The sequence below is a fragment of the Mauremys mutica genome, chromosome 3 (genome assembly GCF_020497125.1).
Source record: "Mauremys mutica isolate MM-2020 ecotype Southern chromosome 3, ASM2049712v1, whole genome shotgun sequence".
Lineage (NCBI taxonomy): Eukaryota > Metazoa > Chordata > Testudines > Geoemydidae > Mauremys > Mauremys mutica.
This window is the reverse complement of record NC_059074.1, coordinates 46,341,875-46,412,022: the sequence shown is the minus strand read 5'-3', so window position 1 is coordinate 46,412,022 and position 70,148 is coordinate 46,341,875. Positions and strand designations below refer to the sequence as shown.

Genomic DNA, 70,148 nt, shown 5'->3' with positions numbered 1-70,148 from the left:
GAACGCAGGGATAGCTGCCCATAATGCACCACTCCCAATGCCGCTGCAGATGCTGCAAATGTGGCCACGACAGTGCGCTGGCAGCTGTCAGTGTGGACAGACTGCAGCGCTTTCCCTACTCAGCTGTATGAAGACAGATTTAACTCCCAGCGCTATACAGCTGCAAGTGTAGCAATACCCTGACTGGTAAAAGCTGCTCTTTTCTCCCCCCTTATGATTTTTTCCCCACCTTCCTGCAACCTTGGATGTGTGTTTGGCTTTTATCTTGTACATTGTAGGAAGTAAGAACGGGATTGAATTTGTCCCCTCTTGTTTAGTGTTCTGATCCCACCCGTCACTCATCTATTTGTTATACCGAGGACTAACACAGAGGTATTCTTTGGTATTAAAAGAGGGCTGATACAGTAGGTATTATTTAAGACTCGGAATATAAATGAATGCTCATAAAGCAAAGTCTCAGTAACTTCCCATGATGCAAGAATGATTCTTGTCTTAATGCACTGAGCTCAACTGCTATACTCCCTGAAAGCAGGCATATATTTACCTTGTAATAAGAGTTTACATTTAAGCATATCCTGTTTTCTTGGTATAGCTGTTCAGTGTTGAGTGATATGGCAGTTGACTTCAGGCTATTGTTTCAGTGGCTTGGGTGTGTAGGGATTTATCCAGGTAGGAAGGTATGTTTAAATAAGTTTGTCAGTTACAGATTAGGCACCTGGGGGTACTCCTACACAGCAAAAATACTCTGCAGAGCAAGTCTCAGAGCCTGCACTGCCAGGCTAAACATAGCAGTGTAGATACTTGTTCTTAGGCTCAAGCCCAAGCTCTGAAACGTAGTGATGGGGGAGAGTCTTGGGGTCTGGGCACCAGCCCAAACCCGAACATCTACACTGATATATTTTAGCCCTGCAACACAAGCCCTGTGAACTCAAATCAGTTGACTGGGCTCTAAGACTTGCTGCCCTAGGTTTTCTTTTACTGTGTAGACGTACCCTGTGTCAATTATTTTTTAAATTAATTTTATTGAACCTTAAAGTGGTTTGGGTTTGGTATGTTCACAGCAAACACACAGAGAAGTCTGATAAAAATATACTTTTCCTGCCAAGTTGCAATGTAACTTTATTTCTTAGAATTCAGAATAACAACACATAAGAATCCCAAACCAGAAAGAGACAAAGCAGGCTGCTCCCTAAACAAAGAAGCATAACTCACCCCACCTTACTCTAGGGCTAAGCTAACTGTCTGCAGAACTGACTCTAATCTCAGGCTTCCCTATAGATCCCTGTAGCCTGCAGGTCAGACCAGGAAAACCCTTGCTCTTAAAGTGATAGTGTTTTTAATGCACCACATTTGGTTCATATTTTGGGCAAACATTTAGACTGGTTCTTGGGCAAACATTAGACTGGTTCTTAACCAAACCTGTTTGCCTATATATAGCTTCTAGTTATTTAAAGGACAGTGATTGCTTTTCCCAGTAAAAGCTGGGAGGGCCATCAATTGTCTGTCTATTACAAATCTCACTTGAGCTAATAGCTTGTTATTAAGGATAAATTAGGCCATGTCAACATAAGCGATCTTACAGCAGCACAGCTATACTGATGCAGCTGTAAGATTGCTTGTGTAGCCGCTCTATGCCAACGGGAAAGAGTTCTCCCGTTGACATAATAAAACCACCTCTACGAGTGGCAGTAGCTATGTCAGCAGGAGAGGCTCTCCTTCAGACATAATGCACTGCGCACTACCACTTATGCTAGCAAAACTTAAGTTGCAGAGGGTGTGTGTGTGGTTTTTTTTTACACCCCCTGAGCGACATAAATTTTGCCGACATATGTGGTAGTGCAGACATGGCCTTACTACTTTTGCTATTAAGGCCTGGTCGACCGTTAGGTTAACCCAGCTTCATTGCTCAGGAGTGTGCAAAATCTACGCCCTTGATCAAAGCAGTTAAACTGACCTAATTCCTGGGGTGGACAGCATTAGGTCGATGGAAAAATTGTGCTGTTGATTTAGCTACTTCTCAGGGAGGTGGATTACCTACAGCAACAGGATTACCTACAGAATCCCTTCCATAGGCGTACGTAGCGCTACAACAGTGCAGCAGCAGCAGCAGCATTTCAAGTGTAGACAAGTCCTTAGAAACTAATTGCTCTTTCAGTTTACTAATGCTCAGTGCACTGGCCTGCCAGGAAATTCTTTGCAAGGAGTGGCTAGAAAATCCAGCCATTAATAAGCTTTTATTGTAGTACATGTTTCTGATGGTAACCACCCCCCACCACCCCCGGCCCTTGCATACTTGTTAATGGTTTTTGGTTTTTATCAATGAAAAGGCTTCTGCTAGAAAAGGACATTTTTGCTAATGCGTATTTATCCCTTAATCTGGTCACATTTGCTCTTGGAAAGTCATGAGGACACACAATCTTTATATAAATGTTTACCAAAAAATGATGATGTGGACAACCAGTTCTACACAATTTTATTGCACTATGAAATTAAACACTTTGCAACAATGGAAGGACCGTTTTTTTATTTTAGGCTACTGACATAGTTTGATGGTTTTGTGCAAAACAGAGCAGACAAACTCCTGTCAAAATAATCTTTTCTACCTAGAAGAAGAATGAAGTTAATGGATTAAAATCAGGCAACTAAAGCAAACAAAAGGGATTTAGAGCAAATGCTGTCTGTTAGTAGGTACAGTAGCACACATGCCTATTTGGGGATTAATCCTGTATCTTTCAATTCAATGGGAGCTTTGCCATTGACTTCAGTGGGGGCAGAACTAAGCCCTTGGAGCACAGTCTACATATATAGTTTAATTTAAATTTAAATTGGAAGCCCTTTGGGGAGGGAACATCAGACTATAGGTTTGTAAAGCAATGTGTCAATTGATTATGCTAGGTCTTAGCTACAGAGTAAATATTTAGATGAGTATATGTTTATTCTTTCCCACATCATTATTTTAGTGCAGGAAGTTTTAATATAATGGCAGACGTTGAAGATCTCCTAATATACAATCCAGGGCCGCCCAGAGGATTCAGGGGGCCTCGGGTCTTTGCCACCGAATTGCCGCTGAAGACCCGGCACTTCGGCGGCGGGTTCCGGGGCGGAAGGACCCCCTGCTGTGGGTCTTCGGGGCACTTCAGCGGCAGGTCCCAGAGTGGAAGGACCTCCCGCCACCGAATTGTTGCCAAAGACCCGGAGCGGAAGAAGCTCCGGGGGCCCGGGCCCTGCAAGAGTTTTCCAGGGCCCCCGGAGCGAATGAAGGACCTCGCTCCAGGGGCCCCGAAAAACTCTCGTGGGGGCCCCTTTGGGGCCTGGGGCAAATTGCCCCACCTGCTCCCCCCCGGGCGGCTCTGATACAATCAGAAGTGTACTAACGATTTAGATATTTTTCTCAGCTCCACTATAACGATAACACAGTTGGGGGAGGGGACAGGGATCAAGGCCACTACAGATGCTACAGTGGCACAGCTACGGTGCTGTAATTATGCTGCTGTAGCGCCATAGTATAGGTGCCTCCTACGCTGATGGAAGGGATTTTTTCTGTCACCGTAGGAACTTCATCCCAGTAGCTAGGATGATGGAAACATCAGGAGATGGGCTAAATCAGAACATCCCATGCTGCCTATTACCTATTACCTTACCTTGCCTACATTTGGGCCTACCCTGACCCCGTGTGCCCAGGAGTTAGATTGGCATAGTCATGGCGCTCAGGGGTGTGATGTTTTCACACCTCTGAGTGCTATAGCCATGCTGACCTAACTTTTAAGTATAGATCCAGCCTAAGTAACATTATACTTCTTGTATTTCCTTTCCAAAGATGGAGCCCTGCTGTTTGACCAAGTACCATTGGTGGAAATTGATGGGATGAAGATGGTGCAGACCAGAGCCATTCTCAGCTACATAGCTGCCAAGTACAACCTCTATGGGAAGGATCTGAAAGAGAGAGCATTGTACTATAACACCCTCTTTTTCTTAATAAACTACAATTAATAGCTATATTATTACCAGTTAACACTTATGTAATACTGTAAATTGAGTATGAAAGGGTGAGAAAAAGCTGTTATGCACTAAGGGGGAAATTCTTTGGCCCTTGGTGGGTTTTAACCATTGTTTCTGAAATTATGCTGAAGAGGATCAGGCCCGTAGTGTTGTAGTTTTTTGTTTTTGTTTTGTATTGTGTTTTGCTGAGTAAACTGGGATTCCAAGTATTTGCAGTTTTGCTGTGGGTGAAACTTCTTTAATACAGGCAGAGCGGTCACAACTTGTTCTGTGATACAGTACTATAATGGTTTTGCTGCCATTACCTGACAACACTGGTTCTGTGGATGAAAAGGACTTGAGCTTCCAGGGCTGTTAACCCAGAATCTTTGATAAGCAATAGGTTTACTTTAACAGCAAAAATAAATGAATAAGAAGAACCACTCACCAGAAAAACATTGCTTGCATGTCTGCATTGTCATTAAAAAGGGAGCAAGGCATGAATGCAACAGTGAAATTTTAACAGCGCTATCATATAACACAAAAGCTGATTATACAAATATTAACGGATTATAAAAAATTGCTTTTACTAATTTGCAAGAAAAACCTGAAATAATTTGAACATGCTTTCTTCTCTCCCCTCCCTCCAGAATTGACATGTATGTGGAAGGAACAGGTGATCTCATGGGAATGATCATTACCTTTGCTTTCACTCCACCTAAGGAGAGGAATCTTGCCTTAATCATTGAGAGGGCCACAACCAGATACTTCCCAGTCTATGAAAAGGTAAGTGATAGTGAGGCAACAATTTACAGTCATTTCATTACATATCATTGAATGAAGACATATATGCTTCTGATTGCAATGAACAATATTCTGTTGCCAAACTGAACAAAAGGAATCGAATGATCACACCCCCTATTTTAGATGTCTGAAAAAGGAGTAGATCTGTCATTATAAGTGCTCAGTGTTCAGAAATGTAATTACCGGTACTTTATGGTCACTATTACCTAGTGGTTCAGCTATATTCACCTCTTTAACCAGATTCTGTGTGCCACTTAGGACTAAATCAGTAATTGCCTTTCCCCTTGTGGGTAGCAGGAGTGGCTGCTCCAAGAAGCAGTCATTAATGGTGTCTAGAAATTTTATCTCTGCATCCCGTCTTGAGGTGACATGTATCCAATCAATATGGGGATAGTTGAAATCCCCCCTTATTGTTGAGTTTTCTGTTTTTGTAGCCTCTTTTGTAGTAGTATATTCCTACTGCTATAGTCCTATTATTCACTCATGGCATTTCTACCCATAGAGATTCTATGGTACAGTGAGAGTCATTTAAGATTTTTACTTTTATACTTTCTTTCACATATGGTGCCACCCCCCATCAGCATGACCTATTCTGTCATTCCCTGGTATTACCAAATGGCATTGATTATCATCATTCCACGAAGTTTCTGTGGTGCCTATTATATCAATATCCTCATTTAATACCAGGCACTCAAGTTCACCCATCTTAATATTTAGATTTCAGCATTTGCACATGAGCACTTATAAAATTTGTCAATATTTAGTTGCCTGTCTTCATGCAATGTAGTTGAATGGGACTCTTTTTCATTTGACTGTTTCTCTTCAGTTCCTACCTGCACTTTATCAGTTTCTGTCCTCTCCTCTTTACTAGGCTATAGAATAACTCCTTTAATAAATCCTTCCTTAAGGTATGTCTCTGTCTGAACTATGTGTTCCTCAACACCTGTTGGCTTTCCCTCAGCCCTTAGTTTAAAAACTCCTCAATAACCTTTTTAATGTTATATGCCAGCAAGCTGTTTCCATTTTGGTTTAGGTGGAGCCCATCCTTCCTGTATAGGCCCCTCCTTTCCTAAAAGGTCCCCCAGGTCCTAATAAACCCAAGTCCTTCATCTGAACACCATTGTCTCATTCATGCATTGAGGCATTGCAGTTCTGCCTGTTTAACTGACCCTGTGTGTAGAACTGGAGCATTTCAGATAATGCTACCATGGACGTCCTAGACTTTAATCTCTTATCTAGCAGCCTAAATTTGGCCTCCAGGACCTCTCTTCTACCTTTCTCTATGTCACTGGTACCTACATGTACCACAACCACCATCTCCTCCCCAGCACTGCACATAAATCTATCTAGATGTCTTGAGATGTCTGCAACCTTTGCAATTCACCATGCAGTTCTCCCAGTCACCATAACCCCAAATATCTATATTTATGATAATCAAGTCCCACATTACTAATACCTGTTTCTTCCTAATAACTGGGGTCCCTTCCCCCAGAGGGGTATCCTCAGTGTGAGAGAACACCATGACATCATCTGGAAGAAAGATCTCAACTATGGGATCATTTCCCTTGCTGCAGCTTGATGTTCTCCTCCCCCGAGACTTTCATCCTCCTCAAAAGCACAGAGGCTGTTGGACTAGGGGTGGGACCGTTCTACTGTGACCTGGAAAGACTGATCTATGTACCTCTTGTACTTAGGTACAAGAATTCAGACTTTTTCTATTGCAGCTATTAATACTAGTGTTGTATTCTAAAGAGGGATTTGCCAAAGCACTTGAGTGATTGAGGAGCACAGGTGCTAATGAATCACGTAAGTGCTTTTGAAAATCCCACCCAGATGCTTCATACAAGATTGTTACACAGACCATGACCTTGCTATAATTTGAAAGTATCACACTGAGCTCAGTTGCCAGTATTTATCCAGTGTTTATGTCTCTTTCATACCCATAACATTTGTGTTCCCTGGTATTCTGTAGGTTCTGAAACAACATGGGCAAGAGTTTCTTGTTGGCAACCGATTCAGCTGGGCAGATGTACAGCTGCTTGAAGCCATTTTAATGGTAGAGGAGAAAGAGCCCACTGTGCTTTCCAAGTTCCCTGTGTTACAGGTAATTCTGTTACTAAAGCTCAACCAGCAACTATAGAATTGTGCAGAACAAAGACTTCAAGTTGCTCATTTAACATGAGTTCCTGGGCTGATTCTGATCTCATTAAAACTGTGTAAATCAACACTAAGCTCTTTGGAGCATGAGCAGTAATTTTCTGTATGTTTGTACAGCACCAAGCACAATGGGTGTTGATCTGGTTGGCCTCTAAGTGCTACCATTATATAAATGTTAAGTAATAATAACAATAGAAGTCTGTGGAATTAAGGTGATTTAAGCTCTGCTAATGAGCTCTGTTTCTTCAAAACTAACGTGTGAAGTTTTTATTTATGAAGTAGTTGGATGTTGTTTCCTTACTCTTAGGGCTTCTGTTGTTTCTCATTTCAGGCTTTTAAAGCAAGAATAAGCAACATACCTACAATTAAGAAATTCCTACAGCCTGGCAGCCAGAGGAAGCCCCCACCTGATGACCAATATGTGGCAACAGTGATGGAAGTTTTCAAAAAAGATTAAATGCCAGGTTCCATTCAGAGAGGTCATCAAAATCTAAAAAAGAACAGGCCAGTTTAGATGATCATTCTTCCTCTTATTCACTCCCAGTGGAGCATAAGGCGTTAACCATTCTCCTCCATTCATTTCGTTCTTGAGCGAGGCAGCAAATTTCATCCCACTTCATTCCCATGCCTTTCATTTCCTCTTCAATGGTCCTTCGCCACTTCCCCAATGGTCTACCTCTCCTCCTCCTTCCTTGTGGTGTCCATCGTAGGTCAATATGAGGGTGTCTATCAGCACCCATTCTCAACACATGCCCCAACCATCTCCATCTTCGTTGTTTGGCTTCATCCACTATGTTGTTAATGCCCGTTAATCGGCTCACTTCAACATTGGTGATACGCTGCGGCCAGTGTATGTTAAGAATTCGCCTAAGACACCTTCCTTCAAAACCCCGAAGCCGACTTTCTATCTTCTTGTTGGTCCTCCATGTTTCTGCCGCATAAAGCAACACAGAGCGGACGTTCGACCTGTAGATCTCTACCTTGGTTTTCATTTGCAAGATGGCCGACCTCCAAATGTTCTGAAGTCTATAGAATGCAGTTAGCGTTAGATGATCAGCATTACCATAATTAAAAGCAATAACATTCCAGTGACAGAAAATAGTATCTGATTACTCTTGCTGTTTGAGTGGTTTGTTTTAATGAGTGTCAAGTCCTTGATAAAATATGAAAACAAAAGATTATTTGGGATAGTGTCTGCATCTTCCTCTGCATTTGGAAGGAAACTGTCACACTGTTGCCACTATCAGTATATAAATAATAATAATAATAAGAAGAAGAAGAAGCTTATCTCTAGATGTAAATAGGTATTAAAACCTCAACTCTGGAGCAGGAGTTATGACCCCTTAAAGACATTGACTTGTAACTTTCTAGTATGGTATATACTACACACCTGTTCTGAACCTATTAACCAATAATGGGCCAGAAACCTCTTTGCTTTACAGTGGTTGCAGGGTACAGTCTCAGAGTATGACACCCCTGGCATTGTGTGGCACTGCAGTCACCCTGCCTCAGTTTCTTCTAATTCTCGAAGATTCTTATGGCCTTCAGCATAGTCCCATTGCTGAAGGAAGGGGTTGTCTATGCTTAAAATGCTACAGCAGAACAGCTGCGCCACCGTAGTGTTTTGGTGTAGACACTACATACATCAACAGGAGGGGTTCTGCACCCTGTACCCCACCATCCCCTAGCTAAGTCCAGGGAAGGATTCTTCCATCAGCGCTGTCTAGCCTGGGGGTAAAGTTGTCTTAACTACGCTGCTCAGAGGTGTGGATTTTTCACACCCCTGAGCAACATAGTTAAGTTGACTTAATTTTCTAGTGTAGACCAGGCCTATTCACAAAAGTACAGCCCTCCTGGAGTATCAAAGTCCAAACACACACAAAACAAAAGTGTCCCACCTTAGTTTTAGGCTTGGTCTCCACTAGAAAATTATGTTGCTTTAACTACTTCAGTCAGGGATATGAAAAACGCACACCCCTGAGAAGCATAGCTAAGCCAACTTAAGTCCCCGTGTAGCAGCACTAGGTCAATAGAAGAATTCTTCCACTGCCCTAGCTATCGTCTCTCGGGGAGGTAGATTACCTACGCACTGATAGGAAAATCCCTCCCGTCAGCATAGGTGGTATCTACACTGAAGTGCTTTCCCTCTGGTATTTCCTAGCCTGGCTCAAACGTCTTCTCTCTTGAAACAAGGTACCCACAGCCTCCCCCCACTTCCTGGGGCTGTGCTTCAGTGCTGGCAGGCCTCCCCTGCCCACCATGGCTCTGTTCTACCCTACGGGATGCTTCTTCCTGCAGGGCTCTCCTGACTCCAGGCTCCCCATTTCTGAACTAACAACTAAGAGGCTGGTCTAATTTTCCAAGCAGGTCTGCTCTTGGTCACCTGGCCATTAGTGACACAACCTCATTCATCTCCTCCCTCTGGGGAAGGGAGCGAAGTCAGGCACAGGTGCAGCTGAGCCCCCATCCCCTTGAAGGACCAGCTCATGCTGTGACAAGCAGCTTCTGAAAGCATTGACCAGGCGGTAGTGCCTTCCTGGGGACACACAATCCAAGGAGGGGGGAAGAGGTAGTGGCCGTTCAAAGCAGCGGCCTTCACCCAGGGCACACGGGGTCAGGGTAGCCCCAAATGTAGGCAGCATAGGATGTTCTGATTTAGCCCATCTCCTGACACTTCTGTGGAGCCCTCGGTGGAATTAAAGCTTTTCCTAACCAGCAGAACTTCTGAGGGAGGGCAGCAGAGGGAGAGCCCCACTCCGGGTGAATACTTCTACAGCACAGCAGGCCATCCTGGCATGGGTTCATCTTCTCAAGCTTTTTTCTACACCCACGAGGAAACTTACCATTGTTTTGTTGGTTCAGCTGGCGGGGGGTCGGTGGGGGCTTGTTTTATTTTCCGTTTTCTTGGATTTTGTAAATGAGAGCTGAGACTCTCACATAATTACCTGACTTCAGAGCTGGGGCTTTAAGACAAATACCGAATATTACGAGACTCATTATAAAATCACCTGAGCTGGCAATACGGTGAGTGAGCTGCACTGGGGCTGATGCACCTCAGAGTGCCGTGTCTCCTACTACCGCTGGAGGATTCCCAATGGGACTGAAACTGTTCCAGCCCCCGCAGGCTTGCAGAATACCCAGCTGCCACTGGGGTTTCCTGGTTCTGCAGTGCACAGACTGCTGACAAGGGAAAAGCACAAAACAGGGAATACTACATACTACCGACCAATGTAAAGCTCTATGTCATGCTCTCAGCTTTCTGCCCCTGCTTCTCCAGGCCCACTAACAAGCAACAAGGAGTCATCATGAAGGAGGTTTCTGAGCCTGGAATGTTGTGTGTGGGCAGGTGGGACAAGGGGTTGGGCAGAGGGTTCTGAGCCTTGTAATGAGATTATGTGCATTGAAGTGTTTGCACTGAGCCCCTGCTTTGTAGAGCACATCTTATACAAGCTGTATCCTAAAATGCTTTAGGAGTGAAATAGCACAGTTGGAAATTCAGAATAATTGCAAAGGGAGAGAGAGAAATTAAGTTGAATATAGAAGGGAGAAAAGAGATTTTCAGAGAAAATATCAAAAGTGATGGATTTTTTAATATGCAAGTGGAATTACTTTGACAATCTTTGGATTCACAGACTTTCTGACATGTTCAGAAATAGATCGAAATGTAATTGCTAATATTATCTCTCTTTAAATTATGGCCCATGAGTGAATTTGATTTTCAAAGTTTTCTGTGCAAAATCTCATTTTTATTTTGTGAGCCTGTTTTTCCAATTCTTGCACAAGATCTTAGCAGTATTTCATTTGTACATTTAAAAAATATAGCTTTATCGCTGTAGAATCGTGTGATGTGCAGATTCAAACAGCCTCATTTTAAAATACAATTCAAAACGCTTTGTCGTCACAAAGAAGTCTGGCACAATATACCACAAAAGGGTTTTCTTTTTTACATAATGTTACAAGAGTTAGTGCTTAATGTTAATATTACAAAAGAATTTAGAGAACAAGGGAAGGAGAGAGAAAATGAGGAAGAAATTAAAAGGGGAATTAAAAAAAGTGGAAAGTAGAACAAAGGGGTATCTTCTTAGATCAGGGGTGGGCAAACTATGGCCCGTGGGCCACATCCAGCCCGCAGGACTCTCCTACCTGGCCCCTGAGCTCCTGGCCAGGGAGGCTAGCCCCCGGTTCCTCCCCTGCTGTTCTCCCTCCCCCGCAGCCTCAGCTCGCTGCGACACCGGCACAATGCTCTGGGCGGCAGGGCTGTGAGCTCTTGCTGGGCAGTGCAGCTGCAGAGCCGCAGCCTGACCCAGTGCTCTGTGCTGCGCAGTGGCATGGCTGGCTCCAGTTGGGCAGCACAGCTGCCTATCCTGGTGCTCTGCGAGGTGCGGCTGTAGCGCCGCCAGCCACTGGTGCTCCAGGCAGTGTGGTAAGGGGACAGGGAGCAGGGGGCGTTGGGGGAGGTGGTCGGGGGCGGAGGTGTGGATAGGGATCAGTCAAGTCAGAGGGTGGGGAATGAGGGGATTGAATGGGGGCAGGAGTCCCAGGGGGGCAGTCAGGAATGAGAGGAGGGGTTGGATGGGGTGGCGGGGGGCAGTCAGGGGAATGGGTTTCGGGGGCAGTCAGGGAGAAGGGGTGATTGGATGGGGCAGGGGTACCAGGGGGGCAGTCAGGAATGAGAGGAGGGGGGCAGTCAGAGGACAGGGAGGGGTGGATGGGGCAGGGGCCGTCAGGGGACAGGGAACGGGGGGTTGGATGGGGCAGGAGTCCCGGCGGGGGCTGTCAGGGGGCAAGAAGCGGGAGGGGTTGATAGGGGGAGGGGGCCGGGCCATGCCTGGCTGTTTGGGGAGGCACAGCCTCCCCTAATCGGCCCTCCATACAATTTCAGAAGCCTGATGTGGCCTTCAGGCGAAAAAGTTTGCCTGCCCTGTCTTACATGATTTCTTGTGTTTTGCAAAAATAATCCAACCCACCACCACCATCACCACCACACACAATCAAACTATGAATTTTATAGCTGTGTAGATTTGTAAAGTGTTGCAAAGTTCTAGCCCTATTGTACCCCTTCAACATTACATGAATAGGAAAGGCAGTGTTTTTCCAGCGCCTGCAAACAGTTCATCAAGCAGCCAGAAGCAACAATTGAATGAAACATGCAATTGGCTGTTACATTCCTCAGTATTTGAATATCTCAGGATTCTAGAGGATTTGGTACTGAGAAACCAGTATTTTTATTCCTCCAGTGTGATACAGGACAAGAGACCAATACTGAAATAATTTCAGGCAGCACCTAAGACTGAAAAGCAGCATTCCGTGCTGAGTGAAGGCTTTTTAACTTCTGTCAGGACAACAACTTATCATCTTGTTCATTTTCACTGGTATCTGGTATGATTGTGTAACTCATCCTGCAAACACTTAAACTCATCTTTGTTATATGTCTGTGCAGGACATAGCACAACAGAGCTGTGGGCAATGGTAAATACTAACAACACATGTTGTCCCAGGATGTTAGTGTCACAGGTTGGGTGAGGTAATATCTTTTACTGGACCTGAAGGAGAGCTCTGTGTAGCTCAAAATTTGTCTCTTCCACCAGCAGAAGCTGGTCCAATAAAAGATATTACTACTTCATCCACTTTGTCTCTGTAACAACACATGTAAGTTTACTCAAGTGCACAGTCCTACTGAAGTCATGGATGAGACTGAAGTCAATGGTATTACTCATGTGAGTAAAGTTACCTCTATGTTCAAGTATTTCCAGGACTGGGTACTTATGAGGCAGCCCTAATAATTTCTTGAAACACGATTTCAAAAATAAACAGCTCTCTAGTGCTCCCAACACTAACTGCAGGCTGAATAAGGAAGTTCTTTATCTGAAAATAAATTCTGGCAAATTCCATTTTCACCTTGAGATATGAAATAGTCTTTATTAAAAAACTGGAACAGTTGAACTCCATTCCATTTTCCAATTACCTGAGCGATCAGGGACAAAGAGAGTATTAGACTACATGTGCACTGAGGACAGGGGGCATTACTTTTAACATTGCTACATTTGACACAGTCCCGCCTCTATAAGACAAGTGCTACTTGCAAGATACAGCTGTGTGATATTCAGTCGATAAGGATTGTAGAAGACTTCCTATATGCACCTCAGAGGCTCCATTAATTTTCTACTAGTCTGTCCAAGAAGGAGAAGTGCCATCTCCTTACAAGCCCCTGGAGGATTGTACGATAGAGGCAGGTGACCCCTTTGCTCTATGCAGTTTGGGAAGGTCCACATAGAGGATCTCTGCATTAGTCTAATACGGGTGAGTGATCAGGCCCTAGGCCAGGATTCACATATCAAAATATTGCAAAAGATTATCCTTTTAAAATGCAGTGCTGCTCAGTATAGTTCTCTGTGTCTTATATGGCAGCATTGAATGGAGAGACAGAGCTGGGGTATGCAGAGTTAGCGTGGGTGTCTAATCACCCAGATTAGCCTAGCCCAGGTGTGAGCAGCCACACTGCAAAGCCACAGTCAAATTCCAGTGTCCTCACTGCTGCTGCACTCCCCTTCGGGCATCACTAGGACTTCTGGAAGGCATATATGAGTCACTCTATGACTTTTTCCCACTGAATGGGAGACAACTTGTCTGTCCTTCTGGCTCTAAACTACACTCCCATCTAGCTTGGGATGAAAGGACCTCTAACCTCAGGTCAGAGGTTTGTTTCATTGTGTGGACCGGAGGAGGGTTAGGGTCAGAGAGGCAACCCCATGCTCTGGGTGTCCCTAAACCTCTGATTACCAGAAGCAGGGAGTGGCTGACAGGGGATGGACAAGGCTGGCTCCAGGTTTTTTGCCGCCCCAAGGAAAAAAAAAAAAGCCAGAGTGCTGCCTTCTTGAAAAGGGCCACCCCAAGCACATGCTTGGAACGCTGGTGCCTAGAGCCAGCCTTGGGGATGGATCACTCCATGATTGCCCTGTTCTGGCCATTCCCTCTGAAGCACCTGCATTGGCTGCTGTCCGAGGACAGGCTAGTGGGGGCCAGATGGACTTGTGGTCTGACCCACTTTGGCCATTCTCAGGGCTGGTGCAACCATTTAGGCAATCTAGGCAATCGCCTAGGGTGCTAGGATTTGGGGGGCGCCATTTTCTTCGGCAGCGACTGCGGCAGCCGGATCTTCGGCCGCCCTGGTCGCCGCCTGCATTTAGGTGGAGGGAGCTGGGGCAGGGGAGTGCAGGGAGGGCCACCTGCAGCAAGTAAGGGTGTGTGTGGCTAGCACGCAGGGGAACTCCCCGCCCCAGCTCACCCCTGCCCCGCCTCCTCCCCGAGCACGCTGTGGCTGCTTCACTTCGCCCGCCTCCCAGGCTTGCGGCACCAATCAGCTTAGGCACCGCAAGCCTGGGAGGCGGGAGAAGTGAAGCAGCGACAGCATGCTTGGGGTGGAGGCGGAGCAGGGGTGAGCTGGGGCAGGGGGGTGCCTCAGGGCAGAGGGTGGGGAGCTGCCGCAGGGGGGTCACCTCAGGGCGGGAGCTTGGGGACGGCGCAATGTCCATTCTTATGTTCTTTACTTGTGAGAGTCAGATAAGGGTTAGCTAGGTTTCTTTGTTAAAAGACATGGGCATTTCCTTTCCTTACTGGCCCAGGGTAACTCTCAATGGGAGACTTCTCATAGACTTCAAGGGAAGGTGCCGTGGATCAAGCTCCTGTGTGACTGAGGAGTCAGGAGGTGTAGCTACAATCTCATAACTTGAAAGCATATTTCATTTAAGAAGGAAAACAGCTGACAGAGCCACAAATTGGAACAGGTTTGTACTAAGGTGTACATGCAGGCAATTTCCTTAAATTCTAACCTGTTGGGCATGAATGGAGCAGCAATTTATTTACTTGCAGCAAAGGCAGTCTGATTGCTCACTGCCTCCCTGGGAAGGGAAGAAAGTCCAGGGGTCGGAGGTGGGGAGGGGAAAGCAGGAAGGAATCTCAGAGGAGGGAGGCAGCGTTCAGTTTGCTGAGCGAGGACAGAGCACGCGCAAAGGGGAGACAAGAGGTGAGCAAGTGAGAGTGAACTGGAAGGGGAGCCAGGAACGGAGGGTCTGCTTTCTCTGCGTGCACCAGGCAGCATGTGTGGGACACACAGCAGGGCCGCCCAATTGCAGCCAAAGACGCTCCGGGGCCCCGGGCCCCGCGAGAGTTTTCTGGGGGCCCCGGAGCCAGTGAAGGACCCCGCTCCAGGGGCCCCGAAAAACTCCCGTGGGGGCCTGGGGCAAATTGCCCCGCTCCCCCCCCCCTCCCCGGGGCGGCCCTGAGACAGCAGTAAAAGCTACAGCGATCAGATCTACAAAAATACAAATCCCCTCCCCCTCTGCTCCCTGACTCCTGGGTGTTCGTCAGAGGAAACGCACTTGCCATTTTCACCGAATGCTGCAGACCTGCTTTATTAAGACCTCATTTTTGTCACTGAAATCTTGTCAAAGAAAACAACCGCTGGCAAAGATACAGGGAGGCGACCATATTAGAGCGCAGCTCTATTTAAAACTAGTCTGGCCCTTTTCTACATAACCCACTTTCAGCATTTGGAAAACTTTAAAGAGACAGGAACTAATAACCCTTCAATGCCTAAACTAAATGAACAGCTAGAGAGTATCTTAAAAGGAAAGGGGGGAGGGGTTGTTTGCTTTTGCTACCCCTCCTCTTCCATACCCCCAGCTACAATTGATAAATTCGTGCCTTGGTTTATAGTCAGTGATATGATTTTTATATTGCATAGTTACTGGAAGAATAGTCTGCTACTCGTATCTACATGGTTTGTTACAATGTGTGTCAGAAATGATGTGAAGCACAGGAATGTTCGGGCAATAATATGCTAGCTGATAGTTCAGAGTTTCTGAGCACTGGCAGCTCTTGTTGAAAAAAACAGGGTGTTTATTTGGGTATCTACGGTTAGGCATGTAAGTTTGAAAACATTGGCATTAGGCTTTACTTCTGCAAGCAGGTAGGACTAATTTGGCATCTTCCAAGCAATGCACATTAAGCCAGAATCAGGCTCCCTTCTGCACATCATTTTTTCTGCCCTTGCCATAATATTCATTAAGTCACAGAGGTGATTTTTGGGTATGCTTTATAAGGCAGTATTGGTATATTTTAAATATAAGCTCACAACCTCTAACATTCTCCCAAAGCAAATTCACATAAAAAAGTTCTGTTTAGATCTATGGACAACTGAAAAAATTTTTTAGAACTGTGCAAAATGGTTTTCCTTGCTTTCTTTATCAGGAAATCCAAATCATGGCTACAAAACCCAAGCTTTACTACTTTAATGGAAGAGGCCGAATGGAAACAATACGATGGCTATTGGCAACAGCTGGGGTTGAGGTTTGTTCATAATGTATTAATTAAGATAGCTCATAAAGATTGTTTGATTGAAAAGATTTTTCCAAGTTTTAACTCACTGAAGCTCGATCCACAGTTCCGAACCCAGCAGGATATGAGTGATCATGTGCCCCTAGGTACACAGAATACGAATAAGACTTCTATAGCAGAGGTTCCCAAACTGTGGGCTGCAGCCCAAAGGTGGGCTGTGACACAGTCTCAGGTGGTCTGCCATGGCTGGGTATGGGGGGGGCGTTGTCCCCCAAACTGTATACATGAGTGGAGTGGCAGCTGGCGATGACCCCCTCCTAGGGCTGGAGAATCCCAGCGCCCCTGGCGGGTGGCAAAGGGCGAAGCAGAGCTGGTGGGTGGAGAGTGAGGAAAAGGGGCTGGCCTCAAGAGGCGGCAGCTTCCAGGGTGACTAAAGGAGACTGGAGGGTTTGTGTCCATTCCCGCAATCTGGGGCTCAGCAGTGCCGCTCTGTTTCTGCCTGGACAACGCTGTGATTGAGACCATGAAGGTGATGGCTGGGCCCGACCCAAGTGCCTGCCTCTGCCCAGCACTGGCAGCCTGCGAGCCCTTCCCTTGTTCCTGGGCAGTGGGTGCCAGGTGACCAGCTCAAGGCACTCAGAAGGCAGCTGAAGAAGGCACACATCTCTCATGGGGCCTCTCTCCCTGACAGTCGCGTGTTAATAATAGGCCACAGTACATATTGCAGCTGTACAAGTGAGCCTCAGGGAAAAAGTTTGGGAATCCCTGTTCTAGAGCACCCTCCACCCAAGGATCTCAAAGTGCTTCACAAACATCAACAAATCCAGACTCCCAGAACAGTCAGGTTGGTAGGCAAGCATCATTGGGTATGTATACACAGCAAAAACGAAACCCATGGCAGGAAGTCTCAGAGCCCAGGTAAATGACTCAAGCTTGAAGGGATCGTACTAGGGGGCTAAAAATAGCAGCGTAGACATTCAGGCACAGGGTGTAGTCTGGGCTCCAAGACCCTCCCCCGTCACCAAGTTTCAGAGCCCAAGGTTACAGCCGAAGCAGGAATGTCTACACTGCTATATTAAGCCCTGCAGCATGAGCCCCACGAGCCTGAGGCAGTTGACCTGAGCTCTGAGACTCACTGACAGAGGGATTTTTTGCAGTGTAGATATACCCTGTATCACCGTTTCCTAATCACTTGCCTGAGATCATACAGGATGTTTCTGCCAGAGCCAGTAGAATACAAATCTCCCAACTCTTATTCCTGGGCCCTAGCTACAAGGTCATATTTGTCCCATAAGGAGGAAAAACCTGGGGCTTAGTACTCCTGGGGGAATTTTGTGTCACTGCACGTGCCCAGAATTCATGTCTCCCACAGATTTCTTTGCTTCCCTGCAGAAAAATGACTTCTGACGGGGAAGCAAAGGGAAGCCGCAAGAGTGGTCACGTGCCCCGCCCTAGCAGCGCACGCAGGTTGGTTTGGGTGCCCAGAACAGCCGGTTTAGATGTAAATCACCACCAGCCAGCCATTTGTGTGTGAGAGAGAGAGAGACTCTGGCCCTCTCGCACGCTATTGCAGCACACTCGGTGTGGAGGGGCAGAGCTTTGGGGTGTTTCTAAGGAGGTAGACATGGGGCAGGCTCTGTCCCCTCAGGCAGAGCAGAATGTAGCAGCCTGCCTGCTTAGTGAATTGTTCCCACTGTCTTTGTGAATTCCCCCACAAGTATAAAACAGGTTTAAAAGTTTGAAGGCTCCTTTACATTGCCAAAGCAGTGTAAAGGACAGTGTGGCCTTATAAATGCTTATGGTGCTTTAGTGATTAAAACTGGTCTAAATTTTTGGATTGAAAAAATTTCCTATCAAATCTTTCTGGAAATGGTCAGTAGCCAATATAAATTGTGAGTTTGATTCCCCAGTCCTCACTTGCTCTTCAGTGCCTATGATGTAACACTGAGCATATGGCTGCATATATTAGCTGACTAATAACTAGAAATAAAGGGTCAAACCTAGCTACATTACTATTAGGAAAGGGGGGGTTGGGGATTTCCTCCAATGCTCCCTACTCCCATTCTTCATCCATTGTATTGTAGTTTAAATAAATTACCAAAATAATTGAAACCAGAGTGATTATATTGCATTATTTTGGCAAAATATGCTGAATTTTAAAATATTGTGCACAGAATTTTTATTTTTTTGGTGCAAAATTCCCCTAGGAGTAGTTTAGTGTACATTCTGCTTTCCACACTTTCCCCTTAGTCACTGTGCTAACAGCGCCCAGCAAGGCTTACATAACTGGATGTTAGCGGATATTAGTTTCCAAGTAAGCTTGTGAAAAATTCTTACACAGAAATATGTTCGTCTATCTGTTAAACATGATAACAGAAAAGAAACTTGGATGGCTGCTGCTGAAACACTGATACCACTTGCCATCAGTTTTTATGCTAACAGACCCCTGAAGTGTTTAGCTGCACAGTATAACTGCAGGGATTGTACTGACAGTGTCAAACATTCTTATGATCCCTGACTCCCATGAATTGTTCTGTGCTTCCAAGGGGATCTTAGCCATCTTTGAGTTTGAGGTAATGAACCTGATGAGATCAGGTGGGGTACAGAGTAATAGCAGCACAAACTTTTATTTAGGTCATTCACTGCCTCATTAGATCCTTCTCTTCTCATGTTGGATATTTTGGGATGTCCCTCCTATATTAACTCCTTTATGAGAAGCTATTAAGCAAATATCCCCTAACTAAAATCTTATGATTTCTGAGATATAGCTTTCCAGTTCCTCTTGTCCCTTTGTTTTCCAGTTTGAAGAAGCTGAATATTTGGAAACAAGAGAACAATATGAAAAGTTACTTCAGGGTAAGCCTGCAGAATAACAGCTAAATTATCCTCTTAGGTTCTGCTCTCTGGAGTCATATAGTTGGAGTTGGAAGGGCTGACAAGCAGATTCTGTGTCACACATTTGATCCACTACTATTTTGCTGTCCTGCAAAAGTGTGGATCTACATATCCAAAACCAGAGCTGGTTTTAAGGGCTCAAATAAGCAGCATAGATATACTATAGACCAGTGGTGGGTAATCTGCGGCCCGCAGACCGCATGCGGCCTGTCAGGGTAATCCATTGGCAGGCCATCAGATAGTTTGTTTACATTTGCACGGCCGCCCGCATTTCCCAGTGGCTGCGGTTCGCCGTTCCTGGCCAATGGGAGCTGCGGGACGCTGCGGCTAGCACGTCCCTGCAGCCTGGGCCACTTCCCGCAGCTCCCATTGGCTGGGAACGGCGAACCGCAGCCACTGGGAGCTGCAGGCGTCCATGCAAACTGTCTGGCGGTCTGCCAGCGGATTACCCTGACAGGCTGCGTGCAGCCTGCGGGCCACAGGTTGCCCACCACTGCTATAGACACAATAATATAGCACTGTCACATTGCAAAGTGTCGTTATTTAGTGGCACTCTCACAACATAATGTTCTATGTTTTGTAGGACACATCTGTCTTATATTAAATGTATATATAAATATATAGGTCTCCTTATAACTTGATGGGGGCCCCACAGTTAACCGAATCACATCTGCATCTCTTATGGTGAATCTTTAAAAGAGAGTTAGGGGATAATTATAGGTTAAACTCTGCAAGGGAGTGATTAGGTGAAAAATGTGCATTTTACAACATGACATTCCTATTCTTCTGTCACAAAAAAGAAGCTTTGATTTGGAAGCAGTTTAGTCAGAGTATGTGGAAAGTGACTTCAGAAAAAATAAGTTAAGTATCTCAATTTCCAGACATGCTGCTGGTTGGTAGCTGTGTGGCTACACAGGTGTTTATATCCCTTACTGATGCTTTTCTGATAGAGTCAAATGCAAAAGCTAGCACTGGCATGCATTTTATGTGTCTGTGAAAAATTCTGTAGAATTTTAGGTTCAGGGATCAATACACTCCAAGACAATGGTCTAAGTGGCAGCTGAAGAAATGTCATTTATCTCAATCCGACGGCAATGATCAGACAATTTACAGGAACTAAATGACTCCATTTCTTTTCCTTTCCAAAGATGGATCCCTGCTGTTTCAACAAGTGCCCATGGTAGAAATCGATGAGATGAAGTTGGTGCAGACCAGAGCCATTCTCAACTACATAGCAGGGAAACACAACCTCTATGGGAAGGACATGAAGGAGAGAGCACTGTACTGTACCGTAACAGACTGTACCATAGTATTTTTTAAAAGCTGCTTTAGATAAAATGAAAAATACTTATTTGAAAATGAAATGAAAACTTTGTATTCAAATTAACAAAAATGAGGACTCTCTCATTTCTATGGAAATGAAATCATCCTTCCAATTATCTTTTTTATATATTTGATTTAGTCTTTAGATGCAGGATGATTTCTGATAGGATCTTTTCTGAACTGGACCATCTAACTTGCCATTCCTCTGGAAATTCTATCAATATACAAATAACTTTTACTCCCTCCTCTAAAGTGAACCATTTCTGTTATTATGTGCCTGTTCAGTGGAGGCCTGTCACATCCCCTTCCAGCCATTTCCAAAATGACGATAGAAAAGTTAGAGCAGCTAAACTGAAGTGATTTTCTGATTGCAGGATCAGGACCTGTGGGCAGACTTCTGAGCCCAGGCAGGGCTCCATTTACTTCATGAGCTCGAAGAAGATGGACCAGTGCACTCACGCACAATGAGTGGCAGACCTAGGGCTGTAGCCTCTATCCACCAGTTTTTGTTTGTTTTTTTTTGAGCTCATTACTACTGTATTGGGGCAGGTTTTGTAATTATTCTTTTAAACAAGGATATTCAACCTTCAGAGTCTCTCTCTCCCTTTCCACACCATTTTTAAAAAACTATTTAGTTTGGGAAAGCTTATTAAAAAATCTGAGCTTTGCCATTCCTCTCCCACGTCCTCACTCCCTTGCAGGCAGAGATTCATTCCCCAGATGACAGACGCTCTGCTGCTTGGGTATGGCCTTCATATAAAGGCATTGTAGCATCATGCAGTAGAATAACTTAGTAAATTAATCACTGAAATTTCTTCAATTACCATTTTTATGGCAGGATTGATATGTATGTTGAAGGAACAATGGACCTGAATGAAATGATCATGCTTTACCCTTTCTCATCTCCTGAGGAAAAGGAGAAGAATTTTGCCTTAATGATTCAGAGAGCAACCAACAGATACTTCCCAGTGTATGAGAAGGTATATGGCAGCTACAGAACATTGCAATAGTTGGACGGAGGGTGGGAAATGGGGGGTGGGGGAATGTGAGTTTATGTTTTTTACATTAGATCCTATTTTTTAAAAAACATCAAGTGTTCTCTTAGGCATCTCTCTCTGCTGCTGTTTCCCCATCTGTAAAATGGGGCCATAAACTATTGAACAAAGAGGAGGAAAGAAGGACAAAAAGCAGTTGCAATGGCCTTGATGTTTTCCACCTGTCATCAGCCATGTATATTCATATGACTGTTCTCTGTCTCATGAGGGAGTGAGGTGCCTTTTCTTCTGCATGATGACTTGGGCCCCAGTCCTGAAACTGAGTCTGTATGGATGGACCCCTATTCCTGCACATAGTCCCATTGGCTTCAGTCCGATGTTGGTTTCAGTGGGGCTCTGCACGAATGCAGTAGCTCATTCATATGGATCTTTTTGTGGAAAAGGGACCCATATAAAGACTGATGGATTTTCTCAATGCCACTAGTATGGTAGTTTTGCTGTCCTGGTTTATATATATAATTTTTCCAAATGAAACAGATGTTAAATGAATTTGCTTTGAAAAATGTCAGACTGTTTAGTGCTTTGTATTTATCCAATATGTGGTCTATTTGTGCCCCAAAATATATTTTTTCTCATATATAGGTTTTAAAAGATCATGGACAAGATTTTCTTGTTGGCAACCAGCTCAGCAGGGCAGACGTACAAGTACTTGAATCCATTTTAATGATTGAAGAATATGAGCACACTGCTCTCTCAGAATTTCCTCTATTACAGGTAATTTTAGGTGGGCAGATCAACAAGTAATATGACACACACACAGACTTCCAAGATGCCCGTTGAGCAGTGATATGCCATGCTTTCAGTTTTAATATGGCTATTTATTTAGCACAATAATTTACACACATTTCACAAATTGTAATGCAATATTAAACTCAGCAGTGCTGCTTGTAAGAGGCAATGAGGTCTGATCCCTGGCCTGGCAATTCTGAATTGCACCCTGGTAACTTATCTCCACCATAACTAAGAATGCAGTTACCTGCACTTTGAGCAGTATGCCTGCCCTCACCCCAGATATCAGTCCCCTCACAGATTACAGTGTGCACCCAAGTACACAGGATACTATCCTAAGCCCCTTCTATCTCCCTACAAAGATGCATGGGCATCAGATTCAGAAGACCTTGTGTCTATTCCCAAATCTACCACACTGTGTCCTTGGGTAAGTCATGTGTTCATCTCTTTGAGCATCAGCATCACAACCTGCCTGAGACCCACTCTTTGGATGGACACCAGTCTGTTGTGATTGGATCTGACTGATGAATCCCATGTGCTTCCAAGACTTCTAGGTCTGTGTAGTGATTGAGCGCTGATCCTAGCTTTCAGTCTCTCAGGGGCACACCCCATGTCTGACACCCTTCTTGGGCAGTGGGACCCCCACAGTTTGGCCACCTAGATCCTAGAATCAGTGCCACGGCTCTTCCAAGCCCCCCAGTTGCTTAGACACATTCCCTCCAGAATCCATGTGTCTGTGGGAGCAGATTTGATACAGTAACTCCTCACTTAATGTTGTAGTTATGTTCCTGAAAAATGATACTTTAAGCGAAACGATGTTTAGCGAATCTAATTTCCCCATAAAAATTAATGTAAATGCGGGGGTTAAGTTCCAGGGAAATTTTTTTTGTCAGACAAAAGACTATATTATATATATATATATATATATATATTCACACACATTTAATACTGTACACAGCAGTGATGATTGTGAAGCTTGGCTGAGGTGGTGAAGTCAGTGGGTGGAAGAGGGTAGGTTATTTCCCAGGGAACGCCTTACTGCTAAATGATGAACTAGTACTCGGCTGAGCCCTCGAGGGTTAACATGTTGTTAATGTCAGGGGCGGCTCTAATAATTTCGCCGCCCCAAGCAGGGCGGCACGCTTCGGGGGGCGCTCTGGCGGTCGCCGGTCCCGCAGCTCCAGTGGACCTCCTGCAGGCATGACTGCGGAAGGTCCGCCGGAACCGCCTGCCGCCCTGCTGGCAAAATGCTGCCCCAAGCGTGCGCTTGGCGCACTGGGGTCTGGAGCCGGCCCTGGTTAATGTAGCCTCACACTCTACAAAGCAGCACGAATGGAGGGAGGGGAGACAGCATGGCAGAGAGAGACAGACAGAGACACACACATTGCCCCTTTAAGTACCTTAACCCTACTCTAAGTACACTGCCTTTTTAAGTAGATGAGCAAGTTGAGACAGCAGCTGCTGCTAGCAAGCTCCCTCTGTCCTGAGCCCTGTCATATCGTCCCACTTCCCCCCCCCCCCATGGAGATGGGGGGCAGGAGCGGGGAGCAGGAGCTGAGGAAGGGGGACACCTTAACATTAGCACCCCTCTTTCTCCCCCACCCATTGCACAGCAAGCAGGAGGCTCCCAGGAGCCGCTCCAAGACAGGGGGCAGGAGCAGCAGATGGCAGTGGGGGGAGGGACTGCTGAACTGCCTGGCAATTGATAGCCTGCTCAGTGGCTGCCACACAGAGAACTCAGGGGAGCGGGGAGCTGATGGGGGGGCTGTCGGCCCACCCTGGTTCCAAGCCCCCACCAGCTAGCTCCAACAGGCTGCTCTTCCTTCAAGCTGTGAACAAAACAGGCAGCTGCCAAACAACGTTATAAGGGAGCATTGTGCAACTTTAAATGAGCATGTTCTCTAATTGATCAGCAACATAATGAAACAATGTTAACCGTGACGACTTTAAGTGGTGTGGCCTCTTTCCAGTGCAAAGAGGGTTAGCTGACCCTGTTGGGTTCAGCTAACCCCACCACATCCCCCTCGCAGGAAGTATAAAAGCAGGGCCCTGCAGCTCAGTTGGGGCCAGACCAGGGAAGGAGCCAGACATCCTTCTGAGGGAGCCGAATAGCCTGCAGTGCCCACGACTGGCTGTGGTGGGCAATGACCCTCTGGAGCCAGTTGGAGAGAAGGCAAACCACTGCCCCAGGAGATGGAGAAACCCAATGAGGGAGAGGAGAGCGAAGCATCCGGCAAGGAGACTGGGAACTAGGGCCCAGCAGCCATGAAGCAGCCCCACCAGGCATGGTAGGAAGTGGCCCAGGAATAAGAGACATTGGTCCTGTTGTGTTGCTGGGAGTCAAGACAGCAACCTCATTTCCCCCGTCAATCCTGTGTCACGTCACCCATCGCTTCTAGGGCCCTGGGCTGGGACTTGGTCAAGCAGGGTATGCCCAGGTCCAGCTGCCCCTGGCCCCACACTTGGGGCTGGATGAGCGCTAGCCCTTAGGCCAGGAGGCCTGAGCAACAGACTTGATTTGCTCAGCCCTCAGACAGGAAGTCCGAGCTACTACTTGCTCAGTTGCTCAGTCATAAGACAGGATGCCTGATAGACTAACCAGGTGTGAGTACTGGTTCCTCGATGCAGCTGAAGGGGGCATCCCTGGCCCTGAGATTCAGAAATGTTAGTTGATCCCTTGATGGACCATGTGGCAGTAAAGCAATGAACATAAGCTTAGCAAAGGACATGCTGATGCACAAGACAGTTACAGATCTATGGAAAATAGCAAACACAATACTCCTGATCTCACCACCCTGTGAGACCTGACTTTGGTCCTTAGGCCAGGCAGATCTTCACATCTTATTGGCCTGGCTGTCTTGCTTCTGGGGTTGGAATGCTCCTTGCCCACCTTCCCCCTTTCAGTCTTTGTCCTCCAGACCTGTTTCCAGGTGTGGAATTGTGGGGGGAATGAGGCCAGGTGATTATGTCACTCCCTTTCTTTTATAGTTTCTTCCAGCTTGCTAGAAAGAGCCTTTGCTTGTGACATAGGGGTCCGTCCACCTCCATTGGTCAAGCATTCTCCGTTGTCTATGTGCTATCTTTGAGAAGTCTCCTTTGTATACAGTTCCTGGGATGACCCTTCGGAGTGTGGATTCCCTTTAATGGGCCATCAGCATGTCTGGCTCCTCCACTGTTGTACATGAAAGGCTGGTTGTGGGTGTTCCCAACTTCTCAACATACCCTCTACCCTGATATAACGCGACCTGATATAACACGAATTCGGATATAACACGGTAGGGCAGTGCTCCGGGGGGGCGGGGCTGCGCACTCCAGCAGATCAAAGCAAGTTCGATATAATGCAGTTTCACCTATAATGCGGTAAGATTTTTTGGCTCCCGAGGACAGCGTTATATCGGGGAAGAGGGGTATTTCAGTAACACACACATAGCAAAACTTCATCACTTCACATACAATGATAACACATATAATCCAACAAGATATTAATGTTCAACAGATGAAGACTTTTAAAATTATATCTCACAAGGCATATTTTGTTTAAAACATATCAGAATTATATGACAGTGGTGAATATGGGAGTTCCAGGTTGCTGTTTTGAGGCACAGAGTGCTGCAATACCCTTGGCCCATGTGCCTGGCAGACACTAGCCCAGGCACGTGGATTTTGCTGAGTCACAGAGATCAAGCAATCCCCAAGTCACAGTGATTGAGCAGTTCCCATTGTGCGGTGCTTGCATAGTTGAGTAATACAGTTGATTAGTGGGAGGTCAATATCTACCTGCACAGGGATTCTTTGTATGTCACTAGCAAATTTACAGCAGATTTCAGTAACAACCATACAGCACAGTGTCATAACTTTATACACACTAATGATAAACATATTTGGACAGAACAACGTGTTTGAGTAGATCATGACCTTTCATATGATATCTTACAGGCATGCTTTTTATGAAATATCAGAACAATATACAAATGATAAATACGGGGGGTTACAGGATGCTATTTTGAGATACAGCGTGTCACGCTATCTCTAAATTGTCACATTCAGTTTCTCCATCTGTAAAATACTTACTCATCTTTGTAAAATGCTTGGAGATCAATGGTTTGAAAAGCTGTGTAGTGCTAAGCAAAACTGGTATTTTATTATATCTAATTGCATATTTTAGAAAATGGCATATTGAAAACCAGAGTGACTCCACCAGGCAGTGTAATTTCACAATCCATTAACATTTATGATAAATGATGTCAATAAGGTTGCCCCAATAAAATGCAAATCTACAGTTCAGAGGAAATGGATTTAAGCAGAATTAACCTGAAAATAAATATAAATCTATATTCAGGGCCTACTATGTTTCAAAACTTTTTTACTTTTGCATAGATGGCTTGATGGTCAAAGTTTTTCTGCTGGGCTGACAATACTTTATATAAAATGATTGGCTTCAAAGCTGAAATATATGAGCATAAGCCCAGTAGAGCAACAGAATCCACTTGGATGGACCTTTGCATGTCATGGAACCCCACTGTAGTAAATGTAGCTACACAGGACTATAGGGATCCCTCTGTATGGATGCAGTTGCAGGAGTGATGCCTACATCGGTACATGATCTTTGGGGTCCCAAAGGGGACTCCTGTAGTCCTGATGTATTCCTATCTTTGTTTACTCAAAAAAGAGAAGAGGCATCAGGCCAGATTAAAGGGACAGGAGGACTCCTCACTCTTTATTTCTCTATTCTCTTTATTATAGGCTTTTAAAGCAAGAATAAGTAACCTCCCTACAATTAAGAAATTTCTGCAGCCTGGAAGCCAAAGGAGGACCGAACCCGATGACAGAATTGTAGAGACTGTGAATAAAGTTTTGCAATTATAAAAAGAGTTAAAATCACAGCAATAAAGATTTTCACTCAGCATTAGCAGACACAGATGTAATGCTCAGAGAAATCAAGTGTTTTGGTTATGATATGAGTACAAAAAATAGGAATTAGGAAGCAGTTCAGGAAATAAGTGCATGTGCACTGAGGTATGGCATTCAGTCAAAAGGTAGTAATCTGTGAAGAGAATGTATTCAGGTGAAATAAATGTCTCCCTGTGAAGTAAACTTCTTACTCTTGCTGTTTATTTTTCACTGTCTAGTCTTGATGCAAGTCTTGTGTGAAATGGGGACCAGGTTCTACAGGGTTCTGAACACATTCTTCACACTACTTGCCACCCTCCACTCAAATGCAAATTGGTTGATGCTGGTCTCTAACGCTGGCCCAAGAAGATAAATATGGAAAGTGCCAAATACTCCACATGCCTGTAGGCTAGGAAGCCAAAACCCCAAAGTCATACCTTTCCAATCAACCACGGCCAGCCATATGGCACCTGAGCTGCTGAAGGTGTATGCATGGGTAGGAAAACCCAAGGAGGTCCTAATGGACCAGGGGACTAATAAGACATCCCAGTTAATGAAAGAACTGTGTGTCCCTATAAAGATCAAGTTTTGAAGAAGTCCATCTACCACCCCCAAATGGATGGACTGGTAGAAGGCCTCAACGAAACCTGAAGGAGTTACTGCTGAAATTCATAGCCAGAGACCCACAACATTGGAACCAGTTGCTTCTGCCCCTTCTATTCGCCATCCATGAGGTACTGCAAGCCTCAACAGAATTTTCCCTGCTTGAACACTTGAATGGATATCAACTCCTCCTGGACCTCCTCCAAGAGACCTGGGAGGAGTTCTTGCATTGTCTAGTACATGATTCGCTTGTGGGAAGACTTGGAGAGACTAGGGGCATTCACCCAGGAGAACTTGCTGAGAGCCGAGCAAGAACACACCTACAACAAAGGGGCCCAGTTGAAAGAGTTCGCAGCTGGGGATAGGGTCCTGCTACTCCTCCCAGTGTTGGAGTCAAAGCTGATGGCACAGTGGTGGGGAAGGTGGGGGCCATTAACTACAAGATACACCAGCCCAGGAGATGTAAGGAAACACAAATCTATCACATCAAACTGCTTAAAGCCTGGTGGGAGCAAGAGGCCCTCTTAATAGTGCCAGACCCACCAGAACCGGAGCTAAATCTCCAGGGGATTACTGATCCTGACTCTGGACTTGTACCATTGGAAGGAGAACTCCTGCCAGAGCAAGAACACCAGCTACAACAGCTGATAGAAGCCTTCCGTGTGGTCATCTCAGCACGACCGGAATATACACACCTGGCACAGCACCTTATAGACACTGAGCCAGGGAAGAAAGTTTGTGAAAACCCTCAACCCCTGCTGTAAAAGCTGTGGGAAATGGTTTGGCAGGAGCTACAGATGATGATGGAGATACAGGGGTAGTCGAGAAATCCCAGTGAATGGTGGAGCCCCATCATATTGGTGCCAAAGGCCAACAGATTGACCCACTTTTGCATTGACTTTTGGAAGGTAAACGCTATTTCCAAATTCGATGCCTATCTGATTCCCCAGGTCAACAAGCTGCTTGACAGACTGAGGACTGCCCAATATATTTCAACCCTGGATCTCAGAAAGTATCACTGGCTTGACTGCTGAGTCCAGGGAAAATACGGCCTTCTCTACCTTAGTTCAAATCATGCCTTTGGCCATGACCACCTTTCAGCGTCTAATGGACTGGGTGCTCCGCCCACACATGTTGTACGCCATGGCATACATTGATAACATTGTCATCTACAGCCAGAGCTGAGAAGACCACCTGAGGTATGTATCAGCTACATTACAAGCCCTTCAGGAGGCGGGACTAACAGCCAAACCAACCAAATGCCAGCTGGCCCGGCAAGAGGTGACCTACTTGGGTTACCGAGTAGAATGGGGGAAGTTGAGACTGCTCATCGACAAAGTGCAGGCCCTGGCACAATGTACCTTTCCCATGACAAAATGCCAGGTACACTGCTTCCTTGGCCTCATGGGGTGCTACCAGTACTTCATACCCAACTTCGCTACCATTGTGGTGCCCTTGACAGACCTGGTAAAGAACACTAGATAAAGGACAATCCTGTGGTCGGTGCCTCCAACAGGGCCTTCCAGGAGCTAAGAGTGGATGAACCAAGAACCCATGCTTGCCCATCTCAACTTCAACAAGAAGTTTACAGTCCAAACAGATGCCTACAAGGTGGGCCTGGGTGAGATGCTATCCCTAGACATAAATGGAGAAGAAGTTGTTTCTGCAAGAAACTGCCTACTTGCTCCCTGAGAAGTAGGCCCTAGCAGTGAAATGGGCAGTGGATGCTTTAAAGTACTACTTTTGGGGGAATGCCTTTCAGCGAGTGACTGACCATGTGCTGCTACAGAGGCTGAACACCATGAAAGAACACCAGCCCCAGGATTATGCGGTGGTACGTCTCTCTGCAGCTGTATAGCTCCGAAATCCTTCACTTGCTAGAGAAGGATCACAAAAATGCAGATTTTTTTTCCCTTGAGAGACAGGGGTTGCAAGAACCTCAGAACTGCTTCCCGGCTCTGATTCTGAAGAGGGAAGGTGTGTGATGGGGTGTATAAATTCCTCACTGGACAGAAGGGGATTAAGAAGCAACTCTGGGTTCAGGAGGCCCTGCCCCTCCACCTGTAGCAAGCATGCTTGGGGTGGAGGCAGGGTTTAAAAGGCAGCCAGACAGTTCAGTTGGTGCTGGCAGGCCAAGGAGAAGGATGAGCTCTGGAGGCGTCAGGGGAGACATGGCTGGATCCTGCAACAAGCCTGGGAATGGGGGGAGCCACAGCCCCCAAGAGACTGGGACCATGGCAAGGAGCCCAGAAGGCAGCACTCCCCAGGGATGGTTGGCTGGGATGCAAAGGAAGGGAGAAAGTGACTCAGGGAAGTTGACTTGAGGCTGACGCAAGGCACTGCAGGGTGAGCGAAGCCGAACCAGCCTCCCAGAGCCCTGAGTCAGAACCCGGTGGAGTGGCAGGGCTGAGGTTCTCCTACTCCATGGAAGAACTGTGCCCACTAGATGGGGTTGCTGCCAGAGACTAACCATTGGGTGTAGCCGTCATCGTGGGCCCTAACCGCTAGATGGGAGATGCTGCCTCCCGCCTAGAAGGGGTAATACTGAAAACACAATGAGTGATGCTTTCCAGAAACAGCTGTCCCAATCCATCATGAATTTTTTGTGGACTTTTAGGTTTGTGGATTAGCCCAGTATGTATTAGGAAAGTTCTGATGCAAGTGACAAGTCAGAAAGCAGCCAGAGTCAACTGATTTCATTTGATTAACAGTGGGTGTTTCCTTTACCTGTTGGACAAAATTGGATTCACCTCCCAGTAGGCGGAGCTACAAAACCTTATAACTCAAAGGCACGATTTCTTATTCAAGAAGAGTTTGGACTGGATCAGGAGTCACAGAGGTTAGTACTGATCTTTAGAAATGTACAAGGAGTTGACCAAACTGTTTGAAAGTAACTTCAGTGAATGGGTCTAATGGATTAAATATTAATAAAATTGTTGTGCTAACTTTCTGTATGGTAGGGTTGATGTGCATTAAAGTAGTTCAGGTGCTGTAGCACAGGGAGAAAAGGGGAATCCAGACATCAGAATGTTAAGAGGAGAAAGTTAAAAAATAATGATTTCAGGGAGGATCAAGACATGGCATTTCTGAGGGCAAATTGAACACTGGGCATTTGTTGCTAACACCATTTCAGCTCTGTTGTTGCCATGGCATTAGCTACTATGGGAGAGCTGGCATAAACTAGGTGCTGCCAGCATTTTTTCCACTAAATCGGGTAGACCTGCTCTGAGCGGAGTGAGATGACACAGTGCTAAAAATGCTGGTGATTGCCTATAGCTCTATCTACACTAGTGCTCACACTGTTGCTCCTCCTGATGGAGCCTGAACTGGTGTTAGCCATGATAGAAACATAGGGCTAGAAGGGACCTCAAGAGGTCATCTAGTCCATCCTCCGCCCTGCCGTGAGGCAGGATTAAAAATTCCTAGGCCATCCCTGACAGGTGTTTGTCTAACCTGTTCTTAAAAACCTCCAAGGCCAGGGATTCCTCACCTCCCTTGGTAACCTGTTTCAGTGCTTAATTATCCTTAGATATTAGGAAAAACTTTTTACATGTAATCTAAATCTCCTTTGCTGCAAATTAAATTGATTACTTCAGTACTGGGACATTTTTCTGAAAAGAGAGGCTAGCATGGATACAGTTTGGGAGCACAAGCTGAGGGAGGAGAAGGAGTGAGGGAGAGAGGCAGCAATAACAGGAATGTAAACTTGGAATGAAAAAAGTCTTTTCACTGGACTCTCCTTGTTGCTGCACAAGCTGGCTGTGGGAGGGAAGGAGATAATCTAAAACGATCAAAAAAAAAAAAAGAACTGAACTCCTCCATAAGAAATACCATAACACCTTCCTGAGGACACAGGAGGCAGTTGGGGCTGGTGAAAAAGATCTTTTCATTGAATGCAGAAGGTAGGACAATATCATTTTGCTTTAGACTTTCTTTTCTGCAACTACAACAAAATGGCTACTAGAGAAAATGTATCTAAGGAGGGTCTTTTCTGAGTCTTTACTGTCTGAGTTCCTTTATTTATAAAACAGGGAAAAGTCTAGCTTGATGAATAGCTGAAGGTTTGCCAAAGCATACAGAACACACCACAGCTTTCTGGTTAGAATAAAGCATTTTTGGGGGGAGTTTTTCTGTAAATGGACTCTGAATCTTAATTTATTCTGGTCATTCTCTGACGTGTGGCAACACTCTAAAGCACACTATATTTATATAACATGCTGCAAGTATCAGACCTCTTGAGGTGAAGGCAAAATTATTAGAGAAAATGCTGAAGGAACAGTGTTATATTTATAGTATTTTAATTTCCTCCTCACTACTACACTTAATGAAAACACACAGTCAGATGGTACAAATCATTATCGTTCCCTTGACTTCACTGGCTGAGGATCGGTCCCACTATTCTGATTTTTTTTATATTTAAGAGTTTTACACTTCATAATTATTGACAGAAATGTGTTACCAATAGAAGTGATGACATCATAATAGCTTAATGAGCACTAGAATTGACTAATTAATTCTACTACTATGCACTAGCATGCTGTTACATGCATGTTCTATTTTTAAATGGCACTTACTGGGAGATAATGTGGTTCAGTGGTTGGACCCTGGATTAGGAATCAGGAGACTGTTATTTTTTTTAGATAAGTTTATGGAGGATAGGTCCCTGCTTCCACCTGCTAATCCAAAATGGTCAGGGATGCAACCCCATGCTCTGGGTATCCCTAGCCTCTGATTGCCAGAAGCAGGGACTGGGCAAATCATTCCCTGATTGCCTGTTCTGTTCATTCCCTCTGAAGCACCTGGCATTGACCACTGTTGGAAGATAGGATATGCGGTTAGACGGACCATTGGTCAGATCCATTATGACCATTCTTATCTGCCTATGCCATTGATTTGCTGGGTGGTCTTGGGAAAGGCCCATACATACCTCAGTTCCCTTCTATGTAAAAGGGTCATAATGATATTTGGTCTCATCTGTACAGTATTTTGAGTTTCTCAGTTATAAAGCACTCTACTAATTAGGACTGAAATATTTTAGGCTTTAAAATTGTCACCGTGAGTTACATTTTAGTCATTTTAATGCAAGGGTTCTCAAACTTTTCAGTGTGTGCCATATTTTACCGGGGTGTATTGCACGTACACATACACACCCTTCCCATTTGTAATTGCATAACATTCCAGGTGCAAGGACAGCAATTGCTTGCATGAAAAAGTAATACTAGGAAGGTATTTCATGTGTATTTAGCATATCACATGGATTAGCAGGTGCAAACAAGAAAAAGTTAGCATCTTGTAACCAGAGACTGCAGTTTGAGAGCAGCCGTTTGAATGAATTACAGATAACTATCAGCATAGGTGGCAAATTCATAAAAAAGTGAGGCTTTCACATATCATGGACAACACTTCAGCTATTTTTTTAAATGAAGGCCAGATTATCAAAGGCCCTGAGCAGGAAAGCAAAGCCACTAACTGATTAATGACATAGTAACTTGTCCCTTGAAATTCGGAGCTAAAAGAAGATTGAAGGTCAAGGAAGTTCCACAATGGCACATTCAGAGAAGCTTCTCTGATCATCAGGCCTTTAACATTTAAAGTCTTTGGAATCACCTTTATTTCCCCTCAACCAATAGTAAATCCTTTCTGCTGGTGGATATTATAGTTTGCAAAAAGAACATATAGGTGCGCTCCCAGAGTCCAGCATTGAAACAGCTTCTAATGCCATTGCGCAACTTATTCAATTTGCTTTTTAGTCCAGTCTCCTGGGACAGATATTTCACGTTTCATTGCATAATCTGAACTTGAGAGCTTTAGTCTCTTCCTTTTGTTGACTTTAAAACAACAGCGTTGACATTCAGCTCATTGCACAAGTGTTTTGCATGATTAGGATCTTTTAGCAGAACTCCTCACAGCCGTTAGGGAATGAATAAAACTGAATCCAGTGCTCTTTGTGGAGCCCTTATCCACTTCTGATTTTGGATTGGACAAAAATCGTACAAGACTTGCTATGTTCCTGATATTGGCCCCAAATGGCAAAAATCTCACAAAACAGTCAATCTCATGGCATTTCAGTCCATTTAAATGGGTTTCTCTCCATGAGACAACAGGAGCAGCAATAGGGCAGGGAAGCCAGCTAGCTTCCATTTGGGGTGGCTGGAGGGGACAACCAACACAGGGAAAGAGAGAAGGGAATGCAAGAAAGAAGAAGAAAGGGTTCCCTAACCTGAGATGTTTTAGGCCTTTATTTCAGCATCTATGGTAGTGCAACCCCTTCCCCACAATATTACCAGGCGCTTTAGCATTTAGCTACAAATCCCTCCATCAGTGAGTGCCTTTCTGAGCGTTTTGCTCCAGCATTGAGAGAGAAGAATTCCAGCATTCTGAGAAAAGCTACTTCTCCTGTCTTGTCCTTGGTGTATTGTTTTGTTTGTTTGTTTTATAGCCAGCATCCAGCATTATTATTATTTTTTTATTTGTATAATTGTAGCAAGTAGGAGCCCTAGTGTCAGGTGCTTGAGAAATTCAGCTATATTAAATACAGTGAGCAGGGAGACTTGAGAATGAAGTGCTGACTTCCTGAGTCACAGACACTGATCTCTCTCATGTTGATCCTTTGAAATCTTTTCCTTTATTTAATTTAACAGGAAGCCAGACACTTGGAAGGATGGCTGGGAAACCCAAATTGTACTATTTCAATGGAAGAGGCCGAATGGAAACAATACGGTGGTTGTTGGCAGCAGCTGGAATCGAGGTTCGTTTCTGTTTTATAAAGAAACCAAGTTGGCAATGCATAATTTGGTGGAAATGACTGTTCCATATTGCAGATGTGACCAACTGGAAATCATTAGTTCAAAACTCACTGCACATAGAATCATAGGACTGGAAGGGACCTCAAGAGGTCATCTAGTCCAGTCTCCTGCACTCAGGGCAGGACTAAGTATTATCTAGACCATTCCTGACAAGTGTTTGTTTAACCTGCTCTTAAAATCTCCGGTGATGGAGATTCCACAACCTCCCTAGGCAATTTATTCCAGTGCTTAAACAACCTTACAGTTAATGTGCAACCTAAACCTCCCTTGTTGCAATTTAAGCCCATTGCTTCTTGTCCTATCCTCAGAGGTTAAGAAGAACAATTTTTCTCCCTCCTCCTTGTAACAACCTTTTATGTACTTGAAAACTGTTATTCTATCCCCTCGCAGTCTTCTGTTTTCCAGACTAAACAAACCCAATTTTTTTCAATCTTCCCTCATAGGTCATATTTTCTAGACCTTTAATCATTTTTTTTGCGCTTCTCTGGACTTTCTCCAATTTGTCCACATCTTTCCTGAAATGCAGTGCCCAGAACTGGACGTATACAAGTGACTATACAGCCAGCATGTAAACTTATGACTAGGTGTGTGATCACTTCAGTGGCTTTCCCTGGTGACAATGGACATACTTACAGTTAACAGAGCTGCTCCATTAGGTCAAATAATAGGGCCCAGATTCTATACTCACTGACGACCATTGTAGTCAGTGTTTTATATGTTCCCTGCTCTGTTCCCAGGCCACAGAGGATATAAGTCTTTCACAGTTTCACCTGTGAGCCTGGCTCTTTACCTCAAGCCATAAAGATGCGTGCTTCCAACTCTGAAAGTCCCCATTTCAGTGCCTGATATTGGCTAAGATGGAGACCATATGCCTGTCATTGTGGGGCTGGGGCCACTATGCCCTACACAGCACTAATATTAGTGAGTATCTTGTGAAACTAATTGCTTTCAACATTAACTCTGGAAGCTATGCCAGAGGGGTACATGGCTGCTCTGACGTGCCTGTTGGCAATCAGCCAGGAAGCCTCTGGGGATTCTTGCCGCTGCACAACCCTTTCTCTTCCCTTGCCACCCATGTGCTGTGGCAAAAATAAAATCATAGAATAGTCCCACAGCTACTGTGTGTGCTTTCCCTCCTCCCCCATGCTTGGCTCTGCTTTCAGCTCACCACGGGGAAGTAGACACCCCAGTCCTTGCACTCATGACAGGCAAGAACATTGTGGCTGCCTCTTGCACAGAAGAACATTTGTTTTGCTCTCTGGTCACCTTGCACACCTTGGCAGGGCTAGCCACAATCTAACAAAGCTCCTACACAAAAGGCATTTTAATTAAGCATAACGGGGTAAAGGGAGAACGTGACAGAGGCAGGATTTTATCTAAATACAGAATATTTTTAAGTTTTCAACTGCTTTTTACATGAAAAATTCTAAAAGCAAATAATCGTTAATCATTATTTTCTCAAGTGATTCCTAACCTAACCCATGCAGTAACAATGAGACCCTTTTCACTTTTTTTACCCATTTGTTTTCCAGTTTGAAGAACAATTCTTTGAAACAAGGGAAGATCTTTTAAAGTTACAGCAGGGTGAGTTTTTTAATTAGTTTTTTATTAGAACTGTTTGTGGATCCTAATGTGGAATTCTTGAAAATGTAATTGTCTTTTAAAAAGAAAATCTGGACTGGTTCATGAACATGATGAATCATAATTGCACATTGCAGTAAGACCTTTTTGTTTCAGTCAAATATTGGACACCAACCTCCACTCTGTTATACCAGTTTTATAACCGTAACATATGTTACTCTATAGCTTGCTTGGTACAGTGATTTGAAATGGTCAGATTAAAGATGATGTATAAAAAGTTATTATTTTGGAAAGTTCATATTGAGCATAATAAAAGTTTTCTTAGGGGCCAAATCCTTCAGTCTTCCCCTATTGACCTCAGTGGGAACTTTACCTGAGTAAACTACACAATGCACGGTTTGTCCCTTTCTTTAAATCACCATTAAAGGTTTTATTTTGGGGACTTTATTGGATTTGCAGCAATTCTAAGAAGTTTATTGTTATAATCCAAGCTATTAATGGGTTTACCCTTTCCCACAAGAAATAGCATTCACATGCTATTTCACTTCACAGTATAAGATAAAAGACCCTCAAATTAAAAAGAAAATAGCAAGTTAGAGGTTTTCTCAACTCCACTGCAATGATAATAGTTATGGGGAAAAGACTGTAATTTATTTGAGTCATACTTCTCATCTTTCTTTTAAAAGATGGATCCCTGCTGTTTCAACAAGTGCCCCTGGTAGAAATTGATGGAATGAAGATGGTGCAGACCAGAGCCATTCTCAACTACATAGCAGGGAAACACAACCTCTATGGGAAGGACCTGAAGGAGAGAGCACTGTACTGTAACAGCACTACCTTTTTCTAATAGCAATAAAAAATAATTATTCTATGTGCAGTATAAGGGGGAAAAAATCCTGACTAATGATAAATTATATGATGAGCCAGCACATTTCTGTTTACTTCCAACCGAGGTCAACAATACTAAGGTCTGGAACAATGTTAAATAACTAGATTAGATTAGAGAGATGCAAAAAACGTACATGTGAGTTCATCTTGATTATCTGATCAGAGGTCATTGCAGTTTTCAAAACTCAGCCAGTCAGATAACAAATGTACTGTAGCTGCAGAGGTCAGTATCTCTCCTAATATCACTCTCCATTTCCAGGAAGACTGCTGGTTTACACAACCCCATTACTTGTCTCCCACAGGAGCAAGCAACAAACAGTTCTTGCAAGCTAAGAGCCAAGGGAATCCCTGCCCTTTGTCCCCATGAACTGCATATTTAGGGGAAGGATGCTTGTGCAGACAGAGAACTCTCTTTATGTGTCCCCAAATTCCTCAGTTTAATTAGCAAGTGCAAATAAATTGTATTATTGTATGATGGTCTAGTGGCTATAGATACAAATATCACTTATAGCTAAAGTGATGTCCCAACTTAATTCTTAATGAGAAACATTGTGTGTCACTAATATTAGGTCTTGCCCTCTCACTGATTTCACTTAGGTGCCTAAATAGAGACTTGGGTAATTTAGATAGCTATGTTTAACTTTTAGAAGCTAAGTATAAAAATATTTGCCCATCTTTAGTACAGATGATTCCAACCATTTCTGAAAAAGGAGGTGATGTCATATATCTACTGGGTTGTGTTTTTGTTTTTTTTTAAACCGCAAATACAAATTGGTCAGTGGTAAATCTTCTGGCATTTAGCCTCCCGACCCTGGAGTTATTTCACTGAAGGAATCTATATGAATACTAGTTGTTCAAACCAATGTGAACACACTTTGCCTTTCAGGATTGATATGTATGTGGAAGCAACAATGGATCTGAATGAAATTATTATGCATCATCCTATCCAGCCACCGGAGACAAAAGCAAAGCATCTTGCCACAATCATTGAGAAGGCCACAACCAGGTACTTCCCTGTATATGAAAAGGTATGTGGCAGTAAGGCAACAATTTACAACCACTGGAGTATTGGTCACTTGATAATATATCCTGGATCTATGCTAGTAAATGCACATTGAGCCTGTATTGTAGAACAGATATATTTGGAGTGCCCATGGGAGAGCTAGTTAAGGAAAGTATAAATTTATGAGCTTGTTGGGATTTTCTTAGCCTCATAATGCAAAAGCTGCATAAGAGCCAGGATAATTTTTGTACTCCAAATTTCCAGTGACATCTTTTAGTAAGTCCCTTTAAGAGAGACTTTATGTTTGATGCCAAGGTAGCATCAGCATCTCTTCTGTGCTAGGTGTCTTCCTGAAGTATTCTTAGTACATGGTGCCATCTGTACAATGTACGTGCTACATAAAGTACATTACAGTTCTGCTCGTAGCACACCCAGTGTGGGGATACAAGTGCTAGCTGGGCTTCAAGAACAGACCTGGAATTGGATAACTATGTAAAGTTTCCAACACCAAACTCACCCCTTATTGGGGAGAAAGGAGAGAAGGGTGCACAATGTGCAGGAATAGGTGAAGGGGCCCAATATATTCTACTGTTCACTGAACTGAGAAAGTTGTAGTGGCTTGGGATTCTCTACGTTTCTTGTGAACCCCCTATAACTATTTGGAATAACTATCATGTTGCACGGAGTGTCAGGAGGCTCCATCAGATGTGCCTTGTCTACACCGCACCATCGATAGTGTTTGGAAACAACCTTGTGCAAACATTTTATGATCAATTTTCAGTTGGCACCTGCACACACCTATAGCACACTATACAGTATTATTTATAACGACAACTATTAAAATAATGTGTCTTTCCACCTGGTCTATAAAACGTTTGTGGGTTTTTTTTAAAAAGGATTATGCTTTGTCTGCACTGGCAATAAAACTATTAGCTGGAATTGCTTAAAGTCACTTATTTATTTCAAATGGTTTCTGAGCCTGGTCACTCTTGCATTGAGGTGGAGGACCATGGAACAGGACTAGTAAATCCCCATGCCCAAACCATTTCAGCTGTGATCATAAAAGCTACAGATTTAAAAAACCTCCTACTATCAAAGGGACCAAACCTTCCTGTCACACCCAAAGCTGTATTATTTTGAATAAGGCCTAAGGCAGGGGCAGGCAACCTATGGCACGCGTGCCAAAGGCGGCACGTGAGCTGATTTTCAGTGGCACTCACATTGCCTGGGTCCTGTCAACCAGTCTGGGGGGCTCTGCATTTTAATTTAATTTTAAATGAAGCTTCTTAAATATTTTAAAACCCTTATTTATTTTACATACAACAATAGTTTAGTTATATATTATAGACTTATAGAAAGAGACCTTCTAAAAATGTTAAAATGTATTCCTGGCACGCAAAACCTTAAATTAGAGTGAATAAATGAAGACTCGGCACACCGCTTCTGAAAGGTTGCCGACCCTTGGCCTAATGCAATGGTGAAATTGAGTTTTCTAATTGTTCAAACAATGCTGTATTTTATATTGCTTCCTTTCAAGGGTAACTCGTAGACAGACCTAGATGTACTTTTGAAATGTCAGATTAGGCTTAGCTTTATGTATTTATCCAGAGCACAGAATGTCTCATTTATAGCCATAAATTCATTGTTTCTTCTAGGCTTTAAAAGATCATGGACAGCATTTTCTTGTTGGCAACCGATTCAGCAGGGCAGATGTACAGCTGCTTGAAACCATTCTAATGGCAGAAGAGTGCAAGCCTGATATACTCTCCAAATTCCCTGTCTTACAGGTAAAAGAAATAATAGCTCTAACAGACAATGAAATGTGTAGGGACAGATCCTCACTGAAGTCAATGGAGCTATGTTGCTTTACACTAGCTGACAATCTGGCTCTTAAACATGTACAAGTGTTACAGATATTGCCTAAATTAAAAACTGTTACTGATCAAATCATGTTATGTAGTATAAGAATATGGGGTCCGATTAATCCTTGAAGCCAATGGAGGTGGGATGAATTTGGCTTGATGATTTAAACAGCATTGAGATAAAGATACAGAGCGCCTGATTCTGCCCTCAGTTTTACACCAGAATAGGTACATGAACATCTGTAGAGTTACTCTTGATTTAGATTAGTGTAAACAAAAGCAGAATACAGCCCAAGCAGTGTTTTGCCTTGCAATGAGAAATGAGCCTGAACTGAAAAAGCAGATCTGAACCTATGAGAGCTCTGGAAAAAATTGGATCTAGGTCCAAGCTGTGAAGTTTGGATTCATCTCTACCTTTCAAAGCCCTCATCTGAAAAGAAGAGCAACATTGGTTTTGAATCTGCTCAAACATGAGAGAAAAATTAGATTTGCAATCAGGTCTGAACTTGGTGGATTGCAATATCATAACCATCCCTCACCTGGTTCTCTTAGAATCAGAACAGATAGCTAGAAATATGGTAATTCTCTTTTGAAGGAACCAGACGGTATTCAGAGAGTTCCTTAAATGGGCCTGAGATACCTGCAGGGCTAGATCATCCCAAGAAGTGCCTACTGGCCTACAAATTACTGTGTGCTTTTTTGTATTCTCAATCCTCCAGCACCAACATTGTGCTAACATGGTGGTGCTCAGGAACAGCTCAGATTAAAGGTTCCTAGTGTTTCCACTGCATTTCCTCCCACAGCTTTCCTTTGCCAGATCCAGCAGCTGCTTCCTTCTCTCTCTCATGCAAAGTTGCCATGTTTGTGTTGCAAACACGGCAAGGGTGGGTCTAAATGCCAACAAAAATATTGATTGAATTAGATTTTAAAATGTATTAAAACATTTATATTAGGATTTGTAACACTTTATTTTGTTAAAAAAATAATCTAAGTTTTGGGCCTTACCTATCTGGGGCCACTGGAGCTGGTTGGGAAATGTTTGCAAAACGATTAGGAATTTCCTTCAAAAAAGAAAATATGTTCAGTGAGAAGTTTCTAAGCAAAATTGGTTTTGGTCAGGGAAAATCCCACTTATTTTTTTAAAAAGTGGTACTAGAAAATGGTAGAAAAAAAGAGTTAGTGTTTGTTGGGGTAGGAGGGAGGAGAGAATCGTTTCTCCATCCTTTTTCCAGAGTGGGGAAAAAAGTTACAATAAGAAAGCAAAAGTGGGGTTTTCTCCACAATGTCAAAATGAAACTGTGATAGGTGTCCCCAGGGGGGACACGCTGAGTCTGCTCAATCAGGGCAAACTGCAAAGAATGGGGCAGACGATCCCCCAAACTGGTGGTTTATTTGAATACTTTGATTCACCAAGCCAGCAACAAAACAGCTTCTACAATATCTTACTGGTGACCCAGAAGCCAAAACCCAGTTCTCTTAAAGCAACCCAGTCTTGGGCTCCAACCCAGACAGCCAAGTCAAATATGATAAGGATTACTGAAAATCTTGTTCATCATAAAGTTCTACCAATCCCAAGGGAGTGGACACATTACCCATCAGGTCAATAACTATTCCAGATCTTACCCAAATACATGCTTACGGCCAATTCTTATTAACTAAGCTAAGATTTATTAGAAAAGAGAGGGACTATAGGTTTAAAGTTAATTATACATAGAGATATGAATAGAGTTTTTAGGTTAGTTTCATAGTAGAGATGGTGAGCTTTAGAGATGCAAATAGTTCTTCCAGAATTAGTTCTATAGGTTACAGTCAATATTAGGGTGATACAGACTGGAGCTGAAGACCTCAGTCTTGTGACTCAAATTTCCCCTGATGAAACTTAAGCAGAGCTCAGATACAGGATCAGGGCCCTAGAGTTCTTTTTATAGTTCTCTGGCAGCCTCTTAATAGCAGGCATTCCTTGGGTGAAGCATTGTGGCATTGAAGTAAAACCTCCAATTTCCTATGTATACACAGGTAACTTGTTGCATTCATCAGCATAAGGTAATTATCCATTAACCAGTTCATAGACAGTTTTCTACAAACTTCAAAGAGAAATATAGACAATATTATGATATCCAAGTTCCATTACCTTGTTGACCTCTGAATCAATAGAATATAGTAACAGACAGGAACCATCTCTTTATATGGTTAGTATCTAACAAGATATAAGTAAACACATACAATTAATATTACCTCTAATTCTTTAACAATACAGGTTTGCATTTCAAAGCTCTAGTAAATCTAATATGGAATGGCTCTAATTACCAGTCACATACTTTTCTAATATGTCTCTAAAGGCTGAATTTGGGTCATGTAGCCTGCTAGTTGCTTAACCCTTTCTGGCTCAGTGTCACAGAATATTAGATGATGATGAAATGTTTCCAGGACAATTGTAGTTGCTGTCACAAGCCAAATTTTCAGTGAATAAGTTCTTAAGAAAATTTCAACCAGCTCTGAGGGCATGATCCTACATTAAGTCCCAGGTGGACAGTGCCCTGCACCTGCACAGAGCCTCCCTGTAATCAATGGGGCTTTGTTGAACAGCTCACTTACAATTCATTGCAGGGTCAGTCCAGAAGATCTCTTTTTAAAACACAATTAACATATGTCCAATCCAAGTATCTTTTGCTCTGTTATTTCTTTGCTGTTAAATGTTGTATTGTTTCTCATTTCAGGCTTTTAAAGCAAGGATAAGCAACATCCCCACAATTAAGAAATTCCTGCAGCCTGGCAGCCAGAGGAAACCACCGCTAGATGAAAAAACACTTCCAAAAGTGATGAGCATTTTCAACATTGGCAATGAATGACGGCTTAAAATCATGGCAGCTGTTTTACTGTAGATGTGTATTAGCTATTAAAACTGCAAAGTGAAGTTAATTCAAAGTGTGAAAATTATAGAGACAAAATCAGTTAACACAAGCTAGAAATTATGTTTGCAGAAATTTCCACAGTAAATCCAAATAATTGTGCTAGCACATGAAATGGTTCACTGAATTATAGGATGCACAGAGCAAAAGGGGTGACATTAAACCACTAGCTTTAAGAGAATAAAATGAAATAAAACGTCTCATTACTCTTGTTGTCTGAGTGCAATTTATTTTATGACTGCTGGGCTTTGATTATACAGATCAGGGTTCCCTACACTGTCTCTTTATGGTAGCCTACCGTATTCTCATGAGCCATTTAGGTAACATGATGCAGTTCAGGGAAGTCCTAGTACACCCTAACTGCAAGGCAGAGAACATTATAATTCCAGAGAAAAACAGGCAGAACAGGTAGTCCTTGGCAAAATGGGCATGAGACACATGTGGATACAGAATCAATCCTCCTGATGGTCACGTGTATTCAGGTCTAGGGTCATGGTTCAGGCCAGTAGTTGTTTTTAACTACCTTTCCCTCTGCAGTCACTGGTTTATTGATGTGTCCCAAATGCTATCTTTGTAAAGTGAGCCTCTTTTCAGTGCTGGTTCTGCTGCTGCAACACTCATACACATGTTTTAAGCAGCTAATGTGCTTTTATTGTTGGAAGTTCAGTAGTTCTAACCCTAAGTTTCTGTTTGAGAAAAGAGGTGCTTGATTGGGTGTCAGGTGCTAGGACTCTTCCCAGAGATGTAGAACTCTTCTGCTGGCTCACAATGACGTTCAGTAAGTAATGGATGCCTTTGTACAGTTCAAAAATGAAGTAATGTGAAAGAAGCTATAATACAGAAATATTAGCAAGACAATTCAATAAATAAATGTATTTGATATGAACAGTGAATATCTGCAATACCTAATCCTCTTTCAAAGTCATTTAGTGAAGAACTAATACCATAGATTTGAAGCAGAACAAGGTCAGGGTGATAAAAATCCCATTGACAATCATTTCAGAGTTATTGTCAGATTTTAATGTTTATAGAGGGTGGTCCTGTATGGCATTTTCCATTTTAGAAACTAGCTGGCTTCCAACATAAAGAAAGGAGGATCAAAGGAATTCTGAGGCAGCGAGCGTGTATTAACCAGAATTCACATACCTACCAAAAGTTTCTAATGAATAGTGACAACTAATTTCACATCCCTCTTACTGTGGCATTTGTAAGGTGTCTATTGCAGTGTAACTGTTTGTTTGTCAAAAGCTTGTGTTGGAAACCTCTGCCTGAATTGATGAAGAAGACTGAAGATTGAGCAAGGAGCTGTGCCCCTGTTAGCTCTCTGACAGAGCAATGGAATGAGTTCTTCTACAACAGAGCCACTGCTCTGCTTATCCAGCAACTCCTGAAATCATGGAGGGGGCTCTCTGGATCATTGAAGGAACCCACCTCTGTTACCATTTGTAACCTTAGCTGCCCATGGCCTTAATTTGGAAATGGGTTCTAGGTACTGTTATCGGAGAGCACCTCACTGAAGAATAATACAAAAGCTCCCCACCTTGACTCTGCCTGAGGAGCAGCAGGCTCCTGTATCAACAGCCATTAGACCATCTCATTCCAGCATTTGTTGAAGTGCTGCTCCTAAGTGTCCAGCTCCAATACCCCACTGCAGCTCCTAGCTTTCCTCCTGCTGCACTAGCACCCAGGTCCCCATCCCATACAGAGCACCCACCAGCACAGATGAATACAGTATGAAAACCTAGGGTTTGTCTACACTATGAAATTAGGTTGAATTTATAGAAGTCATTTTTTTAGAAATCGTTTTTATACAGTCAATTGTGTTTGTCCTCACATAAAATGCTCTAAGTGCATTAAGTTGGCAGACTGCGTCCACAGTACCGAGGCTAGTGTCGACTTCCGGAGCGTTGCGCTGTGGGTAGCTATCCCACAGTTCCCGCAGTCTCCGCCACCCATTGGAATTCTGGGTTGAGATCCCAATGCCTGATGGGGCAAAAACAGTGTCGTGGGTGGTTCTGGGTACACGTCATCAGGCCCCTACCGCCCCATGAAAGCAATGGCAGACAATTGTTTTGCGCCTTTTTTCCTGGGTTACCTGTGCAGACGCCATACCATGGAGCTCACTCAGCTCACTGTCACCGTATGTCTCCTGGGTGCTGGCAGACGTGGGACTGCATTGCTACACAGCAGCAGCTCATTGCCTTTTGGCAGCAGACGGTGCATTACAATTGGTAGCCATCGTCATCATACTCCTGGGTGTTCTTTTAGCCGACCTCGGTGAGGTCGATCAGGGGCGCCTGGGCAGACGTGGGATTGACTCAGCCAGGTCATTCCCTTTTTAAGTTTTGTCTCCTGGAGACTCAGTCCTGCTGGCAGTTCTACTGCACTGTTTTCTGGCAAGCACCCAGGAGATGACAATGGCTAGTAGTCGTACTGCACCATCTGCTGCCAGCCTAAGATGTATAAGATAGATGGAGTGGATCAAAACAAGAAATAGACCAGATTTGTTTTGTATTCATTTGTTCCTCCCTTCCTTCCTCCCTCCATGAAATCAACAGCCTGCTAAACCCAGGGTTTTGAGTTCAATCCTTGAGGGGGCCATTCTGTGTGACAGTTGTGTATGTTTCTCCTTGATGCAAACTCACCCCCTTTGTTAATTTTAATTCCCTGTAAGCCATGTTGTCATTCGCATCTCCCTCTGTCAGAGCAACGGCAGACACTTGTTTTGCGCCTTTTTTCAGCACAGATGCCATAGAACTGGGAACATGGAGCCTGCTCAGATCACCGTGGCAATTATGAGCACTGTAAACACCACGCGCATTATCCTGCAGTATATGCAGAACCGGAACCTGCAAAAGCAAAACCAGGCGAGGAGCGACGGCAGAGCGGTGACAAGAGTGACGAGGACATGGACATAGACTTATCACAAAGTACAGGCCCTGGCAATGTGCACATCATGGTGTTAATTGGGCAGGTTCATGCCATGGAACGCCGATTCTGAGCCCGGGAAACAAGCACAGACTGGTGAGACCGCATAGTGTTGCAGGTCGGGGACAATTCCCAGTGGCTGCGAAACTTTCGCATGCATAAGGGCACTTTCATGGAACTTTGTGACTTGTTTTTCCCTTCCCTGAAGCGCCAGAATACCAAGGTGAGAGAAGTCCTCACAGTTAAGAAGAGAGTGGCGATAGCCTTGTGGAAGCTTGCAGTGCCAGACAGCTACCAGTCAGTCGGCCATTAATTTGGAGTGGGCAAATCTACTCTGGGGGCTGCTGTGATCCAAGTATCCAACGCAATCAAAGAGCTGCTGCTATCAAGGGTAGTGACTCTGGGAAATGTGCAGGCCATAGTCGATGGCTTTGCAGCAATGGGATTCCCTAACTGTGGTGGGGCGATAGACGGAACCCATATCCCTATCTTGGCACCAGAGCACCAAGCCAGCGAGTACATAAACCGAAAAGGGTACTTTTCAATGGTGCTGCAAGCACTGGTGGATCACACGGGATGTTTCACCAACATCAACATGGGATGGCCGGGAAAGGTACATGATGCTCGCATCTTCAGGAACTCTGGTCTGTTTCAAAAGCTGCAGGAAGGGACTTTCTTCCCAGACCAGAAAATAACCATTGGGGATGTTGAAATGCCCATAGTTATCCTTGGGGACCCAACCTACCCCTTAATGCCAGGGCTCATGAAACCATACACAGGTAGCCTGGACAATAGTCAGGAGCTGTTCAACTATAGGCTGAGCAAGTGCAGAATGGTGGTAGAATGTGCATTTGGACATTTAAAAGCATGCTGGTGCAGTTTACTGACTCGGATAGCCCTCAGTGAAACCAATATTCCCATTGTTATTATTGCTTGCTGTGCACTCCACAATATCTGTAAGGGGGAGATGTTTATGGCAGGGTGGGAGGTTGAGGCAAATTGCCTGGCTGCTTATTACGCGCAGCCAGACACCAGGGCGATTAGAAGACTACAGGAGGGCGTGGTGTGCATCAGAGAAGCTTTGAAAATTAGTTTCATGACTGGCCAGGCTACCGTGTGAAAGTTCTGTTTGTTTCTCCTTGATGAACCCTCCCCCGCTGTTCACTCTACTTCCCTGTAAGCTAGCCACCCTCCTCTCCCCCCTTTGATTACTGCTTGCAGAGGCAGTAAAGTCATTGTTGATTCACATTCATGCATTCTTTATTAATTCATCACACAAATAGGGGGATAACTGCCAAGGTAGACTGGGAGAGGTGTGGGGGGGAGGGAAGCACCAGGTGGGGTGGAGGGAAGAACGAGGCTTCACTTTAAAACTTAAAAACTTTAAAACTTATCGAATGCCAGCGTTCTGTTGCTTGGGCAATCCTCTGGGGTGGAGTGGCTGGGTGGCCAGAGGTCCCCCCACCGCGTTCTTGGGCGTCTGGGTGAGGAGGCTATGGAGAGGAGGGTGGTTGGTTACACAGGGGCTGTAGCGGCGGTCTGTGCTCCTGCTGCCTTTTCTGCAGCTCAACCACGCTGGAGCATATGAGTTTGATGCTCCAGCAGCCTAAGCATTGACTTCTGCCTTCTGTCAGCAAGCTGACGCCACCTCTCATCTTCAGCCCGCCACCTCTCCTTGTGTTCATATTGTGCTTTCCTGCATTCTGACATTGTCTGCCTCCACACATTCTGCTGTGCTCTGTCAGTGTGGGAGGACAGCATGATCTCAGAGAACATTTCATCCTGAATGCGTTTTTTTTGTCTTCAAATCTTCGCTAGTGTCTGGGAAGGAGAAATGTATGCAGCTGGTGGAGGGAAAAAAAGGGAGAGTGGTAGTTAAAAAGATACATTTTATAAAATGGTTTCACGGTAAACCTTGCTGTTAACATTACATAGCACAGGGGTAGGCAACCTATGGCACGCGTGCCGAAGGCGGCGTGCGAGCTGATTTTCAGTGGCACTCATGCTGCCTGGGTCCTGACCATCCAGTGCGGGGGGCTCTGTATTTTAATTTAATTTTAAATGAAGCTTCTTAAACATTTTAAAAACTGTTTTTACTTTACATACAACAATAGTTTAGTTATATATTATAGACTTATAGAAAGAGACCTTCTAAAAACATTAAAATGTATTATTGGCACGCGAAACCTTAAATTAGAGTGAATAAATGAAGACTCGGCACACCACGTCTGAAAGGTTGCTGACCCCTGACATAGCACATGTGCTTTCATTACAAGGTCGCATTTTGATGGCTTCACCCCTCCCCCCACCGCATGGCTAACAGCAGGAACGGGCACCTATGAATGTCCGCTTAATAAAACCACCCTATTTCAACCAGGTGACCATGAATGATATCACTCTCCTGAGGATAACACAGAGAGATAAAGAACAGATATTGTTTGAATGCCAGCAAACACCGGGACCATACGCTGCGATGCTTTGTTCTGCAGTGACTACGTGCTACTGGCCTGGCATGGTAAAGTGTCCTACCGTGGAGGATGGAATAAGGCTGCCCTCACCAGAAACCTTTTCCAAAGGCTTTGGGAGTACATCCAGGAGAGCTTTATGGAGATGTCCCTGGAGGATTTCCGCTCCATCCCCAGACATGTTAACAGACTTTTCCAGTAGCTGTACTTGCCACGAATGCAATGTTAATCATTAAACACGCTTGCTTTTAAACCATGTCCAATTGTGCCCACACTACCCCAAATTCGACCCAACAAGGCCGATTTCAGCACTAATCCCCTCGTTGGAGGTGGAATAAAGAAATCGATTTTAAGAGCCCTTTAAGTTGAAAAAAAGGGCTTCGTCGTGTGGACAGGTGCAGGGTTAAATCGAGGTAACGCTGCTAAATTCAACCTAAAATCATAGTGTAGACCAGGCCCTAGATAGGCTTGGTAGGCAGACTGAGGGACATGTGTGACAATGCAGAGCTTAACAGGGAGTAAGAGAGGGGGACAGAGGCAGGAAAGTGAAAAAATGTCAAAAGCAGCTGTAGATAAAACAGCACAAATTGTAGAGCAGTTGAGGTGTCTGGTACAGGAGGAAGGAAGCAGCATGATTAGTACTGGAGGTTAAGCTGAGGGGTTTTCACCCTGTGCATGAGCTGTCTGATGAGTTTAGGATTCTAGTTTTAATGTCCGCAACTGAACCCAGACTCTGTGTACCTTGCCCTATATATATGTAAGCAGAGTCAGGATGAGCTCTACCCTGACATCTGGTGGTAGATTATGGGGAGTGCAGAAAGAAGTTTCAAGTATTCGTATTAGCATTTCAGTTATTTGCATTGGCACTCCCACCCCACTTAGCATACCGCACAGCAGCCTGGGATGGTTATTTTCACAGCTATGGGAGCCCCAATTTCGTTATTATTGGGGCAGGGGCAATAAAATGTTGTCATCCCGATTAAGTAAATGAGGAACTACAAAACTGTCTTATGATAGAGGGTTTCATTGTCAACTAAATAGCACTTGCTAGACAAGGGACATGGGTTCCAAAACCCAGTGGGGGGGGGGGGGCAGGGGACAGATATCTGTACTTGGTCGTGTAGGCTTCTTGTATGAGCCAGAAGCACCAGTTCCACCTATGCCTCTCTCCACTGTGGAATGTCAGAGTTAACTTTTTGATTCCCTTAAGAGTCTAGATACAGGTTACTGAGCTGAACTCACTGGCACTGGGGCTCCCCTACTATGAGCTGGAATCACTAAGAGCTGAAATCACTGAAGAGCTGGACTTGCTGAGCTGAGAGCATTGAGTACTGTGCTAATGAGTGGGGCAGCCTGAAGCAATACCATGGAGCAGAGCAGCTGGCAGAGCGGAGTGGAGCAGTTTGTGCAGCCACTGGGTGAGTGGAGCCGAGCAGCTCGCGAGGACGGCTGGAGTGGCTCCAGGACAGCTGGTGGACCAGAGCAGCTGGCAGAGCGGAGCAGCCCACAGAGCAAGCGGAGCTGAGCTGTTTGCGGGGACGACTAGTGGAAGCAGAACCCCACGAAGAGGCAGGGCAGTTGGCCCCGAAACCACGTAAGGTGCCCTTTTCTACCCAGGCTGGGGAGGGGGGCCTCTGCAGAGAGACTCTTGAACTCTGGGGCTGCACTGACCCGGGACAGAGACTTTTGGATTGTGGGACTTTTGGGACTGTGGGTGATTTGGGGGTTGCTGGACTCAAGGGCCCCGAGAGAAGGACACGGCCCAATTTGCTGGAGCGGGTCTTTGCTCACGGTTTGACCTATGAACTCTAGCTGAGGTATTTTCCCAATTTAATGCTTGTTGTTTATCATGTAATTAAACCTTTTCTGCTACACCAAGACTTTGTGCTTGCGAGAGGGGAAGTATTGCCTCCTCGAGGCGCCCAGGGGTGTGTGTAAGATTTTCCCAGGTCACTGGGTGGGGGCTCGAGCTTGCCTCCTCGAGGCGCCCAGGGGTGTGTGTAAGATTTTCCCAGGTCACTGGGTGGGGGCTCGAGCTGGTTTTGCATTATGTTGTGGGGAAGGGACCCCTATGTATTGAACCCGGCCCTTGCTGCTATCGTTTCGGCCCGGCAGAAGGGTTACATATACACATACACACAGCTTATATATTGATGTTATCATGTTGGTCTCTCACACTGAAGGGTGGCTTTTAGCCCCAGATTGACTGTGTGTGTGCCGTAAAGACTGTTATAAAATGGTTTCATTGACTATCACAAGACACGGTAGCCTTGCTTGGGTAGACAGGACCAAACAGCATTAACCATAATACAAAACTGTGTTGGGAAACTGAACCTGACAATTACAGAATATAAGCCAGGCCACCAGTGTGTTTGATCTGCCTGTTCCTCTGAACCCAGAAGCATTTCTCTCTGCATTTGTCTAACAAACAGTTTGGAGCAAAGCCTCAGTATCACTAAGTTTCTCAAACCAAGCAAGGGCTGGAGTCAGAGGCCAGCAGCATGAAAACTTCTTATTCATTTGTTTTGTTAACAAACAAATTGCTTGGAACAAAACACAGTCTCCCTCCCCCTTGCACTGCTGGGGGAGAGAGACTTGGGAGGGGAGCCAGCGTAAACTGATCTCCAGTGGGACTGGGTGGGACGGGAGCCTCGCCTCCTCATAGGGTCCGAGAGAAGATCCCCTCGGGAGGTGGAGCGGCTCACAGGCTGAAGGCAGCCCACTGTTACTGTCTGTGCCTGAGGAGGCGTGAGGCGGGAGTCCGAGGTCAGTGCTCAGACACGGCCAGGGAGAGGCTCTGCTCCCGGGCAGCGTTGCGGGTTACGCAGCAGGCTTGCGGGGCTGGCTCCGGAGTTTCTGCAGCTGTAAGGTGTGGGGCCAGTCGGTGGCTCCCGGGAGGGGGAGGGGGCTCTCTGAAAGCAGAGGGGGCCTGAGGGCAGGACCGCAGCGCGGGTAGGTGATGGGCGCTGGGCCGCGCAACACGTGATGTTTGCGTTGGTCGCTGCGTGAGGGCAAAGTGAGCGCACGTGTGGCGGGAGCGCAGTGGGACTCCGGCCTTTGGGGCTAGGAGAGCAGGGCGGGAGGCAGCTTCCCCCGGGCCCCGAGTCCCTGGGGGAAGCGCTGCCCCGTGCCTGCTCACCCGGCTGTTGCACAGGCGAGCGATTGCTGAGGCAGCACTGCCTAGCGAGGGGCGCAGGCAGCGGGCTGAGCTCTGAGCCCGGCTGTGGAGTAAAGCCCCAGCCCCAGGGAGGGTTTGGTGCAGAGATGCCTCCAGCAGGAGAAGGCGATTGTCTGCTCCAACCCCCCTACCCAGCCATGCGAGGGTGGGCTGGCCTGTGATCCCACTAGCGCTGGGCAGGAAATGCCTTTCCTCTCCTATAAGTAAGGTTGCCAACCTCCCAGGATTGTTCTGGAGTCTGCAGGAATTAAATCTTATTTTTTAATTAAAGATTATGTGATGTGATGAAACCTCCAGGAATAGGGCTAACCAAAATTGGCAACCCTACCTATATGGATTCTCGAGGTTTCAAAAACTTTTCCAGTTCAAATCAGGGCAAAGTCAAATATCTCAATTTTTCATGAACCATAAATCTGAAAGGGGGTTGAAGTGGGGAGGGTGAAATCAGATCTGCTGAAATGAAATGTTTTGGTTTGTTTTTATGGTAAACTTAAATTTCTAAACAGAATGTTGTTTCAAATTGAAAAATGCACCTTTTTGTTTTGAAAAATGTCAAAATGGGACACTCACAATTTTGAATCTTTTTTCCAAAATGGGAAGACATTGAAACTGACCCTTTGCTCCAAAAAATTTGCTTCTGCATTTACTGTTGTCTTCAGCTGTCTCTGTCTGTTAGCTGAAGAGCCCTATCAGACTACATAACTTGCAAAACACACAGTGATTTCATAACCTCTAGTAATAGCTGCAGAGTTCAGTAAGGTAATAGCTTATGTAACTATGTAACTATGTAACTTTCTTTGAACTAGTCCAGGCTCCTAATTCCATTGTTTGAACTCACCCAGGAGAGTTTTGTTCTTCCGTGCATAGGTTTTAACACTTTGACATCAAATTAAGGGCCTGATCCTCAGAGGTGCTGAGCACTCACAACTCTCGCTGACGTCAACCAAGTCATAAATGCCCATTCTGTATGTTTTGAACCTCGCTGCCGAGTATGTATATGTATTTAACACTAAGGATTTGGTCCCCTGATCCTCAAAGTTTAGGGAGTTAGGCACTAAATAAATACCTTTAAGGCTTTTGGACTGTGACTTTGTCTTCAGGCCTGAGCAAAGAGGGCTTCATGAGCTGCACTGCCCCAGAAGGCATTTTGACACCCTTATGAGACATATTTGCTTCCTTCTTTTAGAGGTTTTTAAGAACAGGTTAGATCGGGGTAGGCAACCTATGACACGCGTGCCGAAGGCTGCACACAAGCTGATTTTCAGTGGCACTCACGCTGCCCGGGTCCTGGCCACTAGTCTGGGGAGGCTCTGCATTTTAATTTAATTTTAAATGAAGCTTCTTAAACATTTTCAAAGCCTTATTTACTTTACAAACAACAATAGTTTACAGAGTAGCAGCCGTGTTAGTCTGTATCCGCAAAAAGAACAGGAGTACTTGTGGCACCTTAGAGACTAACAAATTTCCATTCTGTGTGTTCCATTCTATGCATCCGAAGAAGTGAGCTGTAGCTCACGAAAGCTTATGCTGAAATAAATTTGTTAGTCTCTAAGGTGCCACAAGTACTCCTGTTCTTTTAACAATAGTTTAGTTATATATTATAGACTTATAGAAAGAGACCTTCTAAAAACATTAAAATGTGTTACTGGCACACGAAACACAAATTAGAGTGAATAAATGAAGACTTGGCACACCACTTCTGAAAGGTTGCTGACCCCTGGGTTAGATAAACACCTGTTAGGAATGGTCTAGTTATTACATAGTCCTGCCTTGAATGCAGGGAACTGAACTAGATGACCTCTCGAGGTCCTTTCCAATCCTGCACTTGTATGATTCTTGCTCCTTAAGCTATCACTAAGACATTGTTCTATAAAAGGGACTTAGGTGTTGCAGTGTTCAGATTGTAATGTCTAACTTTTAGATGTCTAAAAAAAGCACTGGAGCAATAATGGGATCCAGAAATCCTGAGTTAGGTGCCTAGGCTTGGTATACAGTGCAGGAGGAGAGACAGGCATAGGTGCTGACTCTGTGGGTGCTCCAGGGCTGAAGCACCCACGGAGAAAAATTAGCAGGTGATTAGCACCCACCAGCAGGCAAGCTCCCCGTTCACCTCCCTCTTTCCCCCCAGTGCCTCTCCCCTGCCGGCGGCCCTGCTGATCACTCCTCCTCCTCCCCCACAGTGTGTCCTGCTGACCGCAAACAAGTCAGCTTTGGGCGGGAGAGGGAGGAGCAGGGATGGGGCATACTCGGGGGAAGGGGCGGAAAGAGGTGGGGAAGGGGTGGGATGGGGGTGGAGCAGGGGCGGGAAGGGGTGGAGAATTGGGGAAGGGGAGGTCGGGCACCGACTGCGTAGAAGTCAGTGCCTATGGAGACAGGAGCCTAAGAATGGATACGTAAGAGCCAGCATACTAGGTAGAGCTTAAGGACTGGTCTAAACTGAAATGTTAGGTCAAGCCAGCTATGTCACTCAGAGATGTGAAAAATCCACACCACTGAATGATGTAGTTAAGCCAGCCTAGCACTCAGTGTAGACAGAATTCTACACCAGAATTCTGGGTGCTGAAATCTGTCAACTTTGCTACCGTCTCTTGGGGAGGTGGATTAACTACTGTGATGGGAGAAGCTCTCCCATTGCTGTAGTGAGTGTCTACTCTGTAGCATTTTAAGTGTAGACATAGCCTAAAATAGCCAATTGGAGGTGCTTGCTAATGAGACAGGTATGTCCTAACCCCCACCCCTCCCATAGAGTTAGGTGCCTAAATCTAGGCTTGAGGGAGGGTCCTATCTCTGTTTGTGATCCATGACTGGGAATCTGGCAGCTTAGCCATCTAAGTAATTGCTTGCAAGAGAGAGTTAGTTGCCTGCCTAACTCCACACAAAATAGTTTTGGAGTGGGGGAAGAGAGCATCCTCCTCCTTTAATCTTTAGCCCATCAGTTAGGATACTCACACCTGTTCAGTTCCCTCCTCTGCCCATTGAGGAGAAGGGATCTGAAGAGGTATCTGCCACCTCTTAGCTGAGTGTCCTAACCATTGGGCTACAGCGCAATTCTCACTCTGATCTGATTGATATTTAATTAGCAGTTATTAATTCAAGTGAAACAATTTAAATAGGAAACATCCCATAGTCCTGTGGTTAGAGCACTCACCGGAGAGGTGGAGAACCATTGTTCAAATCCCATCTCCTCATCAGATAGAGGGGGGAATTGAACCAGGGTTTCCCCACATCCTTGTGGAGTACCCTGGGCTAAAGGTTATGCCTCCTCCTTGTGAGCCTGCCATTGTGTGTGGCATTAGGTATACTCTGAGCACATATACTGCATTGGGCCCCACAGATGAGACAGGTGCTTCTCTAGGGTTGCCACTTGGCCAGTTTTTGTATTGGTCAAAAGATTTACTCTGCCAGGGTATTTTTCACTTGGGACACACTAAAGTGCTCACAGTTCACATGCCTAACATGTGGATTGTGGCACTGTGTTAGGATAAGGTAAGAAAAATGATAAAATAACATAAAAATGGGAAGAGGGGGAGGAGAAGGGGGAAATGGGTCTCTCACTAATTTTAGTAATACTTAGCAATAGTTGTCACTAGGATCCTTTTTGCTGGTGGGAGACGTGGCCAGTGGTTGTTTTTCCTTGGAGGTGCCTGCTTCTCTTTCCCCACTTTGTGGATTGGCCTGTTGTTTAGGCACAAGACAGACATCTGAACTTTTAGGGTACATCTACACAGCATTTGGGAGCCCGTGGGAGTGAGCCCCCCAGCCCATGTTGACCGACTCGTGCTCAGGCTCTAAAAATAGCTGTGTAGATAGCACTTTGAAGTTGCAGTTTTGTCTCTTCTGAAGACTTCAGCCCAAGCCACAGTTTCAAAGTACTGTCTACACAGATAGAGCATAAGCCTCTTGATCCAGGCTGGGAGGCTTCTTCCTGTGGGCTCCCAAATACTGTGTAGACAGAACCTTAGAGTGAGGCACCAGTGAGCCTGCCCAGAGGCAGAAACTTAAGGGCCTTGGGGTCTTTTACAGCAGAAATGTAGGTGCTTAGTGAGTTCAGGTGCCTGCAGGGTTCGGTGGCAGCCAAGCAGGGTGCCTACGTTCTTTTTTGGACCTGGCCCTAATCTACTATCCTGTTGGCACAACTGCTCTGGCCAGCAAGTAGGGAGTGTAGCCAAGGCTCTGTCCAATGCCCTGCTTACATACTCGGAGGAGGAAATAAGCAGGCATGTAACCTTGCTTACTTCTATGCACCTGGACCCAAGATCCAGGTAGCCTACATAAATCAGTGTGGGTGGGTGTGGGGGTGGGTTCTTATTCCCTCTCCCCCACAAGCATATATCCCTAATTGCAGTCTGGCCTTAGGACAGTTTATTTTGCATAACTTGCAGCACTGTGTGAGTTGTTTAACATTGTTATATATTGATAGTTCTTCTTTGCAGACATGTCTGGGACTGTGCAGTGGCACTAGGTTTAACTTGTTTGCCTTTGGGTGTTTGACCTAACAGGGACTTTACTCTCCATGAAAAGACAGGGTTGCCCGTGCATTGCTGAACTGTACTTTGGCTGTCATGAAAGCAAAAGGCTGGATTTATATGGAAGAAAAACTAGACTCTTCATTTGGCAGCTGGTACTGAGTGGTGCAGAGTGCCTCCTGCAAGGGGCTGAGCACCCTCAACTCCCACTGACTCAGCATCATGCAGGGTTGGGGCATGGAGCTGTACAGCTTGACCTGGGGAGGAGTATGGCTCTAGCTCTTAGTTATATCTGAAGAGAGATTAAGGTTTTATCACCACTTGTAATTAAATTTTTAAACCTTCAGGGGTAATTTACCCTTAATCCTATTAGGGCACTTTGTGGTAAAGTCGCTGTTTCTGGATCCAAACCCTGTTGGTCTAAGTCCCACCAGAGATCAGTTCACTGGTTCACACATCTCTAGACTGAGTCAGATTTGGCTTAGTATGGGATGTATGCCATGTGATCACTCTGCTGGAACAGTCCTCATAAGGCTTTGTTAAAGGAACGCTGCATAACAATATAAAAGCTACTCTGAACATTGCATCTGATTAGAAAGATGGAGTAAGGCCATGCAATGGTCTTTGTATAACTGGGGGTCCTCCTGTGTGGAGCTTATTGCGGGATCAGAACCTAAATCAGGTTAAACAAAAAAGTATGTGTGAATTATATTTAACAATCAGACTTGGATCTGGGACCTTGAGAATCTGGGAATGCTGGTTGAGACACAGAAAATATATCTCATTAGAATGGATAGGAAATCTGAGATTTTCAAAATATAAAGGTTATGTCTAGTATCTTATCAACCCATTTGTGCAAAGCCATCCACAATGTCCTGCACGTTCCCCAGAGTCACGGTTCTTCTTAGCAGGATGCGATTAATGGCCCTGCAAACTTGCATCAACACGATTCAAATGGTCGACTTTCCCACTCCAAACTGGTTCGCGACTGATCGGTAGCTATCTGGAGTTGCCAGCTTCCAGATTGCAATAGCCACCTGCTTCTCCACCTGCAGAGCAGCTCTCAATCTCGTGTCCTTGCACCACAGGGTGGGGGCGAGCTCCTCACACTGTCCCATGAAAGTGGCTTTTCTCATCTGAAAGTTCTGCAGCCACTGCTCGTCATACCCATTTGTGCAAAGCCATCCACAATGTCCTGCACGTTTTCAAAGCCAAAAAATCATTTATTGAAAAGAAAATTATTGAAAGAAACACAACTTTTTTGGAATCTGAAAGGGCAAGGGGGTGGAGTGGGTAACTGTACAATCACAGATTTGCATATGTCCTGTCTGGAGTGCTGTGCAATGACTGCTGCACTTCAGGATGGCTATACTGCATGGTGATGGGTTTTTTTTTCCCATCCCAAAGAGAGCGCACATAACCCACGGGAGCCCCGAAATGGTGAGTAAGGGGGACTGATTGTTTCAGGGCTGTACTGTCCTCTGTGTTTCTGTGCATTGGGGAGAGCCAACAGCTGCAGGGGGCACCTACACTGAACACTATCCCAACATTTTCCACAGGAGTTTATCCTGGAAGATATCTTGCTGCTGCAGGTCACCTGGGAAAGGGGGAATGATTGTTTCAGGGCTGTACTGTCCTCTGGGTTTCTGTGCGTTGGGGAGAGCCAACAGCTGCAGGGGGCACCTACACTGAACACTATCCCAACATTTTCCACAGGAGTTTATCCTGGAAGATATCTTGCGGGTCATCTGGGAAGCACGGGAGGGTCTTCTACTGCAATGTGGATTCCTCCCTGGCCCCTATGCAGCTTGCCTGTGTGCAGCAATGGTTCCCCCACCCCTCACGGCACAGTGGCGCAGACGCGTTAGCCTGACTGGGACAAGGACCACACTGGCTCTCCCAATAAACCTGCGCAAATGCATTGCCCACGCTCTGGATGAGAATTTTGAAGAGATTACCGAGGCCGATTACCGCGACGTGATAGACCATATCAATGCGCTATTCCGCATCTAGGCATGCATGCATGCAGCCCTAACCCTCCCTCCTCTCCCAAAAAATTTCCATCATGAAAATAAAAGCCACTTGCCGGGAACCCGCTCCTCTATTTGTCCTCCACCAAGTACCGGCTGCTGCAACTGGCTACCTTCCTCCTGGCTTGAGAAGAGCTCCTGGCTGCATGCCTCCAGGGACTCTGGGGTGTCTCCCCCCACCCCAGTACCCTCACTCTCGCTTTCCTCCTCCTCCTCCTCCTCCCGCTCTGAACTGTCCGTGGTGGTCCTCGGAGTGGAGGTGGGGTCACCCCCAAGTAATGCGTCCAACTCCTTGTAGAAACAGCAGGTCGTAGGGGCAGCACCAGAGCGGCAGTTTCCCTCGCGGGCTTTGCAGTAGGCACTCCGCAGCTCCTTCACTTTAACCCTGCACTGCAGTGCATCCCGGTCATGACCACTTTCCAGCATGGCCCTTTATACCTGCCCAAAGGTATCGTAATTCTTACGGCTGGAGCGCAGCTGGGATTGCACAGCTTCCTCCCCCCAAACACTGATGAGGTCCAGCAACTTGCCATTGCTCCATGCTGGGGCTCGTTTGGTGTGTGGAGGCATGGTCACCTGGAAAGATTCACTGATTGCACTCCATACCTGGCTGAGCAAACAGGAAGGGGATTTTTCAAATTCCCGGGGAATTTAAAGGGCGGTTCTGATGGTTGGTCACATGAGGCCAGGGCAGTAGAGTTCGAACTGATGAGCAGAGTGGCTAGAACAGGCATTCTAGGATTCTGCCGAATACTTCTGGAGGCCAATAACAGCGCTTTTGGTGGCCACACTGGCGCTGTAGCCAGGGAGATACAGCGTTGTATGTGCCTTGCCAGTGTGGACGGTGAGTGAGTTGCAGCGCTGTAAAGCCACCACCAGCGCTGCAACTCAAAGAGTAGCCAAGCCCTAAAGGCTTGACTACACTTGCGAGTTAGAGCCCATTAAAGCAGCCCCAGGCGCCCTAACTCACCACCGGTCCACACTAGCAAGGCACTTAGAGCGCCTGGACTTTGCAGCTGGAGCGCTCCTGGTAATACACCTCCACAAGAAGCATAACGCTTGCTGCACCTCGGCTGAAATTCCCTAGCATCAGTGTGAATGAGGTGTTGCATTACTGCGCTGTGATTGGCCTCCGGAAATGTCCCATAATCCCCTTAAGTCAAGTGGCCACATGGGGGGAGGGGCTGCGTAGGGCCCCAGAATAGGTAGGGATGGCCCTGCTCAACTGATAAGTACAGTTTGCTCTCTGGTAGCTTCAGTTTGCTGCTCAATGAAGCCTTGGGTGTGTGGAAGCAGGGTGGACGAGAACAAGAGGATCAAGGGCCTTGGAGAGTGGGTAGGGAAGAAGCAATGGGAGGGGGCAGTTTCAGGCAGGCTGTTAGGAAACAGGAAAGAAGGCTATCAGCAGAGGAAAAGACAGAAAGCAGAATGAAAAGCAAAATAGAGGCTGGGAGAGAGGGCCAAATTCTGTCGTCTTTACTCAGGCAAAACTTCTAGTGATTGCAGTAGTCATTAATTTGGGAATTGTTGAGGAAAACATCTAATGGGGAGACTTGAGTAGGGACAGCCAATGATGCAAAAGACCCCACCACCCAACTGGCATATACTCTTTTATTCATGGCCTCCATTTCACTGGTGTTTTTCTGATTGTCTGCTACAGAGTTAACCTTTGGGCCCTGATAAGAGATTGAATAATTGTTGCAAAACCTGTTCCATAAATAATTAAACTTTGTCTCTAATAATGGAGTCATTCATTTTCATTGTGTACAACGTGTTGAGTTTGCCCTCAGCCTTAAGGCTGGTCATTCTCAAAGGTTCCAAGCTTTTCCTTTGTGTCCTTGGAGAGGTGACTCAGCAGAATGCAAAGGCTGCTGTGAGCTGAGAACTGTTAACAAAACTGGCAACTACTGAATGCATTGCAGGCTCAGTGCTGCCCCTTGCTGATATCTGAGATATCAGATGGAAAGTGAGCCAAATGGGAAGCACAGGGTGTGAGTGAAGCCATCCCTGCATCGCCACCCCCCTAAGTATTCTGCCAGTTGGTGTTTTTAGAAATGGTGGGGACCATGCATGCAGCTGTCTTTGCTTTAGCTGTAGATGTAGAACAGATTGGTGAAAAAGATACAGAGTTACAGAGCAAGACCTCAGCCTAGTCCCAAAGCCACATTTAAACATTGTTGTATCAGATACTGGCTTATAGGTTGGGTGGCTGAGACTGGATAGCCTAGATCAGGAGTGGGCAAACTTTTTGGGCCAAGGGCCACATCTGGGTGGGGAAATTATATGCAGGGTCAGGGCAGGGGGTTGATGTGCGGGAGGGAGTGTGGTGTGTGGGAGGGGGTGCAGTGTGCAGGAAGGGGCTCAGGGCAAGGGATTGGGGCAGAGGAGAGGTGCGGGGTGCATGAGGGGGCTCAGGGAAGGGGGTTGGAGTGCAGGAGGGGGCTGAGGGCAGGGGTGCAGACTGCGGGAGGAGGCTCAGGGCAGGGGGTTGGGGTTCAGGAGGGGTGTGGGATGTGGCAGGGGGTTGGGGTGCACAGGGGTGCCGGGTGCAGCAGGGAGCTCAGGGCAGGGAGTTGGGGTGAAGGAGGGGGGCAAGGTGCAGTTAGGGGGCTTAGGGAAGGGAGTTGGGGGGCAGGATGCAGGAGGGGTTTGGGCTCTGGCCCGGGCCCGCTTACCTCCCAGCCAATGGGAGCTGCGGGGGGTGGTGCCTGTGGGCCGTAGGGACGTGGTGCCGCAGGCCGGATCCAAAGCCCTGAGGGGCCGGATCCAGCCCACGGGACATAGATTGCCCACCCCGGCCTAGATCCCATCATGAGGTGATAGTACTTCAGGCTCCAGCCAAAGGCCAAAGTAGTTTATCCAAGTACATGCTACAGATCTGCTCAGGCTATAAGGCCAAAGTGAACATCAATAGGACTCTGCAAGGGGGTATTGGTGAAAGTGGTTGGGACTCAATGGGGGGGGTCTGCATATGGGGGGAACGGGGATCAACAGGGGAGTCTGGGTGTGGAGGGCTCAGCAGGAGGGTCCAGGTGCTGGGGGATCAGGGCTTGGTGGGGTGGGGATCTGGGTGTGAGGTGCTCGTCAGGGTGGTCCAAGTGCATAGGGGATGTGGCTTGTCAGGGTGGGGGTTTGAGTGATGGGGACTCAGCGGGGGGTGGTCTGGGTGCAGGGGTGGGAGTCTGGGTTCAGGTGCAGAGGTCTCGGTATGAGGTTTTGGTTGCAGGGGGTGGGACTTCGTAGGGAGGAAATTTGGGCATGGGAGGTTTGGGGGGGTTCTGGGTATGGGGGATCCAGATACCAGGGGGTTGGGGCTCAGCAGGGTGGGGGTTTGGGGAGCTGGGGGCTTGGTGGGAGGGTTCTGGGTGCAGGGGGGTGAGGCTCATGGGAGGGGTCCAAATGCATGGGGATTGGGTGGACGAGAGGTGGGTCTGATCCAGCCCCAGGTGGGTGTGAGCCAGCCCCGGTATGAGCATCCCTTCCCTCCAAGCGATTTACCTGTCCACCGGCTGCTCTGCGCACCTGAAAGGACATGTCTGTGCTGCTGTGGAGGGGCACATGACTGCTCTTGTGGCTTCCTTTTGCTTCCCCATCAGAAAGTCATTTTTTTATCCAGGGAAGCAAAGAAATCTGCGGGGACATGAATTCTGCATGTGCACAGTGGTGCAGAATTCCCTGATGCGTAAAAAATGCTTCAAGAGTGTTGAAGCCTCAGGAAATTGATTATAGGGAGAAACCTGCTTAGGCAAAGATTGTAATCGGCTGAAATTAAGTTTTAGTTTTAGAAGCACATTCCTACTTTTGTTTGTTTGTAACCCTCTCTTAACCCTTATTACTTCTACTTAGTATCACTTAACCTATGTGACTGATGTGTGGTAGGCACGCTGTTGGGGTCAGGGTGCTGAACTAGAGCTGCAAAGTATACAGACACTCAGGGGACTGCCTGCTTGTCTGCTAGCTGTTGGTATCTGGGCTGTAAACCACAGCAGCAGAGCATTTAAGGCATCCAGGGTTATAGGGCGGGCAGTGATATACTGCCACTTACTGGTTTAGATTGCATCCCTGAATGTCATAGTGGCATAAAAAACTGTCACTGTTGCCTTCTTCCTAATAAATCATAATTTAAAACAGCAGATAAATAAGACAATGCCAGTTCAGCATTAACTCCATGATTCCCTATGAAACAGTTCACTCTCCCATTCAGTAAACAGACAGAGGGTACTCTTTCTCCACTGAGCCCATAGAGGGCTTGTATGAGTCAAGCCCAGATATTTGGGTCATGATTACTTCTCTCTTCCTCATGTGCATCTCCATCACAAGACTCTCAGCAATATTTACTGTATTGGCAGGTACAATTGAAAATCCCCTCCTTGAAATTAAATACTTCCTTTTAAAATAATTTTCCTTTGCTGTATTTGTCAGGCAACAAGAAATCTGAAAACATGGCTGGAAAACCCAAACTGCACTACACTAAAGGAAGAGGTAAAATGGAATCTATCCGATGGCTGTTAGCAGCAGCTGGGGTTGAGGTTTGTACTTCTTATAAAGTGGTCAAATTAATCAATGGTTGAAATGACTGTTCTATTTTGAAAATATGACTAATGACTAGTTAGCGCCATCTCCTAACACACAAGTGATTACATCAATGTGTACAAGAGTCACAAAAAGCTGGATGTAAATTCTGCATGTCAGTTATCCTATATATTACTTACACGGTCCTAATAGTATTCAGTATGGATATTAGTGAAACTGGCATTTCGTGTCCTGTAGAATGTATTTATTTCATTCTTTGCAATAACAAGGGCTTCTGTTTCCAAGGAGAAACTATCCTTGGCTGTCGTCTTGTTCAGAAAAATTAAACTGAAGAGATCTTGGATTGTTGCTGCTGTTCAAAGTCAGGAATCTCTCCAGATTCTTTTGAATGTTTGATATTTGCAATTGTCTCTCATTCACTCTTGCTTTAAAGACCCAGTCACATCACATGAATAAGTTTGAAAAACATTTTGTTTAGAGATAATTTCGTATACTTTTTGTCCAGATCCTCAAACTTGTATGAATTAGCACAGCTCTCCCGAAGCCAGCCAAGCTACCCTGATTCACATCAAGCAAAAACGTGGCATGATATGACTTAATTTCTGTGGTGAATTTTTGCTTGAAAGCATTGTCGTCATTTCCTAGGAATTCATTTTCCTCTTGGCTTTCTCAGCTTTTGGAGTGAAAAATCTTCTTTATGACTTTCAGTGATGTACGTTACTGTGAGAGATAAGCTGCTAGAGAACGAGTTATGTAGCAACAAAGATTCTATTCTCATTCAAATGTCTTTTATTTCTATTTTTTAAATCAAGGCAAGAAACATAAAGGCAGAATTGTATCTTGTAGTTTCTCTTCATTTTCCATGTGGCATCAGCTGATTTTTAAATAAAATACCCAAAGGCAAAAATCCACTAATAGTTCATTCATGATCCATGAAATGTAACAATCAACCCCCTTTATTTCTGTTTTCCAGTTTGAAGAAGAGTTTGTGGAAGCAAAGGAAGATTTGGAAAAGTTACGCAAGGGTGAGTCTATGGCCTAGTCCGGACTGAAATTGCACTGATTTACCTTACAGAGATGGTTTTTAAACTTGCGCAGGTTTGTTTCTAGACCAGTGGTTCTCAACCTGTGGGCCACTTGCAGCCCAGTCAGTACACAGCTGTGGCCCATGTGACATCCTCAGTGCCATAACTAGGGTGGAGCAGGAGGGGCACCTGCCCTGGGGGGGTCCAAAACTAGGGTGGTGTGAGACCAGGCCCAGGTGTCAGCGCCCCCCACCCCCTCAGTAGGATTGTGAGGCCAGTGACCTTGGCTGGAGCAGGCTCCCTGGCACTAGAACTGCAGAGGCAGGGGGGGCTGGGGCAGGGGCAGGGTGGGCTGCAAAGAGAGATGGTGGACCAGCAGGTGCGGAGAGGGGGATGCAGGAGGCTAGGGCTACAGGGAGAGAGGTGCAGAGGGCATAGGCACGGGGAGGGAGTGCAGGGGGCTAGGACTTCAGGGAGGGGTGCAGCTGGTGCATGGGAGACAGACTCTAGGTGGCTGGGGCACAGTCTCTGGATGGGGGCTAGATACTGGGGCACAGTCCCTGGATGTGGGGGTTGAGTGCTGGCGGGAGTCCTTGGGGGCGCTGGGGCAGCTGCATGGGAGGTAGTCCTTGGCGGGGACCTTTTTGCCCTGGACAGGGCACCCTGTCTGTGCAGGTCAGGCATGTGTGCAAGCCCAGTGTTTGGGGGCTCTGGCTGCTGGGGGGACAGTCCCAGGGGGGTTGGGTGACGGGGGAGCATTCCCTGGGCTGTAGGGGCAGCTCCTGGGTGGTGGGTGCCCTGCATTGGGCAGGGCTCCCCATCTTTGCAGACAGGCTCCGCAACCGTGCTCTCTGGGCACTCAGCCCAGCTACGCTGTGAGCAGCAGAGCGGAAGTGAGGGTGGCAATACACCATGCTATGCCACCCTTGCAGTAAATTAATTCATTTCAACGGTTTGATGTTTTGATTTATTTTGCTAATTTAAAATGCTCTTGGTAGATATTTGTCAGTGTTGAAAAGAAATATCGATTTGCATTGTATTGCTGTCATATAACAAATACTAAACCTTATTTTTTTGTAGATGTACAGGTAGTATATATATAGGGTGGATGTGGCCCACATGACATATAGAGAACTGCATAGGCGACCCACATTGGTAAATAGGTTGAGAGCCACAGTCTGGACAGTCATATTTTAAAAACAGCTTTCTTCTGTTTGGCTTAATCTGGATTGTCAATGGAAGGGGAGTTTTGTTAAAGAGACAACTTCTCTAATGCAATGTGGCCTGCGTGAGAGGTGTACTGCATATTCCTTCATTCTGGCAATAGACGCTTAGGATCTCTCAAATATAACTGGAAATGTCCATGTAAATTATAAGGCATTTTCTCTCAGATCCATGCAATGATACAACAGTTTGTGAGGACTGAGTGACTTAACTTCTTTTCCTTTCCAAAGATGGAGCCCTGCTGTTTCAACAAGTGCCCATGGTGGAGATTGATGGGATGAAGATGGTGCAGACCAGAGCCATTCTCAGCTACATAGCAGGGAAACACAACCTCTATGGGAAGGACCTGAAGGAGAGAGCACTGTACTGTAACAGCACTACCCATACACTGTCTTTATTTGAACATTTACCTGAAATAGAGAAGAGTATTGCTTTAAAATTTAACCCCCTTCTTCCCCACATGGATATTAACATTATAAACCTGTCAAAACACCATTGATGTTTGAAACCCAGAATTTTGATTTGTGGTCATTATCTACCCAGTAGATTCATACATTCAAGGCCAGAAGAGACTATTGTGATCTTTTCTGACTGCCTGTATATCACAGGCCACAGAACCTCCCCAAATAATTCCTAGAGCATATCCTTTAGAAAAACATCCAGTCTTGATTTAAAAAGTGCCAGTGATGGAGAATCCACCACAACCTTGGTAAATTGTTCCAATGGTTACTTACTCTCACTGTTAAAATATTTACACCTTATTTCCCATTAAGAATTTGTCTCGCTTCAACTTCCAGCCATTGGATCATGTTATACCTTTCTCTGCTAGACTGAAGAGCCCATTATTAAATACTTGTTCCCTATGACTGTTAGTGAACAAATTGATGATACTGTTAAGACCCTCCACAGAGTTTCTTAAGTTACATAGAGACCAGAATCACCTTAAGTTCCTGAGGCAACTACCAGTCCTTAATGGGATAATAATAAAGGCCTCATATGCCTTGGTGCTTACTTTGATTTCTTTCCTATTTAATGATAGCAATTCAGAGAACTTAATCTTTGGAGGCAGCCTGGGGTATGTTTGTGCCTGTTGGCCCAATTTAAAAACAGCCCGTTGCAGCTGAAAACTTCTGTTCACTTTAAAAATTACCATAGATTGTATAGTGCATATGTACAAACAACAATCTCCTAAAGCAAAACAATTTCCTGATACTCTGTTGCTTAGACAAGGACTTCATTGTATACAAGAATTCTAGTTTCACAGCATTAGCAGGGGTTCTCAAACTTCATTGCACCGCGACCCCCCTTCTGGTAACAAAAATTACTACAGAACCCCATGATGGGGGACTGAAGCCTGAGCCGTCCTCGGTGGGGCTTGGGCAGTACAGTGGTGGGGCCCAGCAAATCTAAGCCAGCCCTGGCAACCCCATTAAAATGGAGTCACCACCCACTTTGGAGTCCTGACCCACAGTTTGAGAACTGCTGTGCTATAGCTTAACATGTGAGCAATGAAATTTTCCTTGTCCACCCCTCCTAATGAAGTCACAACAAAAAGATCAGTGTTGAGAGAACATATTAAGTGTGCTTTCTCCTGAAAAGTAACTCAGTGGGAATCCTTTTATGGGGTTCACTGTTTGTGGTATCAATTATATCCAAATAAGTGCTCATTTTACCAGGAAAACCTTCCCCCCACCCTCCCTGCCCTGTGAACTCAAGTTTCGGCTCTGACCCTTTCAGCATCATTACCAACAAATTAACGATTCTGAAAGCTGTATTCCATCCTTGACTAGAATAGGATTGATCATGTAAATCTAAATTCCACCATTTGCTACCTGTTCAGCATTATTGTTGTAAAAAACCTAAGGTGCTGGTTCTCAAAACGTTCAGTAGAGCTCTTGCTGGTTATATAGTGCTGGTGCCTCTTTGTTTCCTGCTACTAAAAAAAATTTGCTAACAATTGGAGCTGGTTGAAAGGGCAAACAAAGGGTGAAAACCTCTTCCAAAATTCCCATTTATTGTCAGAATTCAAAAAGTTTTTTTGACCAGCAGTGTAGCTGGTTGAAAAACAGGAAGAAAATTTTCCTGTTTATTTTTTTTGAGTTTCAAAATGTAAACAGCTTTTGAATAGCACAACTAAAAATACATAGATATGTTCCTAATATTACTCTTCATGTAAACTATTGCTGTTCTTGCCATGGGGACAATCTCTCTGTTAATATGAGATCCATGCTATGAAAAAGGTTGAGAACCTCTAATCTAAAGTATTACTAATAGCACAGTTAAAGATCAAGAGGTCAAATCAATTTTGTTGTAGTGCAATGGCTGAGTTAGCCTCCTGAGTACTCCTGCCATTGCACTACAATACATTAAGAAGCTGACTGGACAAAAGTCAAGTGTTCAGAAATAAACGGACTCCTCTAAATGGAAAATAAAAAACATTTGTTTCAGAATTGATATGTACGTGGAAGGAACAACAGATCTGATGGGAATGATCATGGCACTCTCTTTCCAACCGCCCGAGGCAAAGGAGAAGAATTTTGCCTTAATCGTCGAGAGGGCCACAACCAGATACTTCCCAGTCTATGAAAAGGTAAGTGACAGCGAGGCAACAGTTCAGACATGACAGACCATAGAGAAGAACAGTTTGTATGATGGTGTTTGCTGAAATTTCCCTTGCACAGGAGGAAATCTCCTCAGGGCAGGTGGAATTCTAGGACTCCAGGACCGCTTGGGGAAACCTCCTAGAATGAGGTGAAAAGGGGGCCACCAAAGCCTGGTGCTGATTCTGCCACAGAGAGCCCCCATTGACCTCAGTAGGACCACTCACAGAGTAGGATGCAAATCACTGTGAGCAGGGATGGCAGACTCCAGCTCTTCTAAAGTAGTTTAGACCATGGTAACAGTGATATTGACTCTTCGCTAGTACCATGGTGGTATGTGCATGCATATCAATGGCTGGGATACAGTCCTGAGAGCATATATCAAAGTATATTTTTTCCAAGGAGTTCATGCGTTCTGAATTAAATATAGTTGTGATTCAGAAGTGTTATTAGCGAAGCCTACACTCTTTACTCAGGCAAAACTGTTAGTTATTTGTATTGTAATAGCCCCTAGTGGCTCCAGTCAGGATTGAGGGTCCCTTTGTCATGGTTAGGGCCCAACCAAATTCATGGCTGTGAAATATGTGTCACGGATCGTGAAATCTCATCTCCCTCATGAAATCTGGCTATTGTAGGTGGGTTGTGATATTGCTACCTTATTTCTGCACTGCCTTCAGTGCTGGGTGGGCAGTGGCTGCTGGCTGGGCATCCAGCTTTGAAGGCAGTGCTGCCACCAGCAGCAGTACAGAAGTGAGAGTGGCATGGTCTGAGGGTCATCATCTTGGGGGGTGGTGGCAGGGCCAGCCTTACAGGTGGGTGACATGGGCAACCACTTAGGGTGCCATGGTGGGGGGGGGTGCTGTGGTCTCCCCCCGACACACACACACACACACAGACAGCCCCAGGCCCCTTTAACCTCCAAGTGCTGGAGAGGAGCAGGGCTGGGGCACCCTGGCTGGGGGCTCTTACCATGCGCCAGGCTCCAGCTGCTAGCCCCAGCCAGTCTGTGGAGGCACGGGACTTCCTCTTCTCCTGCATGGGCTGCTCCTGGGACTGGGTCAGACCCACCGCCAGCAGCAGGGCAGAAGTAAGGGTGACAATACCATACTATGCCACCCTTGCTTCTGTGCTGCTGCTGGCAGTGACGCTGCTTTCAGAACTGGGCTCCCAGCCAGCAGCCACTGCTATCCAGCTGCCCATCTCTGAAGGCAGCGCTGCCACCACCAGCAGCTCAGAAGTAAGGGTGGCAATACCGTGAACCCCCTACAATAGCCTTGTGCCCCTCCCCCCCATCCCTTTTTTGGTCAGGACCTCCACAGCTACAACACTGTGTAATTTCAGATTTAAAAAATCCTATGACTGAAATTTACCAAAATGGATCATGAATTCGGTAAGGCCCCAGTCATGTTTACTAAAATTCCCATTGAAGTTACCCTGGGAGTAATGAGGAAATTTGTTTGAGTACATTTTTCAGGATTTGGTACATGAGTTCTCTCTCTTTATTTACTTATTTTGAGCTGTAGACACATATGCAGCCTTTTCTAAAATCTTTGGGCACCGTACAAAATATGCACACAGCAGCAGTTTATGGAGAGCTGACTGGAAGAGAGTTGTACAGGAAGTGTCACATATAAAGCAGAAATGCCCAACGGTGGATTTGTCAGTAAGAATGTAAAACCTCAATTACGCAGCTTCACATGATGTCTCCTTAGCAGCACCTCAGAGTGCACAAGCAAAATCAGTATTTGCAATATGCAAGAAATTCAATCATCACCATCCTCATCATTCTTCCTGCACCATCAGCTGCATAAGTTCGAAGTCAAACAGCACCAATCATCCCTGTCCTGGGTTCATTTTTCCAAGTCTTTTTTATTGAGCTGTAATAATGCCACTTCCACCATTATGGTGCTACAGAGTCTCTCTCTAAGTTGGCCTGTCTCACTCTTGCCTGGGGTTGCCAAATAGTGCTTGTTTAGATAACCTCCTATTGGGCAAGGTTTCCCAAACAAGTCCAGCTCTTCTTCCTTACTGCTTGTATTGTTGTAGCTAATTGTGCCCATTCTAGGATCTCTTCATTACTTATTCTTAGTCCATTTTACTTTGAATATGTTACACATACATCTGCACTGAAAGATATTCAGTTTGCATTGGATGGACTCTTCTCCATATAGGAGGATGCTTAGGATGTTGCTTTTAAAGATCTTAAGTTTGTTTTGCTAACCACATTGGATTTGAGACTTTGAAATACAGCATTTGCTTACCTTTGTGGATTCTATTTCAAACACAGTCACCAGTACTGGGAGTGATGCTGTCTAGATTAGTAAACTTTTTAACTGTTTTCAAGGCTTCTCCTTTCAAGTACAGAAAATCAGTTAATTTTTATAACTTCCATCTTTGATTTAGTGATAAGACCTGTTTGCTTGGCAGAACTTGCAAGACCATCTGTCTTTGTTTGGCTGTCTTCAGCTGTCTTATTTAGAAGACAGATGTCATCTGCAAAGTCTAAATCTCCAAGCTTGCTATTTATCCATGCGGTGCTCATTTCCATACTGACAATATGTCACTTAAATTTAATAGCAACTCCAAAAAAGATGAGGGACAAGATATTACTTTGTCTGACACCAATGTTAATGTTAAACCAGTCTGTTAGCTCCTAGTTTAGCTTTGCTTCACACTGAGTGTTTTGATGCAAGTTTTTAATAATTTGGAAGATTTTGTTGGAGACTCCATAGATTCATACTATTTACTATGATGGTTCTCTAGCTACACAATCCAATGTTCTTTTGGAAATCTGCAAAATCAGGGTCACTGGCAGTTGCCATTCATTGCTTTGCTCTACAGTATTTCTCAGGATGAAGATTCAGTCAACACAAAATTGAT

The 70,148-nt window shown here is 45.3% G+C and overlaps 4 protein-coding genes across 11 annotated transcripts in view; all 4 read left to right on the top strand.

Annotated features, from left to right (window-relative positions):
• Window positions 1-8,133, top strand: part of LOC123367490 (glutathione S-transferase A4-like) — a 14,402-nt gene extending 6,269 nt beyond the window's left edge. Inside the window, exons 4-8 of one of the 2 annotated variants that reach the window (XR_006578496.1) lie at window positions 3,818-3,950; window positions 4,629-4,764; window positions 6,755-6,886; window positions 7,271-7,453; window positions 7,989-8,133. Coding sequence is in view for 1 of the 2 variants with exons in the window: in XM_045011771.1 (XP_044867706.1) it covers window positions 3,818-3,950; window positions 4,629-4,764; window positions 6,755-6,886; window positions 7,271-7,396 (527 nt within the window). In the remaining variant the exon portion in view is untranslated. Of the gene's footprint in view, window positions 1-3,817; window positions 3,951-4,628; window positions 4,765-6,754; window positions 6,887-7,270; window positions 7,588-7,988 lie in introns of those variants that run through there. The other variant, XM_045011771.1, reaches the window with a different exon arrangement.
• A 6,198-nt stretch (window positions 8,134-14,331) lies between these two features.
• Window positions 14,332-27,371, top strand: LOC123366353 (glutathione S-transferase 3-like). 3 transcript variants are annotated; one of them, XM_045009717.1, is made up of 7 exons: window positions 14,332-14,374; window positions 16,189-16,287; window positions 19,077-19,131; window positions 20,319-20,451; window positions 21,332-21,473; window positions 22,131-22,262; window positions 27,021-27,371. In XM_045009717.1, exons 2-7 carry the CDS (start codon window positions 16,201-16,203, stop codon window positions 27,141-27,143), a joined length of 672 nt encoding a protein of 223 aa, XP_044865652.1. In that variant the 5' UTR covers window positions 14,332-14,374; window positions 16,189-16,200; the 3' UTR covers window positions 27,144-27,371. The 3 variants fall into 3 exon arrangements, with proteins under 3 accessions (XP_044865652.1, XP_044865651.1, XP_044865650.1); XM_045009716.1 differs by lacking the exon at window positions 14,332-14,374 and adding an exon at window positions 14,456-14,723; XM_045009715.1 differs by lacking the exon at window positions 14,332-14,374 and adding an exon at window positions 14,875-14,962.
• Window positions 27,372-30,558: 3,187 nt separating this feature from the next.
• On the top strand, window positions 30,559-43,026 carry LOC123366351 (glutathione S-transferase-like). 2 transcript variants are annotated; one of them, XM_045009713.1, is made up of 7 exons: window positions 30,559-30,609; window positions 34,412-34,518; window positions 36,109-36,160; window positions 36,844-36,976; window positions 37,932-38,073; window positions 39,704-39,835; window positions 42,628-43,026. In XM_045009713.1, the coding sequence occupies exons 2-7, from the start codon at window positions 34,432-34,434 to the stop codon at window positions 42,757-42,759; spliced, it is 678 nt and encodes a 225-aa protein (XP_044865648.1). In that variant the 5' UTR covers window positions 30,559-30,609; window positions 34,412-34,431; the 3' UTR covers window positions 42,760-43,026. The 2 variants fall into 2 exon arrangements, with proteins under 2 accessions (XP_044865648.1, XP_044865649.1); XM_045009714.1 differs by lacking the exon at window positions 30,559-30,609 and adding an exon at window positions 31,525-31,672.
• Window positions 43,027-50,862: 7,836 nt separating this feature from the next.
• The window catches only part of LOC123366587 (glutathione S-transferase-like), a 22,197-nt gene continuing 2,911 nt past the window's right edge, over window positions 50,863-70,148 (top strand). The window contains exons 1-5 of one of the 4 annotated variants that reach the window (XM_045010201.1): window positions 50,863-50,978; window positions 62,309-62,415; window positions 63,393-63,444; window positions 64,899-65,031; window positions 67,117-67,258. In XM_045010201.1, the coding sequence (XP_044866136.1) occupies window positions 62,329-62,415; window positions 63,393-63,444; window positions 64,899-65,031; window positions 67,117-67,258 (414 nt within the window). In that variant the 5' untranslated portion in view covers window positions 50,863-50,978; window positions 62,309-62,328. Of the gene's footprint in view, window positions 50,979-51,011; window positions 51,082-62,308; window positions 62,416-63,392; window positions 63,445-64,898; window positions 65,032-67,116; window positions 67,259-70,148 lie in introns of those variants that run through there. The other 3 variants (XM_045010202.1, XM_045010203.1, XM_045010204.1) reach the window with 3 other exon arrangements.

Excerpts from the sequence above, each read along its gene's own strand:
- LOC123366353 (XM_045009717.1), top strand. The coding sequence starts at position 16,201 with ATGGCTACAAAACCCAAGCTTTACTACTTTAATGGAAGAGGCCGAATG. Across the intron at positions 16,288-19,076 it reads TGGCAACAGCTGGGGTTGAG|TTTGAAGAAGCTGAATATTT; the intron begins GTTTGTTCATAA and ends TTTGTTTTCCAG. Across the intron at positions 21,474-22,130 it reads ACTTCCCAGTGTATGAGAAG|GTTTTAAAAGATCATGGACA; the intron begins GTATATGGCAGC and ends TCTCATATATAG.
- LOC123366351 (XM_045009713.1), top strand. The coding sequence starts at position 34,432 with ATGGCTGGGAAACCCAAATTGTACTATTTCAATGGAAGAGGCCGAATG. Across the intron at positions 36,161-36,843 it reads TCTTTTAAAGTTACAGCAGG|ATGGATCCCTGCTGTTTCAA; the intron begins GTGAGTTTTTTA and ends TTCTTTTAAAAG. Across the intron at positions 39,836-42,627 it reads CCAAATTCCCTGTCTTACAG|GCTTTTAAAGCAAGGATAAG; the intron begins GTAAAAGAAATA and ends TTCTCATTTCAG.